At 38.6% G+C, this 72,089-nt stretch overlaps 3 protein-coding genes across 18 annotated transcripts; 2 read left to right on the top strand and 1 right to left on the bottom strand.

The window, feature by feature from the left end:
- Positions 1-8,912: 8,912 nt before the first annotated feature.
- On the top strand, positions 8,913-19,776 carry LOC121996100. 15 transcript variants are annotated; one of them, XR_006115968.1, is made up of 4 exons: positions 8,913-9,218; positions 10,037-10,123; positions 10,210-10,624; positions 10,700-10,946. XR_006115968.1 is itself a non-coding variant. In XM_042549920.1 (4 exons), exons 1-4 carry the CDS (start codon positions 9,051-9,053, stop codon positions 19,733-19,735), a joined length of 318 nt encoding a protein of 105 aa, XP_042405854.1. In that variant the 5' UTR covers positions 8,919-9,050; the 3' UTR covers positions 19,736-19,776. The 15 variants fall into 15 exon arrangements, 3 of the variants coding, with proteins under 3 accessions (XP_042405854.1, XP_042405853.1, XP_042405852.1); XR_006115969.1 differs by having other exon boundaries at positions 8,914-9,218; positions 10,037-10,108; XM_042549920.1 differs by lacking the exon at positions 10,037-10,123 and adding an exon at positions 19,728-19,776 and having other exon boundaries at positions 8,919-9,218; positions 10,559-10,624; positions 10,700-10,775.
- A 13,136-nt stretch (positions 19,777-32,912) lies between these two features.
- Positions 32,913-37,203, top strand: LOC121996099 (probable inactive leucine-rich repeat receptor kinase XIAO). Its single transcript, XM_042549917.1, has one exon. The coding sequence runs from the start codon at positions 33,495-33,497 to the stop codon at positions 36,969-36,971; it is 3,477 nt and encodes a 1,158-aa protein (XP_042405851.1). The 5' UTR covers positions 32,913-33,494; the 3' UTR covers positions 36,972-37,203.
- Positions 37,204-39,012: 1,809 nt separating this feature from the next.
- On the bottom strand, positions 39,013-48,232 carry LOC121996098 (arabinosyltransferase XEG113-like). 2 transcript variants are annotated; one of them, XM_042549915.1, is made up of 13 exons: positions 47,828-48,232; positions 47,399-47,653; positions 47,113-47,318; positions 46,093-46,198; positions 44,502-44,758; positions 44,262-44,397; positions 42,379-42,473; positions 42,224-42,277; positions 40,734-40,847; positions 40,326-40,424; positions 40,086-40,205; positions 39,372-39,458; positions 39,013-39,288 (listed from the first exon to the last, which is right to left on the bottom strand). In XM_042549915.1, exons 1-13 carry the CDS (start codon positions 48,042-48,044, stop codon positions 39,112-39,114), a joined length of 1,923 nt encoding a protein of 640 aa, XP_042405849.1. In that variant the 5' UTR covers positions 48,045-48,232; the 3' UTR covers positions 39,013-39,111. The 2 variants fall into 2 exon arrangements, with proteins under 2 accessions (XP_042405849.1, XP_042405850.1); XM_042549916.1 differs by having other exon boundaries at positions 47,399-47,638; positions 47,828-48,231.
- Positions 48,233-72,089: the final 23,857 nt, after the last annotated feature.

Genomic DNA, 72,089 nt, shown 5'->3' with positions numbered 1-72,089 from the left:
TCTAAATGAATTGATCCGTCTGTACACTCGCACAGATCAATTTGTGGCAAGCTTGTATTGATATGCGGATTGAGAAAAAATTATTTAAAATTTTAAATGAAAATAAAAAATTCAATAGGTATATGGACTTAACTGTCTAATTTATAACCCAAACTTAAAATTGTCGATCTTTTTATATATTTTTTTAATATATATATTTTTTATTGGCTTATGGGTTGGTCGGTAGGAGTTACGAAGATGAAAGAGTGTCTCTTTCCCTTCACCTTCCTCCTTTATGAGTGGCCCTTCATCTTCCTCGCCTTTATATATAAGGCGTCTAAGGAATCGAAAGGGTAAAAGATGGTGAGCAAGTAATTGGCAAGGAGAACATCCAGTAGAAAGGGATTTGGCTCGTGGAATCGTGAAGAACTTTCTGATTTGTTCATGATCCTTTTTCTGATGACAAGTTATTATTCAATATCTTCTTCGATTTTCTTCTCCGAGCATCATTGTGAGTTTTTTGTTTTGTACAAAAAATGAAAATCAAGATCTACTACGGGAAATCACTGTGAGTTTTACCGATTTTGTATTTCTGTATTTTTTTATGCATTTAGAATCAACAATGGTATCATAGCAAGGTTGAATGCATGATAGATCTTTTTGCTTGCTATATGATTATGTTGTCGTGAAAGCATAAGATCTCTTATTCTTGTAGATCATGTTACTATAAAAGGATATGTGCAAGATATGTCAATAGATATATTCAAATGGTATGCACTTGTTCATCGCCCCGTGGAATCGTCGATGAAGTTTGCTCTATCGGATTCCGCCATCACTGAGCTTGTCCTTGGACACAATTGCGATCTGCAACATCACTGAAGCCCGAGCACAGCAGATGATAACCATGGAGTTTGTCTTCATTTATGACCTCTGACCGGTGGACAATTAGGAGGTTAGTCCTCCGATTATAATCAACGAGCGAGCGAAGAGGGTCGGAGGTGATGGCGGTGTGGGTGCTGGCGACGAAGAAGAGAAAAGCAGCGTGGGTGATAGCGAACAAAAATCGAAGCATTAGGTTTCATACCAAGTATTAAGTTTCATGCATATGTTTCGGCAAAGTTTTTTTTGGCAACCATTAAGTTTATTTTTAATTCATTATTTCATTATACTAAGGTTTATTAATGCATAAAAAAAAACTTTTGAAACTCATGCCGGTTGAAATTAATGTCAACACTAGTAACGTTAGTGTAATTTTTTAATTAATGCATGTTGCAATTAATTAGAAAATAGTTTAATTAATTTACGATTCAATTAAATTGGAAATTGAATTTTATTTTTTAATATTTTAATTAATTGGGCATAGACTTGAATAATTAGGTCATTGAGACCCTGGTCTAGTTCAAACTATTGGTTAGTTAAACCAGATTAGTTTGGTCCAGTTAGACCGAGGTAAGGTTTAAATCATTGGTTGATTTAACTAGATCAGGTTAGTCCTTTTAAACCCCTATGTAGCTCAAATAATTGGTTGGTTTAACCAAATTAGTTTCGTTCAATCAAACCACATTGAATCTAATTGGACTGAACCTTTCCAAATTTGATCAAGTGGACTAGATTGTTCTAATAAGCCAGATTGGATCAAAATTGGATCAAATTATCCAATGAGCTAGGATTGATTAAATAAACATTGACTTGATCAATAAGTCTGGTTTAGACTTAAATGAACTTAGGTTAAACAATAACAACTAAAGATCCCAATTAGATTAGTTTTAATGAGGGAAGGGGACTTACGATCTAATTACCCAATCGGCTGGTCCAATGTGTTAGTCAACTGGAGCTCCTCAAATAAAGAAAATTTATTTTTCTTATTTTCTTAGTTATTCTATGTGTTGGTTCTATGCATATATGTCAATTAAAATAAACTAGTTTTGTTATTGGTTTGTTAATTTTGTACTGACATTATTATTTTCAATTCTAGATGTACACGATGACTCATCGCGACATGCAATGCAATGAGCTGAGAGAGGAGATTGAGGAGATTAAGTATGATTCGGTTCACGGAGTCGAACGGCTTATTGGATGACTTTATCAATTGTCTTGAAAACTCGAACAAGAAGACTTTCTAATCCTAGATAATTATAGAATCTAGGTTTTGGCCTGATTGCAGCCAATATACCTCAATGAAGTAGTACACCATTTATGGAGACTCTTCGAAGGGTGAATCTCATATGCACAGTTGTGTATGGGACTATGTCACCATGTGGATCAAGAGAATCCCGAAGAGTTTGAGGAAGATCCACAAGAGGATCTGAATGTAGATCAAACAAAGAATCCTAAAATTGGTCTACCTGAGATTGCTCTTATCGAGTCTAGGACGAAAGGGATAGTATTGGCCTCTGTACTAGCGTTTGTCTTAGTGGCAGTGGTATTAACTTATCTAGTTTATTAGAATATTGTTGTTATTACTGTCATTTTGTATGAGCATATTAGCTCATTAAGTTTAATAAAATCATGTAGTCACTACTACAAAAAAGTTAAAAGACAATGGATAAAATCTATTGTCGTTGACACTCTAAAACCGTTATAACTAATGGTGTTGTTAAAGGTACCCTCAACAATAACGAATTTTAAATCGTTGTCTTTTAATACCAACAATAACAGTTTCACAATGTTTAAAAATCATTGTCTTTTAAATACGATAGACAATAGCTCTGCAATGATTTTAAACTATTGTCTTCTAATATCATAAACAAATAGAAGATGAATGAAAATCAAATCTACTTCAATCAACAATATATTATTAAATAAAAAACCAATATAAGTATGCAAATTATCATCTTTACACTTCTAGAACAAAAATAATTACTCGTACACAAAGAAATTTTAATTAGAAGACACTCAAAACTACTTCTCTCAACTATATCTTATTGCATGAGCTTAAAGGATTTTGGTAGATGCTACTTATCCTCTCGCCTTGAATGTTCTTTGTTCATTGGCTTTAACCATCTTTTCTCTTAAATCCCAAAGTTTTCTTGCTAGTTCTTCATACTTGGCGTGGTTACTCGTATCCTCATCATTGCAATCGTCGAAGTACTTATCAGTCACACCCTTGAGGTTAGATGCAATCCTTCATGTCAACTCCATTATAGCAGTGCACTCAGTAAGTTTCTTGCTCTGCAAATTAAAGAGAGTTTAGTTCTTAACATAATATAGTTATAACATAGATCTATCTCAAGTAGTTATCTTACCCAAGGATGATTTTTTACATCAATAGTGTATCTAGAAATAAAGATAATTGAAGCAGCAACTAAAGATGTCAAGAAGCTAAGGCATCCATAATCCAGCGACTCAACTAGAAAATGTCCTAAAACAAGGAACTAGATGATTGTTACAGTCAACTAGCTGTGAATCAAAAATATTAAAAGAAATGCAATGTAAATCAAACATTTGTATCCATAAATATTAATTATTAATAATAAAAATACACATCACAGCTCAACCAATCAGAGAGTAACAAAGATCAAGTCCAACATAATATTAAGCATTAATGCGTGTTGGTCCGGGTTGGGCGGCTGGAGAGGGTTGAGTTGCCTAAAACACTTAAACCAATACCTTCTCAAACTTTTCAACTTAGGTTAGCAGCAATAGCAAATAAAATAAAACAATAAAAAACTAAAGAAAGAGGCACTAGAATTTACTTGGTTACAACCTAAGTGGTTGTTAATCCAAGCCAAATGAAAGCTCTTAAAAAGTCTCATTTACTGAAGGCGAAGAAGCCTCTTACACTCGTTAATAGCTCAGACTATTGCTAGGAAATCAAATACATAAGTTGTTATTTCTTTCCTAGGTCCAGGGTCCTTTTATAACCCTTGGAAAAACTTATCCTTAGGCTAAAGGCGCCTTCCATAGGGCTGAAAGGCGCCTCCAGCGTGGCACAGGATAAAACTTTATCCTTTCCGCCAATTGCCATATTGCCTGGTCGAAGGCGCCTTCCATGGTTGGTTGAAGGTGCCTTCAGCCATTGAAGGTGCCTTCAGCCATTGAAGGTGCCTTCTTCCTGAAGGTCACGGAGGCGCCTTCAACTCTTGTTGAAGGCGCCTCTAGCAGCTCCATTACTCTACTTGAGCTCTTCCGCTGCTCCATTCGTCTAGGTGATTTTGGCCAAATGAATAGGTCTCACCCGAACCCAATTTTTGGCCTTCTCATCGAGCAGACTTCCGCTCCGGCTTTTTGTCCCTCGAACGTCATGCATGTCCTTCTTGTCCACCGACGTACTCTTCTGCAGTGTCTCATCCCTAGGACGCACCAAGCCCATTTGCTCTCTCTCATGCCGTCCTTATCGCTAGCTGCGTCTTCCGATCGACTTCTTGTGCTCCTGAGCTCCTGCACACTTAGACACAGGGATCAGAACATAACAGGACCTAATCTAACTTGGTTGATCACACCAAAAATAACCTTGGGATTCCAACAATGCGAACTTGTGGAATACATATTATTTGAAGAAATGTATAATGAGTTAAAAATGCAAGTATTTTGAAAACATAATTTACCAAATAAAATCTAAAACGTAAAAATCCATGATACCTTAAGTAGAATATTCTTCATCAAATACTATCTTTCCAATCCTAGCCAAAGCCTCCTCTTCAAAGTATTCTCATCCTTCTAGTAAAATACTTAGATATTTGTAAATATTACTTTGTATCATCAGTTTCATGTTTTCCCATTCATATTGAGATAACCTATTCCCATCCATAAACTTAGCTTGTTCAAATAATCAAGCCATTAAAAAGAAATTAAATTACCATCAATGATTTTAGGATTTTTCGAGAGTAGACTTTTCTAAGCCACTAGAATGTTGGCAGTAGCAGAATCAATGCAAAAGTAATCAAGCAAAAGTTAGAAAAACATAGAGAAAATTAAATAAACTACTTTTTTTTGCACTTAAAAGATTGAAATGATTAATTTCTAAAATATATGTTGCTTCATTAAGATTTATACAATTCATCAATGTTAAAAAAAGCATTTGTATTCCTACAAGAGTAGTTGCTTAAATAAAAGACATTCCTATTTCTGAACATTCCATATACTCTTCAAATGGATGTAGGATTAGAGTTGAATATAGAAACGTTATTGAAATTTATTGATTTAAAAATTATACAAAAGATTAATTAGGTTATATTGAGTTAAAATTATTATTAATCTTGTGAAAGATCAATTTATGCAAAGGCACCTAGAACATACATCTTATGGCATCAAAGTTGGCGAGAGGCGAGTAATCGCTTCCTCGACGGGGACGGCAAGCAAGGATAGCAAGGGAGAGGAGAGGCGGAGGGGCTTAGAGTTAAAGGAGTGAAGCATGCCATAGCGAGGAGCGTCATTAGGGCGAAACGAATGAAGGCGAAGGTAGATCAGTCTGTCCGTGAGAGGAGTCTTGTCAGCACGGGGCCAAGAAGTTGAAGAATGTGAAGGGATTAGTGAAGGGTCAAACTCCTCACCGTCGAGTTGCAGGAGTTGAACGCCTCACCATCGAGTTGCCGGAGAAGCGTCAGGGTGATGGAGGTGAGTCTTTGATGAAGGAGACGGGTCTTTGACGAAGGAAGGGAGGGTTTTTTGGCAATCGAGACTTTGTGAAATATTTAGGTTTAAGGAAATTAATATTTTAACTAAAATATCTATTGTCTTGTAACCTAAGAAAGTGGAAAAAGACAACAGTTAGAAAAATCATTGTCGTAGCCCTTGCAATAACAGTTAAACACAATGATTTTAAAAATCCATTGTCGTAGCCCCTCCAAACAACACTAAAAGACAAAAACCATTGTCTTTGTTAAAAAAGCACAAAAAGACAACAATTTTTGTTAAAACCATTGTTAAAAGCTCTAAAACAATGATTTTCCCTCAAAATTATTTTCTTTTAATTGTTGTTGATTGTAGATTTTCTTATAGTGAGTAGAAACTGTTATTATGTACGAACAGTACTACTTTATGAAATGTTATGTTATATGTTTACAAACTAGAAAAAGAATGTTATATGTTTACAAACTAGAAAACGAATGTTATATGTTAACAGTCTTAAAATAATAATTAGTTCATTTAAATGATGAGTTCATTTCATGATTTGTTCACTTAATAATTAGTTCATTTGATGAGATGTGTATAATAGTATTCATCAATGTTGGTTAGATTGGATTATACAAATGATAAATGGAAATGTAGTTACTATTTGATTTTATAAAACAACTCAAATTAACATTGAGTCAATCATAAATTATATACATGTGAAATACATTGAATAACTAAATAATATGTTTATTTATAGATTATGGCAACTAAGAACATCATGGCTGAACTCAATAAGGGAGAGAAATTATATAGGGACAATTATAAAATCTGATACCTCAAGATATAATATATTTTTTAGAAACAAGAAGTTCCAGAGACTCTAAATTAGTTTATGGAAGAACCTGCTGATGGTTCTACATCACAACACAAATATGACTTTGATGTAAGGGAATAGGTTGCTTAAAAACACAAACGCGCAGTGGAAAAACTTATTTCCTCCAGAAGATCCATGCGAAGGGAAACATAATCTTATACTAAGTTAGATCTAAAGACATGATAGAGTTATACCTTTGAAGCATGCTCACGATCTCCTGACAGCTCGGATCACAGCATGATCAAGCGTTCGCGCATTTACGGTATCCACATGAACAAACCTTGCCTTCGTTTGTCTCACAAACTCAACAAGATGGAGAAGGAAACACACAAGGTTGTGCTAGCAACCTCAAATGTATGTTTCGGCCAAGCAAGGAAAGGAGGAAGAAGAAGAAGCAAAAGTGACCTTTCACCTTCTCAAGTGATCAAATATTATGAAAAATATCATCCAAATGATATCTATAGCTATCCCATGGAATACCAAGAGTCTCCACCCTTTCATCTTCTAATCCAATGGCTCAAAAGCAACCATTCAATTCAATGGTTGAATTTTAACCATTCAACTTCCTTGGTGAACTCAAGTTCACCCAATGTGTCTAACCCATTGATTCCCATGCAATTCGACTCAATCCAATAATTGAATCTATTTGAGTCTAACTCAATGAGTCTAATTCGGATTACACTTAATCCAATGAGTGGGTTCATTCGAGTCTAACTCAATGATTAATCCAAAAAGCCTAATCATCTCATGATTGGCTCTTAGGGCTAATTACTAACATTTGATGCCTATAAAGCATGGAAAAATGACTTCACTGATAAGAGAATATTGATTAGTTCAATGGTGGATGACCTGGTATTTGAGTATGAGACATTACCATTGACTCATGTTGTCTAGACAACCCTTAAAGAGAAGTACAGTGGATTAAGTCTTAGTAAGCTTTATCAATTGATAATTAAGTTTGACAGCTATAAAAGATGCTCAAATGTTACCATGGCTAAATATCTGAGGGAAATGAGTAATATGATTCGAGAGCTTAAGTTAACTGATGAACAACAAGTTTAAGAATTAATTCGTTCCCTTCCTAATTCTTGGAAAATGATGAAACAGAATCTGACACATAGTGAGAGTATTAAGACTTTTACTAATATCTTGTGTCATGTTGAACTTGAGGCGGAGAGAATAGAATCTGCAAGGATTACTGGGCAAGATTTTGTAGTTAAAGGTTCTGGTTCCAAGAATAAGAAAAGATAGTTTAAGAGAGGAAAGGGAAAAGGAAAGGAAGCTGGTGCTGTTGCTGGGCAAGACCAAATCAAGAAGAAAAAAAAAAGAAATATTGGAAAAAACCTAAGAGAAAGCTGACTTGCTATAGCTGTGGCAAGAATGGTCATTTTGCTCGGGATTGTACTAAGCCAAAAGAAGTATATTAATGTTTATCTTCTTTTCATGAGCAACATGTTGCTAATTCAGTGTTGTTTGTTGATTCTTATGCTTTGTGGATTATAGATTTAGGAGTAACGAATTATGTAACTTATGATCCAACTACATACGTGGAGTACTGTTGGGTACCAGCTGGAAATAAATAGATATATGTGGGAAATAATATAATAATTGAAGTCAAAGGAGTTGACACTTGCAAACTCAACCTACGTGTTGGACATACTTTGTTTTTGCATGGTGTCCTCTTGTATGCTCCTAATATTCGACGGAATTTGATTTTCATTAATAGTTTTCTTGATTTAGGTTATTGTATAAATTTTTATAGTCGTTGTGTGGAACTAAGAATTAACTCTACGTTAATAGGATATGGTTATGTATTGAATAGTTTCATGGTTCTTGATATAGAACCAGGTATTGATTATGACAATGATGGTTATTTTTCAAACATTGTTCTTACTAGTAATGTTAATATTAATGATGAAGTTTGACATGCTAAACTGGGACATATTGGATAAGAACGAATGAATAGATTAGCTAAAGAGGGTCTGATCGACAATTATGATAAGTTAATTTATCTATATGTGAGCATTGTCTTGTTAGAAAAGTAACTAGAAAATCATTTGGTAAAACTATTAGAGTTGAATCACCATTATAATTAATTCATTCAAATATTTGTAGTCCAATGAATGTGAACACTAACAATAGAAGTTCATATTTCATTACATTTATTGATGACTTCACACGATTTAGTTATGTGTATTTGATTTCTCATAAATTCACTATAAGAAATTTGGAATTCCACCACACTCAATAGATAATGAATTTTTAAAAAACTATTATCTTTTTGTCATTTAACAATGGTTTTATTAAAAACTATTGTTGTTGACCATTTTTTTAAAAGACAATGGTTTTTAAAAAATCTTGTCTTATGTATGTCAAAGATAATAATTTTTAAAATTGTTGTCTATAAGTTTATTTTTTTAGACCTACGACAATAATTTTAAGTAATCATTGTCTATTAACATTGCTTACATAGTAATAGACAACGATTTTATTAAACTATTATTTGTGTGCTACGTTTTTTTACTCTATTAAATTGTTGCTTGCATTAAGTTGATACTGGTGAATTTTGATCAAGATCTGAAAGTCTCTGGTCGTCTGTTCAAATCTGAGATGATTCAAAAGATGGGAGAAGTACAGTAGCATGGTCGATCACGTTTTTCTTTTCTCTTCATCGCCCAACTCTGCCACACTTCTGCCACACTTCGGCCGACGACTACCATCTCTACCATCACAACCGCCGGCCGGTCTGCTCATCCCAACAGCACCCTCAACCAATTGGAAAAGATTCTCTCCACCGAATCCATCTCAGGTGACCCTCTTCTCCGATCAGATCCGAGATGAGAGGAGAAACCCAATCGCCCCTACCAGATCTCATTTCATCTTCACGTTTGTCGCCAGTGGTTTCCTTTGGAAGACTCAGATTTGAGTCTTCTTCACACAACCACCACTGAAGTTCCCTCCCAGATTCGGGAGCCATCTACTCCGTTCCATAGCCCTCTCCCGATTTGGAGAGGAGTCACCACCGTCATCTCATCTTTGCCCACCCTTCCTAGCTCTAGTACATGCCCTTACATGTTTCGGACAGCAGATTCATCTCACAGCAGATTCTTTGTTCGTTGTGTTGCTTTGTTTCATTTGGTTGTTAGTTGATCTCCATATTTGATTCATTGTAGTAGATCCAATGTTTCATGCCTAAGATGTCATGTATTAAGTTTCAATTGTTTGACGCTAACCAAGTGTTCGATAAATTTCCCCAAACACTACTTGAAGTTGATTTGATCCGAATACATTGATGTGTTGATCGCTAGAATGAATTCATGTTTGGATGCTTGTAATTGATTTGGTTCCCATGATTAGGATTTCATGTAGTGAGTTTTGATTGGATGATGCTTGCAAGGTGTTTGATGGAATGTTTTCCTTAAGTAATTAGACTTTTGTTTGGTAATTTCTTTAGTTAGTTGTTTGCATTACTTGTTAATGTTAAATCCATTATGTTTGTACCCTTCCTTTGAATGCAATTAGGATAGATTAGCTTAGGTTACATTACATGCTCTAGGTTTGTTGCTTTGATTTAAATCTATCTTGCTGCTTTTATCGCACTATATTGATTATGTTTTGACTTGATAGATAGTGTAACTGGCAATTCAAAGTGGGAATGATCTGCTTCTGAAAGGAGGAAAACAAGCTAGGTGTTCAAATGTAATTCTTCATAAGGTTTTAATTAATTTCATATATTCATATAAATATTGTTGTCTGTCTCTCTACGCTGCCTTTAAAAATAAAGATTTATGTTATTTTAGGTAATCACTGCAGTCATTCCTAATACGATTGGTGAAAAACGTATCATGTTCATGACTTCAAAATAGTATATTCTAGATTTTCTTAAGGTGAGGATAAAAATTTGATGATGAATATACTTTATAAGTTGTTAACATCTAAATTGGTATTCTATGCATCAACTTGATGATGTAATAGATATTTTGATTCCAAGAGAAAATAATAGACCTATTTCTCAGATAAAAAGCTCAGATTTGTGTTTTGTCACTCCTTTTACCTCGTAGTTACAAAGCAATGGAGATTCATGTCATATGATTTATTATACTATGTATATATGGAATTTTCCATGTTTATGTTGATAAATTTGTGAAGATGGAAATGGCAAGGCATATCATAGTGGAGTCAAAGTTGGATTATCCAACTACCTGTAATGCAATGGTAATTCAAGTTTACTTTATTTTTTTGCCAATGCTACAAGTACATTATCACTAATTACATGCTTCTTTTATTTAGGAAACACTTCTCATTCACGAGGATTTATTAAGCAACGATGATTTCCAGGAGCTTGTTCTGGAACTTAAACACGAAGGTACTTTGTTTCTCCACCGGACTATCCTATTAAACCAAAATCATTTTATGTGATTGAAGGATTATTATATGTATATTTTATACAGTACTGATGAAATGAGTTGGAGAATTGATGTTGTGATGGATTATTATATGTATATTTTTTTCGCTTACATTGTATATTTTACATTCAGGAAGTTTTGAGAGAGATATTGATTATATTTGTAAATTTGAACACTAGAATAAGATATGTGCAAGAGATTAATAAAATCTTATTAAAAAATGAATAAAACACGGTAATATAGGTTTCTTGCTTTCTAATTTTTGCTACTTTTCTATAAAAATAAACACACATAAGTACCTTAAAAATATTTGTGTAATTTGCTTGATATTTATATTGTCATCAATCCATTTGATGTGTTTGCATTCATTTTCTAAGCTAGTGTTGCTACATACATTTTATATGAAGTTTATGTTCCATCACTCTTAAGTACTTCTAAATTTATGTTTCTTTTATTAAGGGACTTCTATTATTGCTACTTAGATTTTGTAAACTAGTAGTCCTTTATTTATGTTGGTAGTTATTAGATTTAGAATCTTATTTATGGTTTTACACTTTTCATACCATGTGTTGAAACTAAAGAGGGGTTAAAATAAATTTGTGAAAACTTAAGAGGAACACCAACAATACTTTATATCAATCTGTTAGGTATATAATTATGATTTCTAATTTGTAATATATATATTTATTTGAGCAAAAGTCCTCAAAAGTATTGGGAAGAATATCAAAAAGTCGAAAAAATGAAGACTTTAGCAGGTTAAGAAGCAATGGGAGCTAGTGTTGCCTCTTCATTAGCATCTAAGCAAAAAATCTAATGTTGATGTATTGCTCTATCATTGGTTTATTAGTGTCATTACTTGTTATTATGTTGGTTGCTTATAAAATTTTTCCAGAATGTTGTAAATACTATTTTTGAATGTTAAAAAAGTATATATTAAAATTTATTTTTAAATTTTATATTTTAAATGATTTATAATAGTAGAAAATATTATATTAAATATTATTTATTTTTTATTTTTATCTGAAAAAAGACAATGATTTTTTATCGTTGTAAAACTGTTGTCTTTGCCTTCAAAGACAAATGGTTTTTAACTGTTATCTTTAAGCACTCCCTTTAACAATACGACCTTTAACAACAGTTCTAAAGGGGCTACAACAACGGTAAAAAACTATTGTTGTTAGGCATTTTTCTTGTTGTTATTTGAAGTATTAGATTACTTCAAACGTTATTTGAATGAAGTTGAGAATTAACTAGAACATAAGGTTAAAACCTTATGCACTGACTGTGAAAGTGAATATTTGTCTTATCAGTACAAGACAATATATAATGATAAAAGGGATTATCAGACAGCTCACTATCCCTAAAACTCAACAACAAAATGGAGTTGCTGAAAGAAGAAATCAAACTCATCTATAGGGGAGATGCGTTATTAGCCGCAATCTATATACTTAATCGAGTCCCTTCTAAATCTGTTTCATCTACTACATATGAATGTTGGACAAGCAGAAAATCAGATTTGGGTAATTAGAGATGATACGGGTTATGATAGGATGACCTGTCAAATGAAGGAGTCAGGATCGAGAAAGATAAGAGAGGTATATAGTCAAAGTGCCTTCGCGCGCTCGATCGGGCAAAGCCCGACCGAGCATAAATGCACTTAGCCTTATAAATAGCTCTCAACATATTACCGACTGATTGATCGAAGGCCGACTGAGAACCAGTGCGCGTATACACGCTTGGTCAGGCAAAGCCCGACCGAGCGTAGAGGCATTTAGTTTTATAAAAGCTCTTAGTATATTACCAGCCGAGTGAAGGCCGAGCAGGTACCTATGTGTGCTTGCATGCGCTTGGTCCGGCAAAGCCTGATTGAGCGTAAAGACATTTAGCCTTATAGAAGCTCTTAGCATATTATCGGTTGACCGAAGGCCGAGCGAAAGCCAATGCACATATACGCGCTTGGTTAGGCAAAGCTCGACCGAGCGTAGAGGTATTTAGCCTTATGGAAACTCTTAGTATATTACCGATCGAGTGAAGCCCGAGTGGGCACCAATGAGTGTCTGCACGCGCTCGGTCATGCAAAGCTCGACCGAGTGTAGAGGCATTTAGCCTTACAGAAGCTCTTAGTATATTACCAGCCGAGTGAAGGTCGAGCGGGTACCAATATGTGCCTGCACGTGCTTGGTCCGGTAAAGCCCGACCAAGCGTAGAGCCATTTAGCCTTATGAAAATTCTTAGTATATATTATCGGTCGAGTGAAGGTCGAGTGGGCACCAATGAGTGTCTGCACGCGCTCGGTCAGGCAAAGCCTGACCGAGCGTAGAGGCATTTAGCCTTATAGAAGCTCTTAGTATATTACTGACTGAGTAAAGGACGAGTGGGCACCAATGAGTGCCTGCACGTGCTCGATTAGGCAAATTCCGACCGAGCATAGAGACATTTAGCCTTATAGAAGCTCTTAGTATATTACCGGCCAAGTGAAGGCCGAGCGGGTACCAATGTGTGCCTGCACGCGCTTGGTCCAGCAAAGCCTGACTAAGCGTAAAGACATTTAGCCTTATGAAAACTCTTAGTATATTACCGGTCGAGTAAAGGCCGAGTGGGCACCAATGAGTGCATGCATGCACTCGGTCAGGTAAAGTCCGACCAAACGTAAAGACATTTAGCCTTATGGAAACTCTTAGTATATTACCGACCGAGTGAAGGTTGAGTGGTGACTAATGAGTGCCTACACGCGCTCGGTCAGGCAAAGCCCGACCGAGCATAGAGGCATTTAGCCTTATAGAAACTCTTAGTATATTATCGGCCGAAGGAAGGTCAAGCGGACACCAATGTGTGCCTACACGCGCTTGGTCAAGCAAAGTCCGACCAAGTGTAAAGGTACTTAACTTTATAGTAGCTTATGGTATATTATCGGTCGACAGCTTATAGGCAGTATGCGTTCGACTTGATAAAGTTTGACCGAGCATAAGAGCACTTAGCCTCCTAAAGTTCATAAACATTCTCGGCTGAAACATACTTAGCAGGAGATATTCTCAATATATGTACGACCGGCTTGAACGATTGGTCGAAACATACTTAACAGAAGTATATGAGTATGACAACCCGACAAACTTAGCGGAAAATATCTTCTAAAAGCTTTTACAGTTATAATGACTGTTCATATGCATATCTCATCATAAATATGAGTCACAAACGACAAAAGAGGTACATCTGGGGTACAAAAAAATTTCCTTAAAAAGATTATTGCATGAAGCTCGGGAGATGACTTCATCTCCTAACAAACCTTAATGAACCGAGGACTACTTAACGACTACAGAGGCCACATGAGGTAGTATAAAAAGGGGGCTCCTCTCCATTGGCAAGATACGCAAGTTCTAACATCTAAACTCTGTTTCAAAGTACTTCAGTTATTGTTCTTCATCTTCATCTTCTTTTTCTTTTTCTTCTTCTTCTTCTTCTTCTTCCACCCTTGAGAGAGAAACTGACTTAAGCGTCGGAGGGTCTAACCAGGGATCCCCACTATTGGTGCGGGAAGCACCAGATGATCGAAGTTATGTTTTGATTATGTCAAATGGTCCAAAGTTAAGTTGTCTTGTGATCTAACAAGGTTGATTGAACTTGTAGGAGAAGTCCTAAGTGTTCTTAAGCAAAAGTCCTAGTAGATTCTAGGCAGGTAGAAAATCCTAGGGGCTGGTAACTCTAGGTCCTAGAGGGTTGTAACCCTAGGTGATGAAAAGTCCTAGGCTCCTAGCTGTGGTTAGGCAGGTGGAAAACCCTAGGGGGTGGTAACCCTAGGTGGAAAGTCTTGACGGGTCGAGCGCTTCGGACAAAATCCTAGAGTCGGGGACTCTAGGTTGAAATCTTGGTGGTCACGAACCGAGTGAAAGTCTGGACAAGTCGTGGAGCAGACGTCCAACATGAAGACCGGAAGTCTCGGGCATTGAGCAAAAGTCCAGTCGGTCTGGAGGACCAATCTGCCAACAAGTAAACTCTCCTGAGAGGAGTAGGTGAGGACGCATTCCCCGGTGAGGGAACAATAGACATCGATTCGATCTAGGGTTTTCGGAGGTAAAATTCGAAGTTGAAACCGAACAGTCCGAAGACTGTCAAAATAACTTATTATTTCATATTTTATTATGTTAACTCTATTTTGCAAGATATGTTTTATATTTTGGACTAACGCATCTTGCAGGGAGAGAATGACTTAAAAGCCTCGGATGAACAGTTCCTGAGACACCCTCCATAGAGCTTGGAGGCGCCTCGGGTGCCTTGGTTGAATGCCTCGGGCAACAAGGCGCGAATGTGCCTTCTAAGGAGATGGAAGGCGCCTTGAACGCTAGATGGAGGGCACCCTTCATAGAGCTTGGAGGCATCTTCAGGTGGATAAGCAGTGGACGCCGTGGAGCTTATCGATGCTGCGAAATCGGGATAAGTATCCCCACTGAAGGCACCTCCTATGGAGGTTAGAGGCGCCCACAATGGCTTACTTAAGCCTGGTTCGAGCAGACACAAAGTAACAATCAAAGCTAGCAATCTTTCTTCCGTGTGCTGCTAACAAAACGATCTGACAAAGTCATAACACTACTCCGACGACCAGAAGCTCTCAATTTCAAACATCATTGTTATCAGTATAATATTTGGTAGCACTTTAATTCTTATACTCTATTTGTAATATTTCGGACTGATAGTGAATTGTCCAAATTAAACACTCATCGTCATAGGCTCTGAACCAAGTAAAATCAACTTGTGTCATTGTTTTCTTTAATTGTTCTTATTCCGTTGCATTTACTCGATTCTTTTAAAATGAACGAATTAGCCACGAGTGCTATTCACCCCCCTCCCCCCCTCTAGCGCTTTACAATCCTACAATTGGTATCAGATCGAGGTTGCTTTGATTTGGTGAAATCAGCAATCAAGTAGGGGGTTCCTTTTTCAAAAACAAAATTACATATCCTTTTTTCTTAGAAAAGATTCTTATGTCTTTCATTTTTTTCTCCAAAACTATTTTTGAAAAAATTATTTTCATCTCTTCACCATTTATTAGTATTGACAAAATATTACATTTAACAAAATTTGAAATAATATTTTTTATTAATATTTTATTATTTTTTCGAAATTAGTAAATTTTATTTTTATCTTTTTCTCGCACTACTAATCCAATACCAAGTCTTGGAACATTTGTTATTATTTTTTTTTTTGTGCGAGATTCTTCTTTAATGGCTCACCAAAAGGGTATAGCACTACATGCCCTCCCCTCTTCTCAGTGAAGACTTCGGCTACTAGAAGAGCTGAATGGAGTACCACCTTAAGAAGTAAGTCAAGATGTGGATAATCATCCAAATTGGTCTCGAACTCCCACTCGACGGCGCTGGAAAGTCAATATCATGCCAGAACTAGGACACAACCTTAATGAAGAAAATTGAGGCATCAGCCAAAGCAACATGTATTCTTTAATGCGGCCTAACCAAAGAAGAGCTGAACCGAGTCGACCCATTTTCAAGCACAAAAGAACTATGGGAGAAGTTGATCGAGCTGCACGAGGGAACTTCGGACACGAAGGTAACCAAACGTTATTTAATTTTAAATAAACTGTACAATATAAAAATGCAGAAAGGAGAGTCGGTAAGCTAACTTCACGCGCGGATTCAGGACCTGCTGAACGACCTTCATGCAATCGGTTATAAGGTGGAAAATCGCGACATCATCAGGTATGTACTTAATGCATTTCCGAGGAATATCTTGTGGGTATCAATGGTGGATGCTTACAAAGTATCCAAGGATCTTTCTTTAATTAGACAAGACGAACTTTTTTCTGAATTTGAACTTCATGAACAAACTAATACTACTCAGACCAAGAAAGGTATTGCTTTGATTGCAGGAACAAGCAGAATGCAGGAATCAAAAGCAAAGTGCATAATCGAACCCGAGTTCGAAAATGAATCGGACTCAGAAGATGACGACGATGAAATTACAGCTGAGCTCGTAAAACTGGTATGAAAAATGTGCAAAAATAAGAAGGTGACTCAATTGAACAAGAAGGTCAAGTCTGGAGTTACCTGCTACGGCTGCAACCAAAAGGGACACTACAAGCTGGAGTGTCCGAACTAGAAGCAAAGAAGAAGGAAGGTCTTGAAAGCAACGTGGTCCATGTCCTCTGATTCTCTGAAGATTTCGACGAAGAACACGAGCAAGCAAGCTTCCTTGCTCTACCAGTACAAGCATATGTTGTCGAAACAGAGTCTGAATCAGAAATCGAAGCCGAATCAAAAACTAAGTCTGAAAGAAGTCACGGATCCGTATTCATTTCCGGAGGGCCAAACAATATTGTAAGTTCCCTAATTTCTGGTACTAAAATTGATGAATCACAAAATTTAGTTTCATATTTTTTTAAGAAAGTTGGCAAAATCCAACCTCCGAGTTAAGTCACTCCAAAAGTAAGTAACTGTTGGAACCCCAAAGTTGTTTTGGTGTGATCAACAAGTTAAGTTAGGTACTGTGTGTTTTTAACCTTGTGTCTAAGTGTGCAGGAGCTTAGGAGCACAGGTAGTCGAGCGGAAGACGCAACTAGCGAGAAGGACGGCACGCGGTGCGTCTGAGGGGCGAGGCGCTGCGGAAGAGTACACCGGTGTACAAGAACGAAGTGTGCGGTGGTTCCGAGGGACGAGAAGTCGGAGCGGAAGACTGCTAGAGGAGCAACAGACGCAACTAGCGAGAAGGTCGGCACGGGGTGCGGCCGAGAGACGAAGACTGCGGATGAGTACGCTGGCAGACGAGAAGGAAGCACGCGGCGATTCCGAGGGATGAGAAGGTGGAGCGGAAGCTTGCTCGAGAAGACCGGAAGTTGAGTTCGGGTGAGCCCTATTTCGGATGGCAGAGATCACCCAAACGAGCGGAAGACTCGGTCTGAGGCGAACGGAGCTGGAGCAGAAGACCCGGGCTAAAAAAAGTCAACGGGGTTGACTTTTCCAATCTGGGCACTCGAAACTGTTCGGAGCGCCCGGAGTTGACTTTTTGACCAAATCACGTCAATCGCAATCTGAACGTTGGGGGATAAAGTTTTATCCCCCAGGGCGCTTGGAACCCCTTCGGGGCACCCCGACCAAGGCTATAAATACAGCCTTGGTTAAGAAGATTTTCATCGATCACAAGCAATTCATTTCCAACACTTGTAGGCTTTGATTTAGAGTTGAGCTTTTGTTTTCTGCGCTTCATCGTTGTACGAGGCTTCTCCGCTTGAAGGAGTTTTTAGTGCGATCATTTCCTTGGATTAACAACCTCCCCGGTTGTAATCAAGTAAATCTCGGTGTGCCTCGTCCTTTCTGTTTTACTGTTTAAATTATAATTTATGCAAGTATTTTGTTGAAAGATCAAGAAAGGTTTTTTTTTTTTATTTTCAGGCTATTCAACCCCTCTTCTAGCCGGCCTAGTGGCCCAACAAGTGGTATAAGAGCTGAGGCGCTTCAGGAGAACTAACCGCCGAACGAAGCAACGAAATGGCCTGAGCTAACATCTACCCACCAACTTTCGAGGAGGAGTTCGCTTTTTGGAAGTGACGAATGTAGGTTTATTTTAAAACTGATTTTAGTATTTTATTAATTATGAAATATGGTTATGAAGCACCGAAGAACACGAACGGAGAAGAAATCGAAAAACGCCTCTAGATTGACGAGTAGCGCGACGAATTCATGGCAAATGGTAAAGCTGAGTCCAGTCTTTTGAGCGTGTTACCTGCCAAGGATCTCGACAGAGTTGGAACGTACAAAAGCGCAAAAGAACTTTGGGAAAAGTTCTTAAGACTTTACAAAGAACCACTTGAAGTCGAATCCAACTCCTCGATGGACCTCGAGCCACCGACAGAAGAGTCCGAGATCGAGGAAATTGCCGAAACAACAATCATAGCTGAAGACCCACCTAAAGACGAAGAAACCTCATCCGAGATGAGCATCGATAAAGGGGGAGTGTCTTCAGAAGAAAACAAATCAACAGGGAGAGAATTAACAGCCAAAAAGGTAAGTCACGTATGACCTTCATCTCTTGACCAGTTGATTAATCCAATCAAGACATTATCGAAAGAATTTTTTGAAATAGAAGTTATATTATCAAAAAAAAATTTTGAATTAGAAAATTTATTATCAAAGGATTGTTGCAAATCAAAAATTTTGTTGTCAAGATATTCTTGTGGATTAGAAAAATTATTAACTAATATTAAGTTAAAAGAAACTCAATTAATAGCTGGTCAATTAAAGAATCTCGACAAACTAATAATAGATATAATATGATATAATTTTCTGCATGCTTAATATTGTTTGCTTCAAATATGAAAATTTGTAATTTGAAAAATTATGATAGATTAAAATGGAAATTTAAATATTACAATATTAGAGAATTGGATCTAAATTAAAAAAAATTAAAAAAATGTTTTTAAACATGTTTTGGAAATTTTTCAGAAAAATTCTCCTTCGTAATTTTTTTTTTAAAAAAATCTCAGAAGATATTTTTGCCTAAGTTAAATTTATTTTTCTATTGTAAAATATCTAACTTAGAATTTTGTTTAACTTAGAAATTTTCCTTTCATTTAGAAATAATTTTCTAAAAGTTCATTGAAATAATTTTTAAAAGTTTCTAAGTTTTAACCCTTAGATTTTTTCCAGAATCTCATTTTTTATATGATCAAAGGGAAAGAAGGAAAAATATAAGTCTAGGGGGAGATAGACCGAAATTAAAAAATTCTATCTATTTGCATTTAATTGCAAATTTAGTTAGTTTAATTTTTATGTCTATTTTTACCCTAGCTTAACTTGGGTTGCTCATATCAAAAAGGAGGAGATTGTTGGAACCCCAAGGTTGTTTTGGTGTGATCAACAAGTTAAGTTAGGTCCCGTGTGTTTTTAACCTTGTGTCTATGTGTGCAGGAGTTTAGGAGCACAGGTAGTCGAGCGGAAGGCGCAACTAGCGAGAAGGACGGCACGCGGTGCGTCCGAGGGGCGAGGCGCTGCGGAAGAGTACACCGGCGGACGAGAACGAAGTGTGCGGTGGTTCCGAGGGACGAGAAGCCGGAGCAGAAGACTGCTCAAGGAGCAACAGACGCAGCTAGCGAGAAGGTCAACACGGGGTGTGGCCGAGGGACGAAGACTGCGGATGAGTACGCTGGCAGACGAAAAGGAAGCACGCGGCGATTCCGATGGACGAGAAGGTGGAGCGGAAGCCTGCTCGAGAAGACCGGAAGTTGGGTTCGGGTGAGCCCTATTCCGGATGGCAGAGATCACCCAAGCGAACGGAGCCGGAGCAGAAGACCCGAGCTGAAAAAAGTCAACGAGGTTGGTTGACTTTTTCAATCGGGGCACCCGGAACTGTCCGAGGCACCCGGAGTTGACTTTTTTACCAAATCACGTCAATCACGATCTGAACGTTGGGGGATAAAGTTTTATCCCCCCAGGGCGCTTGGAACCCCTTCGGGGCACCCCAACCAAGGCTATAAATACAGCATTGGTTAAGAAGCTTTTCATCGATCACAAGCAATTCATTTCCAACACTTGTAGTCTTTGATTTAGAGTTGAGCTTCTGTTTTCTGTACTTCATCGTTGTACGAGGTTTCTCCGCCTGAAGGAGTTTTTAGTGCGATCATTTTCCTTGGATTAACAATCTCCCCGATTTTAACCAAGTAAATCTCGGTGTGCCTCGTCCTTTCTGTTTTACTGTTTAAGTTATAATTTATGCAAGTGTTTTGTTGAAAGATCAAAAAAGTTTTTTTTTATTTTCAGGCTATTCAACCCCCCTTTTAGCCGATCCAGTGGCCCAACAAGTGGTATCAGAGCCGAGACGGTTCAAGAGAACTAACCGCCGAACGAAGCAACGAGATGGCCGGAGCTAACATCTACCCACCAACTTTCGAGGGGGAGTTCACTTTTTGGAAGCGACGAATGCTGGTTTATTTTAAAATTGATTTTAGTATTTTATTAATTATGAAATATGGTTATGAAGCACCAAAGAACACGAACGGAGAAGAAATCGAAAAACGCCTCTAGATTGACGAGTAGCGCGACGAATTCATGGCAAATGGTAAGGATGAGTCCAGTCTTTTGAGCGTGTTACTTGCCAAGGATCTCGACAGAGTTGGAACGTACAAAAGCGCAAAAGAACTTTGGCAAAAGTTCTTAGGACTTTACGAAGAACCACTTGAAGTCGAATCCAACTCCTCGATGGACATCGAGCCGCCGACAAAAGAGTCCGAGATCGAGGAAATTGCCGAAACAGCAATCATAGCTGAAGACCCACCTAAAGACGAAGAAACCTCATCCGAGATGAACATCGATAAAGGGAGAGTATCTTCAGAAGAAAACAAATCATCAGGGGGAGAATCAACAGCCAAAAAGGTAAGTCAGGTATGACCTTCATCTCTTGACCAGTTGATTAATCCAATCAAAACATTATCGAAAGAATTTTTTGAAATAGAAGTTATATTATCAAAAGATTTTTTCGAATTAGAAAATTTATTGTCAAAAGATTGTTGCAAATCAAAATTTCTGTTGTCAAGATATTCTTGTGGATTAGAAAAATTATTAACTAATATTAAGTTAAAAGAAACTCAATCAATAATTTGTCAATTAAAGAATCTTGACAAACTAATAATAGATATAATATGATACAATGTTCTGCATGTTTAATATTGTTTGCTTCAAATCTGAAAAATTGTAATTTAAAAAATTATGATAGATTAAAATGGAAATTTAAATATTACAATATTAGAGAATTGGATCTAAATTTAAAAAATTAAAAAAAAGGCTTTTAAACATGTTTTGGAAATTTTTCAGAAAAATTCTCCTTCGTAATTTTTTTTAAAAAAATTCTTAGGAAATATTTTTGCCTAAGTTAAATTTATTTTTCTGTTGCAAAATATCTAACATAGAATTTTGTTTAACTTAGAAATTTTCCTTTCACTTAGAAATGTTTTTCTAAAAGTTTATTGAAATAATTTTCAAAAGTTTCTAAATTTTAACCCTTAGTTTTTCTCGGAACCCCATTTTTTTATGTGATCAAAGGGGGAGAAGGAAAAATATAAGTCTAGGGGGAGATATACCGAAATTTAAAAAATTCTATCTATTTACACTTAATTGCAAATTTAGTTAGTTTAATTTTTATGTCTATTTTTACCCTAGCTTAACTTGGGTTGCTCATATCAAAAAGGAGGAAATTGTTGGAACCCCAAGGTTGTTTTGATGTGATCAACAAGTAAAGTTAGGTCCCATGTATTTTTAACCTTGTGTCTAAGTGTGCAGGAGCTTAGGAGCACAGGTAGTCGAGCGGAAGACGCAACTAGCGAGAAGGACGGCACGCGGTGCGTCCGAGGGGCAAGGCGCTGCGGAAGAGTACACCGGCGGACGAGAACGAAGTGTGCGGTGGTTCCGAGGGACGAGAAGCCGGAGCAGAAGACTGCTCAAGGAGTAACAGACGCAGCTAGCGAGAAGGTCGGCACGGGGTGCGGCCAAGGGACAAAGACTGCGGATGAGTACGCTGGCAAACGAGAAGGAAGCACGCGGCGATTCCGATGGACGAGAAGGTGGAGCGGAAGCCTGCTCGAGAAAATCGGAAGTTGGGTTCAAGTGAGCCCTATTCCGGATGGCAGAGATCACCCAAGCGAGCGGAAGACTCGGTCTGAGGCGAATGGAGCCGGAGCAGAAGACCCAAACTAAAAAAAGTCAATGGGGGTGACATTTCCAGCCGGGGTGCCCGGAACTGTCCGGGGCGCTCGGACCCCTCCGGGGCGTCCGGAGTTGACTTTTTGACCAAATCGCGTCAATCGCTATCTGAACGTTGGGGGATAAAGTTTTATCCTCCCAGGGCGCCCCGACCAAAGTTATAAATACAACCTTGGTCAAGAAGCTTTTCATCGATCACAAGCAATTCATTTCCAACACTTGTAGGCTTTGATTTAGAGTTGAGCTTCTGTTTTCTGCGCTTCATCCTTGTACGAGGATTCTCCGCCTGAAGGAGTTTTTAGTGCGATGATTTTCTTTGGTTTAACAACCTCCTCGGTTGTAACTAAGTAAATCTCGGTGTGCCTCGTCCTTTCTGTTTTACTGTTTAAGTTATAATTTATGCAAGTGTTTTGTTGAAAGATTGATAAAAGTTTTTTTTTATTTTCAGGCTATTCCACCTCCCTTCTAGTCGGTCCAGCGGTCCAATAGTAACAATCCTTAAAGAGGAAATTAACCTAAGTCCTTTGACTGAGTCACTTCAAAATAAAAGTTCAACCCAAGTTTAACAACTTAAGGAAGAAAATTTCAATTTGAAAACTCAAGTTAAAGGACTTAAGAACGCGTTGGAACGGTTCACCTTGGGTTCGAAGAATCTTGATCTGAGTCTTTGAAAACAAAGAGTCGTTTACAACCGGTTTGGACTTGGATTTAAGGCTAAACAAAAATACAGATCTTACTAATCACTTGTAAATAGAAAATTAGTCCAAACATGTTTGAACTTGATTAATTAAGTTAGACTTGGTTAATATAGGGTCCCCAAGGATCAAATTCACTATCTTGATAGACCCTATCGAGGCTATGATCCAGGGGGAGCCGATAGAAAGACCATTTTTATCGATAGATAGATTTGTTTGATGCTTGTTTTACTGCTTTCACTATACATGCTTAGACTAGGATAGATAAGAATCTCGGCTTGATTCACACTTGACTAGTTAGACCAAGGAGTTTCAGAAAGGAAATTAAATATCCAATTTTTTTTAAAAGGCTTTGTCTAGAAGTGGTGGATGATCTCATACCAAGAAGACCTAGTGTCTCGTCACAGTCTGAAAGTCAATTATTGAAATAAATATTTAATCGACTAATTGTAAAATCTTAGTCTAACTCAATTGTAAATCAATCCTTAGATTGTAATCTAAAATTGAATATTAAATTAACCATCTCACAAAACTATTAAAGTTCCCTGATTAAAAATCTAGAAAAGGACGAGATGAACCTAGGTTTAAAATAGTTAATCAAACCTAAATTAATTAAACTCAATTCAATCAAGTTAACTCAATTAAAATTCAATTAAATTTAAAATACAATAAATTTTAAAATCTAATTAATTTCAAAGATATTAATTAATTTCAAAAATATTAATTAAATTCAAAATCTAATTAATTTCATAAGTATAATTAATTTTATAATTTTAATTAACTTCAAATCTTACTAATTTTCAATTATTAATTAACTTTCATATCTTAATTTTCACATGATAGTTAATTTCAAACAATAATTTCAAAAGCTTAATTAATTACAAAACTCAAATGATTTTAATCTTAATTATTTTCAAATGTTTAATTAATCCTCAAATTTTAATTATAAATTCAAACTTATATTCCAAAAATTCAAATTCAAAATTTAAATTTATTTCAAAATTTGAAATTCAAACTCATTGAAAATTCAAAAATCTCAATTTCAATATTTTTGAATATTGATAAAATTAAAATAAAATTAACTCAGTCTCATACAAACTCATAAGTTTTATATATTTGATAACTTAGAAAGGGTGAGATGGAAAATCAGAAAAATAGGAAACTATCTTGGAAAATTAGAAAAATAGATAATTTCTTTTATCTTATACATGTTTGGACTCTAGGATTCTCAAAATATTTTTAAGACATTAATCAAGGGGGAGTGAAGGAAGTCAAGTTAAGTATTTTTTTTTTTTTTTGAAAAGTTAAAGTATTCTTTTTCAAAATTTTAAAGTTAAACTTTTCTTTTTACTTTTTGAAAAGTTAAAGTTTTTTTAAAAAAGAAATTCAGTTTTCCTGTTTAACTATTTTTTTAAAATAATCCTTAAATATTTTATTTAGAAAAGTAAGTTTAAATATTTTTGTATCTAGAAAAATAAATTTTTTTTCAAAAAAAGGGTACTTAACTAAGCTTCTTATCAAAATTATTTTTAAGCTAAGTACTTAATTAAGTTTTTTATCAATTTTTTTTAACTAAGTACTTAACTAAGCTATTTATAAAAATTCTTTTTAATCTAAGTACTTAATTGAGCTTTTGTCAACATCTTATTAAACCTAAGTACTTAACTAAGTTTTGATCAAATTTTTTAAAACTAAGCTTTTATCAAAATCTTTTTTTAAGCTAAGTACTTAACTAAGTTTTTTATCATTTTTTTTAAAAGCAAAGTACTTAACTAAGTTTTTTATCATTTTTTTTTAAAAGCAAAGTACTTAACTAAGTTTTGATAAAACTAAGTATTTGATAAAATTTCTTTTTAAAAGAATTCATCTTCTTAGCTAAGTATTTTTTTCTTACAAGGAATTCTTTTTAAAGTTAAATGTTTTATTAAAAAAATTTCAAACCTAAGTGTTTATCAAAATCTTGTTAGAGCTAAGTTTTTCTCTAACTCTTTTTCAAAAGCAATTATTTTCAAAGCTTAAGTTTAGCTAGGTTTTTGTTGAAAAAATTAAGTATTTTGCTTTAGTCTTTGTGACTTGATCGATTTTCATAAAAGATCAATCAAAAAGGTTTTTAGGTTTGTCTCAACAGACTTATATCACTAAGATGCTACAACACTTCAATCTGTCAGATTGCAACATTGTATCACAAGACTCCTGAAAAATAGCCAAAATGAAGAAAAAAATATATGTCAGTGCTATTGGTAGTTTAATATACACTATGTTGCATACTCGTCCTGATATAATCTATGTTGTTGTCTTAGTTTGGCATTTCCAGTTAAACCCAGGATTAAGACACTAAAGAGGAGTGAAGAGGATATTAAAATACCTCAAAAGGATAACAGATTATTATATCTATTTCTAATGATCTAAGATGAGCTTGAAGGACTATACAGATGTAAATTGAGAGAGAGACTTGGATGATAGAAAATTCACATCTGACTTCTTAATAAATGGTGGCACCATTTCATGGAATAGCAAGAAGCAGGCTTATATAGCCTTGTTGACAATGAAAGCTGTGTGGCTTGTCTTATATAGCCTTGTCGATAATATAAGCTATATGGTTGGGCTTGTGTAGCCTTGTCGATAATTAAACCTGTGTGGTTTATGCAGCTGATGTGCATAAAGCTATCTAGTTTAGAAAGTTCCTGAAGCATCTAAAGATTGTTGAGGATAGTGGAAGTCCTGTTACAATCATTATAAGAAAAAAATCCTAACAACAATAAGTTTTCACCGTTGTCGTAGCCCCTTTAGAACTGTTGTTAAATGTCGTGTTGTTAAAGGGGATGGTCAAAGACAATAATTTTTATCCGTTATCTTTGAAGGCAAAGAGAACAATTTTACAATAGTGAAAAATTATTATCTTTTCCTTCAAAGATAATAGTTTTTCACTGTTGTCTTTGAGCGTGTGCCTTTAATAACAGGACATTCAATAACAGTTTTAAACTGCCTATAACAATGATGAAAAATCGTTATCTTTTTTTAATAAAAATAAAAAATATATTAAAATTTAATATATAATTTTCCAGTATTATAAATCATTTAAAATACTAAATTTGAAAATAAAATTTAATATACAAGTTTCTAATATTCAAAAATAATCCTGATATCCATAAGCAACCAACAAAATGATAACTAACGATATTATTAAAACAAAGGTAGAGCAACACAACATCCTAATCCTAGAAGAGTAACACAACATCGTAATCCTGATATCCAATTTTGAAGAATTGGATCATTCAAATTACTTTTGCCATGTACAACACTAGAAGAGTAATAAGAAACTGCTTCTTAATTCTCCTAATCCTTCATCTTCAATATACAAGTTTCTAATATTCAAAAATAATATTTACTAGAACTATACCAAGAGTCTTGAGAACCTCCATTCCCTTATGAGGCATTTTGTAAATTTTGGTGGGCATAGACCTCATGGTTCCTAGCCCATTATTTGTATTTTCAGTGATATCACCATTTGTACGTGTATCCACTAGGATTGAGAGCTGGTCAGAGGCAACAGAGACAAAAGGGTCTCCCTAATGACTTTGAATTAGTTTTCTGATGTGTCTAAAAAAGGGAAAGTTGAGATTGATGTTGCTGCTGGTCATAAACTTTTCTATCATATCCCATTGATGAAACTACTGTCCCATTAGAAGAATAAGCACTATATACAGGATATCCGTAACCTTGATACATGTCTCCATAGACTCCCTATTACCAATAGGGAAACATTTATTTATAATGCATGAAGACAAACACACTTAGTGTTTAATAGCAACAGGGCATGTTTGCTTTACTACGAGCTCGAGCATAAATAGTGAGAACTTAACTCGCTTCCAATACATGAGAAAAATAATTTGATTAGTGAAGCGCAATGGAAATAGAAGAACCAAGTTACTCTAAACGATTACATACGAGAAGCATTTTTTTTCTCTCTAACAAGTATAGCATCCAAAATAACTCTATGGAAGAGCTTAAAAAAACTGTCTCACAGAGGATGACTCCAAAGATGATTCTAAAAATCTAGACAAAATATAATATGCAAAGTTAGGAGAACAGACTCATGTTTCTGAACAAGTTAATTTGATTTACAACATTTGCACATATCAGTTATGAAGTAGATAAACATTGTACATATTTTAGTGTAAGTTATATGTCACACCTGCATGCCATCTTGATTCATGCATGTGGAGTAACCATTCCACTCTTTGAAAGCATGATCATATCCTGAAGAATGCAACACAAATAACAATCATATAGATAGGAACAAAAAGATAACAAATAAGCGCAATAGCTAAGTAATATTAAGTATAATTCACCACCTCCATAGAAATAGGTTGGGGGTGCATAACAAGCGGGTACATAATAGTTGCCACCATTCATGGAACATGCAAACACTCTGAAGAAAACTAATACCTTTGATGCATCGACATTACTCGTTTCAATATGGATGGGAGAAACCTAAATTTCAAAATAATTATTTATTAACACCAGCTATAACATCTAGACATAGTTTCTGCAAGAAAAACTTAAAATGAATAGAACTATCACCTGCTTGTTGGCGTCAACGCTATCTTTGGACTTTAATGGAGGATCCAAAGATAGGTTCTACAGTAAATTTGAAGCTTCTGCAATGTAATGTTAAGGACAAAACCAACTAAACAAAACAATCTTTTTGATGAGCGCTAAACGAAGAAACTTCTTGTCTTAGACCTAAAACATGCACATAGACAACAGTTTAATACAACTGTTATCTATTACCATATAAGCAATATTAATAGACAACGGCTGATTAAAATTGTTGTTATAGACTACATAAAAAAGCTAGACAACAGTTTTAAAAAACTGTTATCTTTGACATATATAACACAACATTTTTTAAAAAATTGTTATCTTTTTTCAAGAAAAAATAGCCAACAACAACAGTTTTTAATAAAACCGTTGTTAAATAAAAAAAATAACAATTTTTTGAAAAATCGTTATATATTAGGTATGGTTGAATCCCAAATTTCTTGTAGTGAGTGTAATGTGATAGTTAAGTTACTATAACTTTTTCTAAAGATCCCAAATATCATAGCAAAGATAAGCTATAAAAATTAAATATAATTTTGTAAGGGATATTGTTGACAAGAAAAACATAGTTCTTGAGTACATCCCTACATGCAATATGCTTGCAGATTATTTTACTAAACCATTGATCGAAAAGTTATTTCAAGGATATGAGAAGTCTTTGTGATTTGGTAAAATGTTATGATCTATTCAGTGTATATATTGTTACATTTTGTATTGAGGCCTCAATGAGTATATTAGCATGTTGAGATTGGTCTACTCACATGGACAATCATTTCTATTTGTTAAGTATAAATAGAGGTAAGACCGTTACTTATGGGACAACTTATGTAGTTGTGAATAGAGACAATCTCATAAGTTTAGGTCGCCTTGATAATTGTGCCAAGATGAGATCATTTATGTAATGATCGGAGTAAGTGAATCTATAATTTACTGAAGCTGCTTAATACTATATTGGAATTCATATATTAAACTCAAGATTAGACATTAAGTATGTCAAGATCAAAAATTATACGATGTTAAAATTTGAGAAAAATATGCGCTCTTTCTAGTAAAGAGAATAATATCGTAGCATGTGATTCATACCACATGTGCTATTACGACAATAAGGGTAATAGGAGAATAGATCACTGCTTCTGTACTATATGAGACTCTTAAGATTATAAGTTGATCTCAGTCTTACCCTAAGTGTCTATTTAGCTATCTACTTGAAGTTCTTATCAGTATTTGCTACTTTAGCATGCTTCCTATTAGCTATAGATGATTCGATCTATGAAGCATAACTAGGAAAGCGACTGATTAGAATGAATAGATCTTTGATGTTATTCACTGGTCGACCCATTTCTGTTATGTATAGAAATGATTGCGAATATTAGAGATGTTGAATATGCTCTCGACATAATAGTCATTATAAGGAATTAGAAATGTTCATATTGATATAAATAATTAATCTGGGGTTAAGGCAAGTTATTGATGTCTCTGATTCGTTCTATAGAGCAGCTATGTACGGTATAATAATTTTCTTAGCAATAATTACTCAGTGTACTTGTTGTCGCACGAACTATTTTCCCTAAAGTATGGATTGAATGTTCTTATTTAGTCTCTGTGACTAATTAGTATTTTGTTTTAGTTTTTGTGACTTGATTATAATATAGTCTATGTGATTTACATAGTCTTTGTAACTAGATGATCTTTATGGATTGACTTCAATGAATAAGAGATGTAAGAGTTGTGAAGATGAAAGGGTGTCCTTCCCCTTCACCTTCCTCCTTTATCAGCGCCCTTTCATTTCCCTCACCTTTATATATGAGGTGTCCAAGGAATCGAAAGGGTAAGAGGTGGTGAGCAAGTAATCGGCAAGGAGAACATCTAGTAAAGAGGGATTTGACTCGTAGAATCTTGAAGAGCTTTCCGATTCGTTCGTGATCATTTTTTCGATGATAAATTATTTTTTTATATCTTCTCCGATCTTCTTTTCTGAGTATCACTGTGAATTTTTCATTTTGTACGAAAAGCAAAGATCAAGATTTACTATGAATTACCATTATAAGTTTTACGGATTTTATATTTTTGTATTCTTCATGCATTTAAAATCAACACGGTCGCCTAACTCTTAACCCCTTGGATAGGAGATTTCTCAACCAGTCAAGAGGCAAGCTGACTCATTTCACCCTGTCATATGATGAGTTTATGATGCATCGATTCACAGTCATAGATTTATTCGTTTAACTGCTCTAGATGGAACGCTCTTTTAATAAACAATAATAATAAAAGAAAGATGCTTATGTGATATTTAAAAAAAACGCTGTTTTTTTGGTGATAGATGTCCATATATTTTAATTTTTTTTGGAACAAACTATAGATGTCCATCTATTTCATCTAAGAGTAGGAGGATAGAGAAGGATAGAGGGCTCATGGTTGATGTTAGAATGCCCGAGGCGAGTGGAGCTATGGATGCTTGGAAAAACTGACTCTCTTTTATGTTTTTTTTTTTCCATTTTCCTTTAAAAATGCAATGCACTTATCGTCTTGAATCTTGATGATACATGTATACTAGTGATCGTGCATACGCGTCGCGTATATAATATAATACATTGAAATTACATTGATATTTTATAATGAAATTATATTAATTAAAGTATTTTAGCATTAAAATACTAAAGTAGAGTCATTAGTAGAGTCATTAGGGTAAAGTAGTCTTTGATTAATTTAATTTAATATTATACTTATCTTAGTAAAAAAAATTAAGAAACGTATATTTTTTAACATTGTCGGCCTAAAATATTTATAGAAACTTTTTTGATTATAATGTTGTTAATTTTAAGATGTGAGACTAAAGAGAACTATATTTTTTTATATAAAGCAATCAGAGAAAATTAATGATGAGAAAAATTCATAATAATATGTCGTAACTGAGTCTCGAATTCTAGATCACTGATTGTTTCGCTCGTGGAAATTACTAATAAATCTTGGAATTGTTTTTAGTGTGAATAAAAAAAAAGGATATTACGTAATTTTAAGTTTCACCAAATTTAATTAGTAAAGTAGAGAGATTTTTAATAAAACAATAAGATGGTATAGTGTTACCAACTATTTATTTTGTTAGTAAAGGGGGGAAATTCTCAAGGCAACAACCAACTGTTTATTTTGTTTCCTACTTTCATTTCCCGCTGTGTGTCTTGGGCTCAGGAGAATCATTGGGCCTCCTGCTAAGTGGCCTGCGTGGGCAAAGCGCATGGCCCCTTATAAAATCTGTTGACGTCTTTATCTGCGTTTTCTTTTCGGCCACGCTGGCCTACGGCACCAAAACGAAGCAGACAACAGTGCAGGAAGGCCTTTTGGCATATTTAATGCAGGCTACAAAAGCATGGCGGAAAGCCACTGAAGACCAGACATCATGACGGCGGACGCTCGGCTGAGCTTTCAAGTGATCATGAAAGGCAAGCCAAGCAGGAGTGGACAATGGACATGACCATCAACGAGAGTATATTTAGGGCTTTAGGACGCTAATGAGTCTGCTCCCGATTGCATATTAAAAGGGGGGAAAAAAAGCAACAAATAAGTGAAGGGGGATGGGAATGTTGGCTGGCTTCGAGAAATCTTCCTTGAATTCTTCAGAAACAGGCCCCATGTTTTCCGACCTTGAAACTCAATCTCCTGTTTTCTTAAATTCAAAGATCTGCTGATTGGTATTATGCCCTTGATTTCAGAGGGATCTCGGTATAAAATAATAACTTAATTCTTTTAAATGGAGCATTGCCTTGTGCATGAAGCAGAGACCATATAGCAAAATGCCTGCTGCGTGAACTGTCTTTATGTGGTGAGAGTCGTAATCAAAATATATTCCCTCGTAGCATTTATGATCTACCATGTTTCGGCTGTTTTCCTACCAATTCTACTCTTTGAATCCTACTGTAATGCATAATATGTTGGACAAGCGCGTTCAAGGAGATTTCATGAGAAAATTTGAATTTGAAATTGAAATTATACAATAAAAAATAATCTTATTTGTTAGATGGTCTGAACTGATAATTTGAAGTTATTAACGGGACTGATTTCGGTAATTTGAGAAAAGTGTCAAGTCTGAGTTCGGAAGTTATCTGATTACTTATTTGACTTGTTCGAATCACCAAATGCCCTGAGTGCCGAATCGGCCGAGTGCTCCAAAGGACTAGCAAAACTCTTCCAAATGAAAGCTAGTTTTTCCAAGTGGATGTCAAATGTTGTCGTATGCAAATTACTCGAGCAGATTGCCGAGTTAGGAAAGGAAGATAATAAGTCGGGAATGAAGGTTGAGTATTCGTGAAAATATTCTCAAGTTGATGTCGCAGCCAAGTTAGGAGTGGAATCTCCCGACTCTCTGAATCGGGAAGAAGCATCCTCGACTATTGAGTGTTGATCAAGTTTGAGTAGGTTGTTGTACCCAATCGGAAAGTGAGGTCGAGGTTTGCGTTTGACACAATGTCCTTGAAACATATTTGTCCCACCAACGATAGTGCTTAAAGGTTGTCGTGGATCGTCTATTTCTCATGATCCAACGACAAATCATGATCATTACTAAGCATTGGTGACAAACATTTGATGAGCGTAGGTTATACTTGTACACTAGTTAACTTATTCAGTATAATTCAAACCCTTGATTTACATCTCCTATACCCACTTAGAGTTTCTCTTATATATATATATATATACTATACTATACTAATTATTGATAGTCATATGTAATTTATGTTCTTCGTATTAACTCAAAAATAGATGGACAAAATACTAGGATAAATAAATCATCTTTTTACCATGCGAATTATTGTTTTGCCCATTTATATAATGTGTGAGAAAATATAATCTTTTGTTACAATGTACAAAATTTGGCTAAAGTCTCAATCTTGGTCTAGTCCAATACCATAAGATTCCGCAGCAACAAAACTGCGGCCGTCTTATCATTCTACTCGCAACAGAAACCAACCGAATACATCTCCCAACCAATTCATCCTGGCTAAAAGTTTGGCTGCATCGAGGAGTCCCCTCAACTCGTACCCATCAAATTGGCCACGCAATAATTTGCATTCATTCGAAAGCACATGCAATCAGTCCATCCGCAAAGGTTAAACAAAGCTTTACCCCGGTTCGACTCCCTGCCTGATCCGGCTCACCCCACGAGCCATAAATGACAATGCGATGGTGGGCTGGCGGGTGGGTAGGCGCACACACATACGCTACAATTATGCCTTTTTACCCCTTCCTTCCCCATCGGAATCGAATCAGAGACGGCCATGAATGCGATTCGCAGCACAGTTGGTTGCCCCCACGCTACAGTACTTGGCTAGGCCGAGGCGTGGCCCCGGGACGGTAAAGTGAAAACGAGTGGCAGGAATGATGGCAAAGCTCGTCCAACTTGGCGATCCAGTGTTTTTGGTCGATAAACCGAAAGATAAAGCGACATCGACCAACGGTTAACTCAGCCTGACCCGTAAATGATATTCAATTACTTGATTCCCTCACTCCCAGCGAGGATAAGGAACCGCCGCTTCAGGGCTCCTCCTCCTCTCTCTCTCTCTCTCTCTGCTTTTCAAAACGAGAGCGGAAGGGAGGAAAAACAAGAAACGAAAGCGGTCAAAAAAGGGACAGAGTTGCTCGTTGTTGTGTTCGTCTTCCTCCTTCAGCCCCTGCTGCTGCTCCCGTGGCCACAATGCACTTCTTCACGCTTCTGCTGCTGTTTCCCTTACTTGTTTCCGCCACCCCGCCTCCGTCTCCGCCGCCGCCGCCGCCTCTTACGCCGGCGGGGCGCAGCCGGGAAACCCAGGGGGAGATCGACGCGCTTACAGCGTTCAGGCTCGCGCTCCGTGACCCTCTCGGCGCGCTCGACGGCTGGGACGAGGGGTCTCTCTCCGCGCCTTGCGACTGGCGCGGCGTCGCTTGCGAACCTAACGCCGCCCGCGTCGTCGAGCTCCGACTCCCTCGCCTTCGCCTCTCCGGCCTCATCTCTCCTCGGCTTGCTGACCTCCGGCTCCTGCAGCGTCTGAGCCTCCGGTCGAACCAGTTCTACGGGTCTATTCCGCCGGCATTGGCCTCTCTTGGCAACCTCCGCTCCCTCTTCCTCCAGTCCAATGCCCTTTCCGGTCCCATCCGCGCCTTCCCACTCTACAACCTCTCCTCCCTCCAAGTCCTCAGCTTTGCCGGTAACCTCCTCATTGGCTCTGTGCCCGCCGCCTTTCCTCCGGGTATCCGCTACCTCGACCTCTCTTCTAATGCATTCGCCGGCCTTGTCCCGGCCAACCTCTCTTCCGCCGCCACGCAGCTCCAGTTCCTCGACCTCTCCTACAACCGCCTCCGCGGCATTATTCCCGGAGACCTCGGCCGTCTCCCCGCGCTTTCTTTCCTCTACCTCGACGGCAACCTTCTCGAAGGCACCCTCCCGGCGGTGCTCGCCAACTGCTCCTCCCTCGTTCACCTAAGCATACAGGGAAACAACCTCCGGGGCATCGTACCTTCGGCCATCGCGGAGATGCCCAACCTTCAAGTGCTGGCTCTCGCTCGGAATCACCTCTCCGGCGCAGTGCCGGCCTCCATCTTCTACAATTCCACCCTCACTGGTAGCTCCTCCCTCCGGATCGTGCAGCTCGGCCTCAATGAGTTCACAGAACTGGCTATCCCGCCGCCGGACGAGCGCCTCTCTGCATCCCTACAAGTTCTGGATGTCAAGGAGAACAAGCTCACCGGGCCATTCCCTGCGTGGCTTGCCAATGCCTCTGGGCTAACTGTCTTGGATCTCACAGGCAATGCTCTCACCGGCTCCCTTCCGCCGGGTATTGGAAGGCTTGCGTCGCTGCAAGAGCTCCGGTTGGGACGGAACTTCATGACCGGTCAACTTCCCAGGGAGATCGGCTTGTGTGGTGCAATACAAGTTCTTGATCTCGAGAAGAACAGGTTCTCGGGCCACATACCGGATTCTCTTGGGAGCCTCAGCCGCCTGAGGGATCTATATATGGGTGGCAACTTCTTCTCCGGTCGGATTCCACTGAATCTGCTAAACCTCTCGAAACTGGAGACATTATCCCTCCATTCAAACCACATTTCCGGCATTCTCCCGCAGGAACTGACGCAGCTCACCAATCTCACTACGCTCGACCTCGCCGGCAATGGCATCTCTGGCGAGATTCTGTCCTCGATCGGGGAGCTCCTTGGCCTGCAGGTGCTAAATCTGAGCAAAAACGGCCTCTCTGGCGCCATTCCAGCGAGCATCGGTAGGCTTCTAAACCTTAGGTCACTCGACCTCAGTGGTCAGAACCTTTCCGGCGATCTTCCTCCTGAGCTCTTCGGACTGCCCAGCCTTCAGGTGATATCGCTTGCAGATAACTCATTTTCTGGCCAAGTCCCCGAAGGTTTCAGCAGCCTATGGAGCTTGCAGGTTCTCAACCTCACCGGCAATGCTTTCTCTGGTACAATCCCGACGACCTACGGCTACCTCCAGTTGCTTAAAGTTCTGTCAGTCTCCTACAACAACATCACCGGCGAGATTCCAGCTGAGCTCGCCAACTGCTCCAATCTCACTGTTCTCCAGATTCGCTCCAACCATTTGTCCGGATCCATTCCGAAGGACCTTTCTCGTCTCTCCATACTCACGGAGCTCGACCTCGGTCAGAACAATCTCTCCGGCGATATCCCGCTGGAACTATCCAATTGCTCAGCATTGGTGAGCCTCAAATTGGACGGTAATCATCTCTCAGGCGACATTCCCGGCTCGATCTCGAATCTTTCCAAGCTCCAGGAGCTCGACCTCTCTGACAACGAGTTCTCTAACCTCCTTCCCTCATCTCTCGCCCGTATCTCCGGCTTGGTGTACTTTAATGTGTCGGATAATAACCTCAGCGGAGCGATCCCAGAGGTGCTCGGTGCCCGTTTCAGCGACCCGTCATTATTTGCTGGGAACCCAGAACTCTGCGGCCAGCCATTGGAGAAGTCGTGTCGGAGAAGCAAAAGGAGCTATCTCATCCTAGTGATCGGCCTCGCGGCGGCGGCGGCCTTCATTCTTGTCCTGTTGTGCTGCTGCTTCGCTTACACTCTGCTGCGGTGGCGGAGGCGCTTCTTAGATAGCCGGGCCGGGGTAAAGAAACGGAGCCCTGGGAGGGGCAGCGGATCGAGCCAAGAAAGCGGAGGAGAGACCAACGGCGGGCCGAAGCTGGTGATGTTCAACAACAGGAACACTTACGCCGATACCGTGGAGGCTACGCGTCAGTACGACGAAGAAAATGTCCTGAGTCGCGGTCGCCATGGACTGCTGTTCAAGGCGTGCTACAACGATGGTACTGTGTTGTCCATCCTGCGCCTGCCATCGACGTCCGCTGACGGCGCCATCGTGATTGAGGAGGCGGCGTTCCGCAAGGAGGCGGAGTCGCTGGGGAAGGTGAAGCACCGGAATCTTACCGTGCTTCGCGGTTACTACGCCGGACCCCCACCGGATGTTCGATTGCTAGTCTACGATTACATGCCGAACGGCAACCTAGCCACTCTGCTGCAGGAGGCGTCCCACCAGGACGGCCACGTTCTCAACTGGCCGATGCGCCATCTCATTGCCCTCGGCGTTGCCCGCGGTCTCGCCTTCCTCCATGCCTCCGGGGTAATCCACGGGGACGTCAAGCCGCAGAACATCCTCTTCGACGCCGATTTCGAGCCCCACCTCTCTGATTTCGGCCTGGAGCCGATCGTGGTGACTGCAGGAGCAGCCGCGGCTGCCGCAGCCGCATCCACGTCCGCGACGCCAGTGGGCTCGCTGGGGTACGTCGCCCCCGACGCCGCCGCGGCGGGACAGGCGACGCGAGAGGGGGACGTGTACAGCTTCGGCATCGTGCTGCTGGAGCTTCTGACGGGAAGACGGCCGGGGACCTTCGCGGGCGAAGAAGAGGAGGACATCGTGAAGTGGGTGAAGCGGCAGCTGCAGCGGGGCCAGGTGGCGGAGCTGCTCGAACCAGGTCTTCTGGAGCTGGACCCGGAGTCGTCGGAGTGGGAAGAGTTCCTTCTGGGCGTGAAGGTCGGCCTTCTCTGCACCGCCCCCGACCCGCTCGACCGGCCGTCGATGGCCGACATCGTCTTCATGCTCGAGGGCTGCCGCGTCGGCCCCGACCTCGCTTCCTCCGCCGACCCCACCTCCCAGCCTTCTCCCGCCTGACCGATTTTTTTTTTCCCCCTTTTTCGTCATTTTTCTCAATTCTTGGTTTTTCTTTTTTCCCCGCAAAATTAGTTGTTGGCGCGGTCAAATTGACTAGCACGTGCTTCGCACGCGTTCTCCCTCCCGCCATGTTCGAGGTCGTAACTCGTAGCCGTTGAGCCTGCGGGCTGCTACTGTCCATCGATTCCCTTCTATTTTAAATCCCGCTAAACGGCTGCACTGTTTCGTGTCAGAACTCGTGCTCCGCTTCCTGTTCTTGTTCTGTTGATCTGACCCATTTGGCATCGGCCGCCATCCGACGGCTGACGCTAAGCTGTCATTTCTCTGTCAATAATTTTATTTTATTTATTTATTTTAATACATTGATTGGCGGGGAGTTGGATGGATCTGACGCTTCCTCCTCTCTCCTTGATTTAAGGGTCTACGGCTCTATTTCCAATTTTAAATTGGGACGACGCGACTCCCTAGACGCCAGTGCCTGGCCGCTTCCGGGGCCTAGTGGCTCGTGGTTTGGAAAAAGCTGGCCCGGAAATTCGGCCGGCGAGCCAGGGCTGGCTCGGTCTGCAGCGTCGGTCGAAACGACAAAAGCGGCGCAGGTGACCGTTTTATGTCGACCACTTGTTTTTCGGCGCCAGTCTGACCGATATTGGGCCGGGAAAAGTCAATCATGGGCCTCGGGAGACATTTGTGGGTGACTGCTCCACTATGGATGGTTAACGGGCAAAAATGCCTTTTTCGGTTTTTTTTACTGATTTTAAAAAGTGTCCTCTACGTGTGTGTAATCTATTTTAAAAATTAATATTTTTATTTTTGGTAAAAGATGAAGCCATCAATTTAACGATCTCTCCTCACCTCTCTAGTGTTTTAAATTTTGCCCTTCATTAACGAGTTGGAGGCTTGGGCGTGTCATTTAAGTTATAGAAATATTAATTTCATAGTAATAGAAATACATATCCTACCGAGATAGAATTTATAACTTACTATCCTCTTGCCTAGCAGTCAAAGATTTACCTCTGTGGAAAGACTGATTCATTCGGATCGACACGAGGATCAAACTCCATTGCATTGCCGGAATCCATGTTGTATATTTGAAGCTGATTGACCTCTTTGCTTCTCTCATGGTACAACCCTCTTCCCGCTGAATCCCCTTTCTCCTCGGTCCACAGAGATAAAATGTAGGATTGATGCTAACAATTCATCACGAAAGAAAGGACTCATCGAATCGGGATCGCTTAGCAGGCAGACAATTTAACATGTTGTGAACACACGAGCCTCCCTGGACCTTTTATTCGATGAGGTTCTTATCCTCGGCCAAAACTTTGGGATATCTCTTTTGTCTGAAAACTGAAAAGAAACACTGTTCTCAAATCGACCAAATTTTATTTAATTGAGACGCAGAGAGCAACACACGTCTGATTTTATCAATCAATCACTAGCATTAGTTTGGCAGGTTCTAAATAGGGTTGAGTAAAAATTTGATAAAATTAAATTAATCGTTTCAAATCAATTCGAATTTGAAAATTCAATTCGATTAATTTATTTTTTATTTTTTTTTATTTAATTTTAAATTTTATAATTCAGTTAAATAGAATAATCATATTAATTTAATTTTTTATTTAAAAATATAATTAATTAAATAAAATTTTATTTCATACAATTAAAAATTTTAAAATTTTAATTAATTTAATAAAAATCAAATTAATTAATATTTTATCAACTCGATCTATCCCATTCAATTGGAATCGATTCAATTTTAATTAAATGCTCAGTCCAATTCCAAAGCTACAACTGCAGCACCAGCACCGCAAAGGTACAGAGCGGGCACTGGTGCGAGCGCTACGAGACACAACACATGTGACACCAGACAACAATTGAAAGCAGAGACGCACTGTTCTTATTTTAATGCCCTGTTTTCTCTCCGCCCATCCAATCACCATTCACCAATAGCATTCTAAATCCAAATTGGCTTCGTATAATGACGATCTTGGACTACAAAATTTTTGCATCCTGGGATATTTGATTCTTCTGATGGATCTACAACTAAGCCACAATGGTTTATCTCTTTGAAAATGGGAAAAGGAGATACAAAAATCATATGGATTATCATCTATTATCCACAGAACATGCCTATAAAGTTAGCTCAATCGGTTTGCCATGGGGGATGATCATCATTTCTAGTTTGAGGTGGTTCTGGTGTCCATCCAGGCTTCTCGTTCCAGTACATGTCATAATATATGTGACCAGGGCTGCGATTCTCCACGCAACACCATAACCCCACGTACCGCTTCACGCGATTTCTGAATTTTGCTTCCCTTTCCTGAGCAAACTTATAACATTATATTGCAAATAAAAATGAAAAGAAATGTTAAATCACAAGTGAAAATGTTTGTGTTAGCTTACAGTGCTACTGAACCCTTGGAAGGTGTCCTCCATGGATGAAAAGCGCAAAACTTTTACATCCTTGTATTGGGAGAATGTTTGTATATACTGCAAGAAAGCCATTTAAGTAAGCTTCTAACTCTCAGCACAAAATTTTTAAAAGCTCTTGTAGTTCTTTGTTTTCCAAGTAGTTCAGTGAACAAAAAATTAGAGACTTGCCGGATGTTGCCGCCTGACTACAAGCAAATGAATAGTTTGCAAATGTCAACAACATGAAGATAGGGTCTTTAGAGCTTCTACTGAGCAAACATCATTTTTTTAAATTTCCTTTACCCGTATCAAGTAATTTCAAGGTAGAGATAAATGATACAGATAGCGTAATCCAAAACTAAAATATGTGTGTAAACTAATTAAAGTTCATGGTGCCTGGTGCCGGACACATGTATCAAATTGAGAGATGTCATATGAATTGTTAAGTGAATTTGGTAGGGATTTAATTTTTGTTGATAATTAAATGTTGTAGCATTAATTATGTTACTGGTCATGTCTCTTAGAAAAGAGTCATCAATCTAGTGACTAGAGACATGTACATGCATTAGATGCAAGGGTCACTCTTGTATCTAGTTTGCATTCACAGCAAAAACAATGTAACATTACATCCTTTGTTTACTGGACATTTTACTGGAAATGATCCTTAGGAAAAGGAACTAAAAAATTAAACTAAAAAATCTGTACCATTTGCTCAGTGCTGTTCCTTGGAAATCGTATGAATCCATGGTTAGTTGATCTGTTTGGAATATCGCATCCACTGGAATGAGGATCGCACAATTGAACATCAAGAACAGACTCCTTCACCTGAATTAATCAAGCGAAAAAAAATGTTCATTCAATTTGAAGAAAATATATGGCTACTTAAGAAATTCATAAATTGTTAATTAACTTCTTATTGACAGATCTTGATAAATTAAACATTACATGTTTGGGCACTAAAGGATTCTGCAGGAACGAATACTCCCTGAAGTCTATTTGTGGACCAAATTCTGCTTCAGAAAGGTCATTGAGCATGACATTGATCTGCAGAGAGGAACACATACACTTGTCACCGAGTGAAAATTAGTAGAGGGTAAGAAAGGCATCAACAGTGGAGTCTTAATTTAAAAGATAAGGACTAAGCTATGTGAATATCATTTTATGGAATTTTATAAAATTCACTAATTTTATGTTTTTGAACTTAGATCAGCCAAACTTTGGATTTGGTCGACCAAAATATCTTTTGCTAACTTGGGTTGACCTCGTCTATCTCAGGCAATTTTGATCAACCAAACGTAAAAGTGGCTGATCAAAACATAGTTATGTTTATGAACAAAAATAGCCTATAAATACCTCAAACAAGTGGTCCATAGGGCAAAGAAAAGGTTGTCTGGTCAGTGTGCCTTCAAGAATTCCAGGATGTCCAAACCATATTCTGTCAAACCTGCACCATAATGGAGGCATTACCTAGACATAGACAAGGACTATAAGTTAGACTAATCTGTATAATTATGTTAAATTTAAGAGTTATAACAAATAATAATTAATCTTAATATAACAAAAAAAAATTCCCATCAATGCCCTGCAATCCTCCACTACCTATATAAAAAAATAATATAATGCAAATTCACAAAAAAACCTTGTATACTTACAATATTGCAAATAGGCCCTCAGCACTCCCTCTCAAGCTAGTTTAAATATCATACAGCCCCATGTTGTTATAGATATACTGAATTTTGGGATATCACACTAACTCGTCTTTGGAAATAAGAAAAATGAAATCTTCTCTATAGGAAAATGATAATCTAACTATTTGTTTTATGCCCTCATCAAAAAACTAGATTGGAGGTAATGAGCATGACAACTTGATGACCCCAATGCATATTCATCAGGACCAAAACCTAAATTAATAGCAATTTAAATAAAACAAGCTCATATGTGGCAAAGATCATAACCTTGTGTTTTGCCTAACCATTACAACTTGCTTATTTTTTGAGATCTCATATTCTCTCCTAGAAGAACTCAGTAGCCTGATCTAGATCATCTATTTGCAGTGAGAAACTGCTTAATCTATATCAATGAATCTTGTTATTTGAAGGTGTCCTCAGCTACAATATAAACAAGCTTTGTTAGGGGACTATTGAGATTCCAAAGTATCCTGAAAGGTGCCTTCCAATGACCTTGACACAAAGTTAATAAATTGGCAAACTAATTTCACAGGAATGAGATGTCAGATCTACATATGAGATATTTGGATCAGATAATAGTTCTACAGTCCTAATATTATCTGATATTTGGCAAAAGCATTAATAGGTTTGTTTAACATACCAGCATCAAGAATATATGTTTTTGCTATACATAATGTCTTCTCCTGAATAACTTCAATACCTAGAAAAAATCTCTTATCATCTAAATCTTTAGAATGAAAGTGCGCATAGAAATAGGCATGATTTAAAATCTTGTATCATGCCAAGTGACATTCAAAATCAATTGCCAAAAAATCTAGGTATCAACTATGTTGCATCGGAAAATATCAATATTAAAAAATTAAACAAAATAAAATTTTAAAGTATAAAATGATGAAAGAATCAAAAAACATGAACATTACACTGAACTAAAAGCTAAGAATGCTTTAACTGATAGTAGTAAATCAGTACACTTTATAGTAATTACTTATCAGGTTAATAAAAGGAGAAAAAATTATGTAGGTAAGTCTTTTATAACACAGGTTAAATTAACAGAAAATTTGAAAGGAAATCTCCTTCAACAGCAGATACTTGTGTGTATATACGTGCAAAAGCTTTAGGTACAAATTAATTTCTATTGATGGTGTGAAACCTCACCAGTGTTCTATTCAATAAAGAGGCAACAGCAAATGCAGTCCTTATCAGCTTCATCTGAAATAATACAGAAGATTTACTGGCCTACTTGATCACTTTGAAACATCAAATAGACAAGAACCAACACTAATCATCATAATTTAGAATCGAGATTTTACCTGATAATTCATGAGTGAGAAGTGAGAATGTAGGGTATGCGGACCATTCAGCAACAAAGTCTTAGGAAGACCTGGGTTAAATGATAAGAAACCTCCTGCAAAACCCAGAAAATCAAAGGATAATGAATGTAAACAAATAATGACTCACCCAAATCACTGCAGATATCCCATCAGTCTCATTGATGATAAAAAAACATTAAACTAACCAAAAAACTCCATCAAAGAGAGTAGCAGTCTCCCTTGATTGAGTTGGTATACTGATTTAAAGATACCAGGCATTCAAGGTAAAATGGTGAAACTGCTGGGTCAGCCGAATTACACATACCATGCAACTGAATGACCAAGATAACACCATGATTTCAATGCTGCTTGATAGCAGTCGACATGGTCAAAACACACCATTCCTACACTGACATATACAAATACTATATCACTCCTCTTTGCTATTGTTAGTTAAGACTAGCCATGTCACTTATTCAACTAGAAAAATTTGATGATGAAGTATCAACCACAGTTAAGAACCCATTCCTTGCAGACCGAAATAGCTAAACCATCTTGTTCCACTAGCCAACTAGTATGTGGAGACACAATAACATAGGAGACATTTCCTGTGCCAAGTAATATTTTGAGTTCAATAATTTATCGGAATGATATGTTTCGATCGTTTCACCGACTCAGTATAAGATTTCAAAGCATGAATGACATTGTCTCCAGCTGTTTAAGCAAGTTATCTTCACAGATGCCCTTTTTGCAAACGTCATTTTCTTCACCACGACTAGAATCTCGTAGTTCATCAAGACACAAGGCTAATTCTTCTTTCCTATTAACACTGCCAACTCATTGACAGTGAGCATCTCCAGATCTGACGAAATTCTCTTCCTTAGCTGCATTGAGACCCAGCAAGGCAATCTCCTTCTACTAGCTCAATCGAGGTTTCCTCACAGTGAGCATCCACCCCTCCAGCCATAGTTCTTTCTTTTTTGCATCCATAGTTCTTCTTGCTTGGGTACCAGCACATCTCATTCCGACCAAGGACAGATACCTTGGATCAGAAAAAACTTTAAACTTTGATATTGATGATATATAAGATGCATGACATTTCAGTATATTGACTGCCACAGTTATTGTTGCATTCCACACAACATGATTCCAAAGTGTTTCAATTAATATCTATGTGAGATATTCAAATAGGCATACTTGACATGTGATAATAGCTTCCTCACTTCAGATTAACACTAACCCACAACTAAAATAGATTTAAAAAATAATGAAAAAATTAATAAGTAAACAAAAAAAGAATATATTTGAATTAACTCCTGTAATCCATGTGGTATTATCTGTCTCGATTGCTAACTGGGACACTGTTAGTGTCACTTCATCAGCAATGCAGAAGGACAAGAATTTTACATCAGTACTCCATCCAATTAGGTTATCTTAGCATTTGACATGTCCATAAGAAAAAAATCAACATTGATTTAACCAGCTGATGGCAAGCTAAAATTGAACCTTGTTAAAAGAAGATTTGTGTAAAGTTGACACAATAGTAAAAATAGTTACATTTGAATTATCAAGATATTTATCTCACATTTATACATTTACCAACTAAAAAATAAGCATACACAAGAAAATTGGATACGATATGAAAATTTTTCCTTCTAAAAAGCATTAGCAGCATAGTTACTTTCAAATCCTTCAGAAATTAATTGTTTTCCAAAAGACTTGGTTGTGCACAACATGATTTTAGGTCGGCACTCAACTATCAGTGCACAACACTTTTTAGTTGGTGCAGTAAAAATAAAAAACAAATGCTTCAGAACAGTTGAGATGGAACATCTAACATAGAATGAAGAAGAAGAATCTTGTTATACAGGAAAAAGGAATACCTGCAGAATCATAGTATGCAGGTTGGTCATAGAAAAGCATAGCCTCCCGCAATCTATGGCGCTTTCCTTCAGTACCAGCATACTGGAAGGTGGTGTGAACTGCATATGGCTCTAACCTAAGCTGCTGGTGAAGAGCCTACTAATACATTTGAAAGAATTGTTGTAGAGGAAAAGATAGTTATTATGTAAATTAGCAGCATAAGATATAATGCCAAATTTGAATAAGCAGCAATGAGTTACCTGGACAAAGTATGTGTGGCCACTGCAGAAAATACTGGCTGGTAGTATACCCAGCTTTAGGGACCCATCAAAAGCATATACCAGGCCGTTTGATCCTTCAACAGATGGACCTAAAACTTTGTGAACGAGATTATTAAAGCCGGCCTGGTCCCATATAGTTTCATCATTTAAAAGCAAATCTTTCCAGTCCTTTGCTAGCTTTTTTGCAGGAACAGTAGGACGCCAATGGAAAATTCCAACATTATAGGCCCCAGTTACTACGAATGATAAGAGAGGTGACTTTTAGATAAATAATTCTGGAATTATAAAAGTTAAATTATGACTCAAAAATTGTATTCACATCTTGTTCCATGCTAAATAATGTATTGCACAACAAATGAATGCCAATTGGTTGGGTTCACACAATTTTGACATAAACCAGCACCCAAATTTCACTAACACAGAGCTGACACAATACCTAATAAACAATCAAAAAAATATTCAAAAGCACTTCAAAATTTGCTACATCCTGATTCAACGGCAGTCTTGTTGCAAGCAAACGCCAGTTTCACCAACCTCAACCCTAAACTGGGTTAAAGAAACCAACTAGGGTAATTACTTCCCTATCCACCCCAAATCTGACTACTGGGTAATGAAATCAGGTTAGAGAAGCAATTATGAACATGAATATCACCAAGAAAACCTGACCTCCTGCCATCTTATTACCGCGCACTTTGCATCACACCACAATAAATGCTGGTTTTATTATCCAATCACAATGTGGTGCCAAGTCCTTGTATATATCAGATCGGACTTTTTATGGTTACTATAAAGTTCTCTTGTTAGAATTTGACATCAGAATGACCGTTTAAAATCGTAAGAGGACCTTTCTCATGAACATCTAGAGAACAAATACAACATATTTTTTAAAACACATTTTCACAACTGCAATAAGTTCCCACTAAACTAATGCAATTGTGAAATGGTTGTCATATACTCATTTTCTCATATATATATTATATATATATATTAAAAAAACTATCAAATTGTGTCTAGCATATGTTGATTTTGCTACTGGGATCATAAACTTTAAATGCAGATGGGCCACGACTAAGGAAACCTAGTCAAACTTCAAATAGCATTTATGTGTACCAAGAATAGTAATAAATGAACAGACTTAAAGAATAAATTAAATAATAAATAACGAGGGCATAAGTTGATTTAGGTAATGCCCAATAGGTACAATGGCTTTCTTTTCAACTGAACACTCTATTCAGCTTGTTAGAAGTTTGTTTTAATATGACCTTCTAAAAGTTAAGATTTTCATCTTAAATAGCAGTAGCCTTGAATTTTATTGCTTAATTAACCTATTCAATGTTAGTTGGGCATAATCATTTTACAAGTTAGATTTTCATTATAAATAGCAGTTGTTTATATATTTATATACATATAAAGTGAAGAAAAATATTATAGCACCAGACATAAATATAATTGTGCACCCACCAACCTAGAATCTTATCTTTGCCACTGTATAGCATCTCATTTATTGTCAAAGCAAGGTTTCGTCCAAGACGGTACAATTAGAATTTGGTTTGATATTAGAAGAACATACCTTCCTGCCAGACTTCCAAACTATCATCGGTGACTGTTGGTACAATCTGATCACTTGATGTTAAGATATCAGCTTCAGGAAAGCGAGCAATATATGGAAGTGGATTCTGTTCCATGAAGAACGAAAATACTACAATGTTTATAATAGGAGAAGAAAACCAAAAAAAATGCCTTCAATGAACAACAACCACAGATTTAAAATGTTTCTTATCAACAGAAACAAAAGAGAAATTCTGTTCAACTTCCAAGAATATGTCATGATTGATACAAGGGTAGAATAGGGGCAGGACCTAAGATTTGTATAAGAAACCATACAAAATTCAATATGAGCAATATAGCACATAATGAGATTAATACAAAAAATGATATTACAATGGGAGGTACAAATTAATACAAAAAATGACACAACCAATATATAAGCATATCATAACATCATGAGATTACTATCTCATGATAAAATTGATTAAACGTACATTTCAATAAATTAGGTTGTATTCTAGTGGAAAGGAGAGGAGAGAAGAGCACAGTTTTCAGGTGCCTCTCCTTCATTTACCTCGGCAAAAATCCAGGAAGAAGAAGCTTCTGCAGTATTCCGCAAATCTTATACCAATTTCCTAACTACATTTAAATTTCTAGCTCTATTGCCACATTTGTACAAAAGATCAAAAGGGAAGGTTACTATGTTTTCAGCTAAAGTAAGATAGACCAGACTCTTTTTTATCTTTTAGAGTGACTAGTGGCCACATTCTGGTGATGTAATTCGTCTAATGTATTGGTTATGTCACTCAAACTTGTGTGCAAATTTCCAACAAGAGTGAACATTCAAGTGTCTTTGACAGCTATTTCTAAAAGATCTTACACATTGTGGCAATAGGGATATTGAACATCTGGCACGTATCATTGGGGTAGATGAAGAGTTCAAGTATCGATCCGTGATTAACTTATTCTAGTTTCATAATTCTGCAAACATGTAACATCCAAACCCTAGAAAATAAAAAATTACAAACGGTAAAACAGATACCTTTAACCAAACCATATCTGTATCACACATTAGTATCTCATAGCCAAAAGGTAGGAGAGCATTTATCAACAACACTTTTTCCCTTCCCATTTTATGGAATGTAGGGGAACCCCAGCCAACATCAATTGTTGCCATTTTACTACCCATGTCAAAGACAGGAATGCCTTTCCAATAAAGAGATTCCAGTAGTTTGATGTCCATAGCACCTGTTCCAAAAAGACAAAGTCAATTATTATAAAATTATTCTCAATAACATACTAGAAATTTTATAAGGTAGCTAACTCACCAACAAGAAGGTTACTGATATCTAGATCTGTTAAGTGTTTGACCCAATTCACGATAAAATCCATGAATGCATGATTTCCAAATGTCACAATAATAATGTTATCTTTTGCACGATGCTTCACCATATCCTTAGTTAGCTGAAACAACTTCATGTCCGGCATTTTAGTATCAAGTGGCAGATCCCAGATAGCTCTTGTGAACATGTTAGGAGGCTCAATTCGTTGCTTTGGCGTTCTAGTAACTGTAAGATTAAGATCTATCCAAGACATTAACATTAAAAAAACTGTAAAAACTCATGAACGACATATGAAGTCAAAAAGTTATTTTGTACTGCAGAACACAATAGCACAGGTTCTATTTCATTCAGTTAAAAAATTAAACCGTTATAAACTTATAAATAACAAGAAATATAAGTGATTTTACAAACTACCCGGCGGAGGCGAAAGAGGAGGAAGGGATGAGAGTGGCGCAGACGACGCAGAAGGAAAGAGCCAGGTGCCGGAGAAGTAGAACGGCTTTCCGTTCCCCCCATCGCCGGAGAGGGAGGAGAGTATGACCAGGGCAGAGAAGACGATTCCGGCAACGACGGCGGTGTAGATTGCTAAGAAGATGGGCTTGCCCTCGGGGAGCGAATTGCACGGCGCCATGGGGATGAGGGCAGGAAGATCTCGCAGGCCCTAGTTGCTAATCTCCTTCGCCAGCCGACTTTCATGGCATTGCTTCCACGCCCCGCTTGCGAACCTGATTGCGACGATCACACCCACAGCAATCGACCATGGCTTGACCTTTCAGTGTGCCCAGCTGAAGATCCAGAACATGGAACCAACTGTAAAATATACGATAAATTACTAAACTTATCATCCTCTTTTAATTCATTGTATATCTTTTGACCAAAAATAAATAAATAATACATTTTAATTTGTTAAAGTAATCAGACAGTGCATAAGTATATAAATTATTCTATAGCCAGTTTTAATTAAATTATTATTTTGCTGAACAGCGACTTGCTTTAAACGTACAAAATTTATAATATTTTAATTTTTAATTGTCAGGTGATACGAGAGGAAGTAATTATAGGGTTAACTTATATTGCTAGGTTGAAAGGAATTTTTTTTTTCTAAGGTATCTATTTATCGAGAATTAATTTCTGTCTCTAACGAATTTGATATCCACACTAAGGTATCTATTTTTTTTTCTAGGGTTAACTTAGTTTTTTTTGGTATGTAATATTATATTATTTCCTTCGTGTTGATCTTGGAATAAGATAAATTGACGGAGACGTTGGAACGAATGTATTTATTTTTTGTCATCTTGATATCCACATAAGACAATGCACAGATATTTGAGAATTCATGAAAGGCGCATATAGATTTAGAAATTTCATAAAACCCGCATCATATTATGAAAATGACCAAAGAATGCACATCTAGACTATTTAAATTTTGATAAATTACCACTGCATAGCTTTTGACCTAACATAAAATAAATAATACATTTTAATATATTAAAGTAATCAGACAGTGGAAACCATAAGTATGTAAATTATTCTATAGCCAGTTTTAATTAAAATATTATTTTTATTACTATTTATTTGTTTACTGAACAATGAGTTGCATTAGAGGTTAGAGGTACAAAATTTATAATTTTTGTTATTTTAAAGCATGCATACGTTATAATAATTATTTAGTCAATGCATAACTATTGATTGTAGCAATGCAGGACTATTCGATAGCAACATAAAACGATTACGATCAACTCAAGCATTTTTTACGATTCATTCTTTATGTAAAAAAAATAAATTATAAAGTCAATTTATAATCGAGCGTTAAGTGATTTGAAAATAGTAAAAAAAAATTTCCTGAAGATATGCAGACCACCAGGAATTGATCTCTATCTCATTATAATAAATCGATCATTCTCTATTCAATTGGGAACAATGCATAACTATTTGTGAACTAATGAAAGTCGTATGTAGATTTAAAAAATTCCTAAATCACATATCATATTTTGAGAATAACAAAAGGCGTACAAACTTCAGTGGTCTTCCCGTTCTATTCCTCCTGCCAACATTAGATTTTCATATGTCAAAATTATAAGTTTTAACTAAAACACATTAATAGATTTAGGTTATTTGGATTTCTATAAACTTGTACCCATACTGTAGGATTGGGTGAGAGGAAGGTAGATATGATGTTACTGTTGGGATCTAGCGCGTCAAAGACACGGAAACGCAGCGGAAAAATACTAGATCCTCTATCCAGCAGATCCATGCGAAGGGAAGAAACAGTTTCTATTCATAATCTATACTAAGCTACATGATAGGATTATACCTTTGTTGTGTGCCCTTCGCAATCCCAACAGCAACCTTTCTTTAGATGCAGATCTCAGCGCGTTCAAGCGTCCGCGCCTCTACGGTATCCACACGAACAAGTCTTGTCTTCGCTTGTCTCACAAACACAATAAGACAGAGAAGAAATCACAAGGTTGTACTAGCAACTACAATGGTGATTTCGGCCAAGAAAGGGAAGGAGGAAGAAGAAGAATGTCAAGGGTCTCAACACGTGTTCCTTTTACTCAAAATTATCATCCAAATGATATTTATAACTATCACATGGTATACCAAGAGTCTCCACCCTTTCATCTTCTAATCTAATGGTTCAAAATCAACCATTCAATCCAATGATTCAATTTTGACCATTCAACTTCCTTGGTGAACTCAAGTTCACCCAATGAGTCCAACCCATTGATTCTCAAGCAACTCGACTCAATCCAACAATTGGATCCCTTTGAGTCTAACTCAATGAGTCAAATTCGGATTATACTTAATCCATTGATTCATAACATGAACTCATCTCCATATCAACTTGTTCTTTGTGTGTGACCCTATAGGCTCTCGTAACGTTGGCAATGTACCCAAATCAACATTTGCGATACATAAACAATGAGTGACATTTAGCAAGGCATCATTGCTACCCAAGTGACGAGAAAGTCAAGATCCGACCTAACCTGTCTGTGGCTATCATCATGTATGACTTGGTCCCTCTATCCTTAATATCTAGATTGATCAATGATGCATAAACCGTGTCATCCTCTTATCAATCTTTGTGTTTCTTGATCTCCAAGTAGGCACACTTATCAAATAAGCTTAATATCTCATATTGACTTATTTACGCATGGTCATGCTTTCTTGTGTCTTACTAATCAAGGGGCCCACATATATCGCTTCCATCATATGGAAGGGATAGATCTCATCTACATCACTCACATCCCTCCGCATAATTCATTGCATACCTAGTGATCGACTTTATAGTCCACCCTGTTACGGGTGGCGTTTGACGATACCAAAATATACAACTCCTTATGTAGGGAACCGTAGTGACTTCAGGTCTAAGGACTATCCATACCAATAGTCACATGAGAATATTTATGAAACTCATACGATGATCCATGAAACATTCTCATGGTGGGTTATTCAGCATATATTCTCTAATATATACTCATGTCAACCTGATATCTCATATCCATGACTTGTGAGATCAAGTCATCCGTTGACCTACATGCTAGTCTTAATGCATTAATATTGTCCTTGTATATTAATACTCGACTAGGAATAGTTAAGAGTAGTGTTCTCTACAATATCTCACTATCAATTCAACCAATTGATATATTGTAGATAAGAACCTACTACCCAAGGACATTATTATATTTATTCAATCGACACTGAACTGCAATAAATATAATAATCAACTTTTGCCTTTTATTAATAATGATATATGATACAATATGAGTCATTTACAATCATCTCATAATTAGTACTAGGGCTAATACTAACAGTTACACCTTAGCTCTGATCAAGGAACACTATGGGTCTGGTGTGGAGAGATCAGACCCAACTTGATCTTGATCCCTCCATATAAGCACAACATGGTCTTGGTCTCTAGGAGCAGACCGGGACTAAGTTGGGCTTGGCATCCAAGCACCAGACCCATAGTGTTTCTTAATCAGAACAAAGTTTTTATACTATATCTACCTTCCTCTCACTCAACTTTATCTGACTAGTGCAAGTTTACAGAAATCCAAATAGCCTAGGTCTATTAGTGAGTTTCGGTTAAAGCTCGCCAATCGACCTAGAAAGCTCATATTATACTCATTTCAGGTCTTGTGGATTTCTAAGGTCGCAAGAAGTCCAAAAGGTATCCTCCATTACTTATTTTGAGCTCCTTAGAGGTGCTTCAATATTATGCTAACTTTTAGCTAGCATGCTTAGGCTTGGTCTCTTGGAATCTACGACCACGTTGGGTCTGATCTTAGAGTAGACCAGGACTAAGTTAAGCCTGCTTTGAGAGCAAAACTGGCCACCAAGGTAAGTCGAGAAACACTGACAGTGAACGACCCATCAACCTAGTGTTTTAGATCAACCGCTCATTAAATAAAATTCATCCATTAATTTGTTAAACCTGAGACTTGATCCTTAGATGCTTGGGAAACTGAAAAGACACCCTACTGCTACATAATTTCCTAGGGCAATAATATAATATATAATTGCAATAAAAGGTAATAAACCTCACCACGGTGGCCCCTATAGTATTAAGACTAAAAGATTTTAGATATCTCCATAATAGCATGATACTGTCCACTTTAAGCCTAAGCCCTCATAGTTTTGCTCTTGGTCTCTTCCCAAAATGCCTCATACCAATGGAGACATTTTTTTTCTTATAAACTCATGATCTTTCCCATGTATTTTTAATGTGGAACTATATTTGTAACTTTGAAACCCCAACATATAGAACTGCCTCATGCAATCTAAAGGGAGGTAAATTACGAGAGGCTTCGCCCAAGATAGTGACCCTTTACATGGGAGGTCAAGTGACCCCATGATACATTTTGTGTAAGTACTCCAAATTAGTTTTGATGTGATCAACCAAGTTAAGTTAGGCTCTACGGTTTTGATCCCTTATGTCAAAGTGTGCAAGGACTTAGGTGTTAGATTTTAAAGGATGTCCTAAGGCAATCGCCTTATAGTTTTTACTATTTATTTGAAAAATATAGATTCATTATTTGGGTGCATATTCTCTATATGTATGATTGGATTTTAAACTCACGCATTGAATATTTACGATACGATTCATAGCATAAGAGAACTTATGATTGAATCACAACTTGTGAGTATCTCTACATGTAAAATTATGAATGTATTGAAATATTCCCTAGTCGATGAATTGATGAGTTCGGACATCATTAATTCTGATAGACTGACACAGGTTATATTCCTTGGTTCGGCCAAGCAGCTATTTTCTCACAAGCTAGTAGGGATGACAATTTCACCCAAATCCAATTGAGGATTCGACATTCGACCCGAATGGAGGAGGGTATGGAGGGACTATCAATACTCGATACCCGACCCGAATATCCGATTAAATAATATATATACATATATTAAAGAAAATTTTCTTTTTCCAAAATGAACTTACTATTTTTGTTGATATTAGGAGGAGACTATATAGATGTTTAATCTATTTTTTAATTATATATATATATATATATATATATATATATATATATGTTGTTAATTTTAATATATTTTTATTGAATGATAATAGTTGGATAGAAAGAAGAAAAATTATAACTATAGAAGATATCCGATCATTTAATGGGTATGAGTATACCCATCGGAGATCCTATACACAATGGGTATGGGGACGGAGGATATAGAATCCGACCCGAACCCGACCCATTGCCATCCCTACAAGCTAGAGACATTGGGATGTCAAGAGTTAAACGTGCATATTAGTTATGGTAACTAGTTCATTGGAGTGACCTACTGTAAGACTTTATATGTTTCTCTACATATATAGATATGTTAATGAAACTCTCTTTACAGCTCGAGTGCAAGTTTCATTCAACTTGAGGTATACAAGTCACCTTAGTTATAGAGGCTTATACTTTTACATCTTAAGTAAGAATCTCCTTGGAGATGTAGACCCGGGATGATTGAGTATAAGTCAAAGTGTCCGAAGGTGTTTGGATAACCCACAGAGGATTCATCACTCCTTGCGAGGAGGTGTATACCTTATGGCCCCTTGTTAGGATTATTACTCAAAATCTTTGGCCAAAGCATTACATGTTAAGAGTACAAGTCTTAGACACATGTCAGAGTAATTTGAATCCGCAGAATGAGGAAATATTACTTGGGCTAGGTGTGGCGTAGTTAGCCTAGTAGGGACTGACACATAGACCATGTCCTGAACCAAGTGGGTATAAGACGAGTGAAAAAAATGAGACACGACTTATTGTAGTTGTTGAAAGGTTTGGAAGTGATTCTGAGATCAACATATGATTTTCTGGTTAATTGGGGATCATGATGTACTACTAGGTGTCGCTCATGATCGTTCCATAATTAATGGTTAATTATAGACAACCAACATAACTGGGAACCTATAAAGTCACACGCACTATGAGTTTATCTAAAAGACATAAAATGAGTTTGAAAATTAGATTCTCAGATCGAGAGAGATTAAGTCTGGTTGGACCAGATGAAGGGTAAATATGAAATCAGAATAGTGCAACAGAAGTGCGGATGAGCCACGTCTTTTGTAGACTAGTTGAACACTCTTTAGTTAATTAATGAACTAAATTGGTTTGGTTCTTTAATTAAAAGAGGTTTGGTTTTGAACTAAGATGGTTTAGTCTTGAACCAAACTAAAGGCTATTGGTATGGATTGCGAGTTAAAAGATACGGGTTTGGATTTGATCCAAATCTGATAAGAAGATTACATATATATAATATATATATATCATGCCGCTGACAAAAGGGAAAAAAGGGATTTTGCCTTTTCTACGTCACCGCTGCCGCTCAACTCCGCCGGTTAATGTCCGATGCCAGCTAGCGGCTTCCAACAAACCACCAGGCGCCTCGACGCCGATTGAACCTGTTTGCCGCTGCAAGACACCATTGCTTCCCGCATGCTGCTGGCAGCTCTGACGCCGTCGGATCCGTGGTTTCTACCTAGCCTCATCGGCACTTGCAACCTTTCCCGCCAAAGGGGACATCAAAGGTTGCTACTCCTCTATGCTCCCATTGGCTATGGATCTGCTCCGCCGCCTAGCAGAGGCTGCTGCTACCGGACTTGAAGAGTTTCTACTGGACTTGATGTGGGGTTGCTGGATCAGTAATAGTTGCTGCCGAAAATTCCAGCAAAGGATGAAATTTGTTTAGCCAGCCAGAATTAACGCTCCTCGCCGGAAGCACTGTTTCGACCAACAACTATTACTTCCGGAATAGAGTTGATGTCGGACCCGCTTTCCCATTTTAGGCAGTGGGGTTTTGCTTCTGAACAATGGTAATAATGGTTGTTATCACCAGTTGATTTGTACCGCTTGGTTGCAATTGTTGTCGGATACAAATCGGACTGTGATCCCTCTCTCAGATCGAACCGTCTCCCACCTTCGACTAGTACCGAAGTGGAGACACGACTTGGACTTATTGAAGTCATTTTGAAGATAGCTCTGTGTGGATACGAGTAGAGGTGAGGCTTCCAAGTGTCTCTTGGTTGATCTCCTTCTCACTCCAGATCATCCAATGGAATCTTCTACGCATCATCCGTCAGGTATACTTAGTATAAATTTACTTTTTGTAAAATTTTAATTATGCGATCATGTCTGGCATGTTGTATCCTTCTATACATGTGATGTGTGTGATATAATAATTAGGAATTATTATTGTTTTTATTTTCCGCTGTGCATGTTTACAAAATACATTTTAGCACGCGCGCGCATCGGGGCTACCCAACATTAAGAACATAAGAAGTTGAGCGGAAGATACAAAGAACGAGAATGATGACACGGGAAGCGAGTTGACAAGATCAATGCATCCAAGAGACGAAAGCGTATACCAGTGGATAAGAAGGATTCACGCGGTATTTCTGAGGGATAAGAAGCCGGGGAAGAAGACTGCTCGAGGAGAAAGCTAGAGTTGAGTTCAGGTGAGCTCAACTCTAGACGGCCAGAGTATCACCCAATAATCGGACAAGAAAATAGTCAACTTTGGAGTTGACCGTGTCTAGGCGCCCTAACTGGATCTAGGCGCCTGGAGTGTTTAGTCATGTTAACGAGTCGTTGGTCGAAGAGGATCAACACAGAGTCCAAGTCAGCCGAGTCAAAGTGCCCGGACCAACTTCAAGCACTCGAGAAGCCTTGATCTATTGGAAAGAAACTATTGTAGAGTGGATCGAGTCGACCAAGTCTAGGCACCCGGACTAGGTCCAGATGCTCGGGAAGCGCCACGTCAGCAAACTGCTAGTTGCAACCAGTGAACAATAAATAGAGCTATAGTGCTTGAAGTTTGTATAACACAACTTATACTTTCATTTTGTAATTATGTTTTTGTTGTTCTAGCTTTCAACATTTGTAAAGAGATGTTGTAACGGAAAAAAAACATCTATAAAGAGACTAATCTGGTTGTTTCGAAGGAGATCTTTTTTTGGGAGTTTTCACTGCCTTGAATTAGCAATCTCCCCAGTTGTAAACCAAGTAAATATTTGCCTTTTCCTTTAATTAATGTTTTTATTGTTTTTAACTAATTAAGTGTGTCCTTACTAAGATCGATAGTAAGAGAAAAATTCTAACTTGATTTGCCTCATTCACCCCCTCTAGCCGGCCTACGAGGACATGCAATTGGTATTAGACTCTAACCACTTTAGAAGGATTAACCACCTATTAAAACAATAATATGATGGTCGGATCAAGCATTCATCCACTGAAATTCGAAAGAAATTTTGTGATATGGAAAATGGAAATAGAGGTACTTTTTAAAACTAATTTTAAAATTTTACTAACTATTAAATATGGTTTTGTGTCCCCAGAGATTAGCACGAAGAAGAAAAAGAAGAGCATCCATGGATGAAAAAGGATCCTGTTGATTTTGTGGCCAACGACAAAGCAGAATTTTATATGCTAAGTATTCTACCACCACAAGAAGTCAATAGGATCGACACCTATAACTCCGCTAAAGAGCTCTAGGAGAAATTCCAAGAACTACATGAAGGAACCTTAGAGGCAAAACTCACAAGATGGGCCTTGCTCCGAAACCAACTCAGTAACCTCCGGATGGAAAAGGAAGAAATGGTAGCTCATCTACATGCAAGGATTAAGAAGTTGATCATCAGACTCATGAACCTCAGAGAAACGATGACAAATCGGGATTCGCAAAGATATACTTTAAATGCTTTCTTGAGAATACCTGAATGGATGTCTATAGTGGACTCGATCCTATTACATTTCTAAGGATCTCGAGGTAAGTAGTTTAGAAAATTTATTTTCGATCTACTTTTAAATTACACGAGTCGAGATGTACATGTTTAAAAAATAAAGAAGAGAAGTCAACTTAGAACCTAGCACTTAAAGCTAAGAAGATCAAGATGGAGTCAGAATCATCACTCAACGAAAACGAAAAAAGTTATATGGTAAGAAATTTTTTAAAGTTCTTTAAGTCTAACCATTTTGATAAGAAACATACCAATAAGGTTCTCCTAAGAAAAAGGAAAGTTAGATGATACAATTGCCAAAAAGAAGGGCACATTAAGGATAACTACCCGAAATTGAAAAGAAAGAAGAAAGAAAAGGACAAAGAGTCAAGACGATTGAAGCACAAGAATCTAAAAGTTATATAGGACGAGTTATTATTGTAGGACCGTTGGGTCGACTAGAAGGGGGGTTGAATAGCCCTTTTTAAAATCAAAAACAAAAGCAACCCTTCTCGAACTCTTAAACTAACACTTGTATAAAATTAGCTAAGCAGAAATACAAGAAAGAAATGAGGCACCGTGTTTGACTTGGTTACAATCGGGGAGGTTGTTAATCCAAAGAAAGTGATCACACTAAAAACTCCTTCGGGCGGAGAAGCCTCTTACACCGGTGAAAGCACAAAAACAGAAGCTAAACTAGAACAGTGAGCGCACAAGTGTTTGGAATGCTAATTACTGAGTTGATTCAAAGCTTCTGGACCAAGGCTATATTTATAGTCTTGGTCGGGGCGCCTGGAAGGGTTCCGGGCGCCCTCGGGGGGATAAATTTTATCCCCCAACGTTCAGATCGAGTTTTGACTCGATCTGGTCAAAATACTGGGTCCGGGCGCTCGGAAGGGTTCCGGGCGCCCCGGAGCCCAAAGTCAACCAACGTTGACTTTTTCATCCGGGGACCACTGCTCCGGTTTGGTTCGGCTCGATCCGGGTCTTCAACTCCGGATCCGCTTGCTTGGGTGATCTCTGCTATCCGGAATAGGGCTCACCCGAACCCAAGTTCCGGTCTTCTCGAGCAGGCTTCCCTCCGGCTTCTCGTCCCTCGGAATCGTTGCGTGTTTCCTTCTCGTCCGCCGGCGTGCTCATCCGCAGTCTTCGTCCCTCGGACGCACCGCGTGCCGTCCTTCTCGCTAGCTGCGTCTCTTGCTCCATGAGCAATCTTCCGCTCCGGCTTTCGTCCCTCGGAACCACCGCACGCTTCCTTCTCGTCCGCCGGTGTACTCTTCCGCAGCACCTCGTCTCTCGGACTGTCGTCCTTCACGCTAGCTGCGTCTTCCACTCAACTACCTGTGCTCCTAAGCTCCTGCACACTTAGACACAAGGTTAAATACACACAGGACCTAACTTAACTTGTTGATCACACCAAAACAACCTTGGGGTTCCAACAATCTCCCCCTTTTTGGTGTGATCAACCTAAGTTAAGCTAGGGTTAAAATAGACATAAAATAAAGTTAAGTAAATTAACTTAATTTGCAATTTAAGTACAAAAAGATAGAAAAAATTAAATCTATCTACCTCCCCCTAGACTTATACTTTCCCTTCTCCCCCTTTGATCACAAAAAAAATGGGGTTCCAAGAAAAACAATCTAAGGGTTAAAGATTTAGTAAATTTGAAAAAATATTTAAAATAAATTCATAAAAATAATTTTAAAAATATTTTATATTTTTTTAGAGCTTTCTCTAAGACGATGCCCCCAATATTCTTATTCGTTTTTCTAATAAAATTTATCATCTCAATAAAATTTTCGTGATTATTAGAAGATAGAGATTCATCATGCCCTCTAAATGTGCATGCTTAGCTTATTAACTGAGCCATCGAATGCTTTCAATAGTTACTATAAGCCACAATTTGTTCTTCTTCTTTTCTTCTGAAGATTGTGCATTCATCACTTTATCAATATGATGAGGTATATTCATCAAATTATCAAGATATTCCATAGCATTATTATGTGGTGAAGTATTGAATCCTATATGCATAAAAAATGCACATCTATCACCATCATTTACTCACTTCTAATATTTGAATCCATCCATTGTAAATGCAGGATTACGAGGATGCTTATGATCAATCAAGAAGCATGGAAAATAAAATGTAGCATCTTTCAAAGGAGAATACTCTAACCAAGTAAATTTTTTAAACGAATGACTTTGGAATCGTCGATTTTGACTTCTGAATTTGGTCGGTGGATACTCATGTTGGGACCGATGTGCCCGCTAGAGGGGGTGAATAGCGTTTCGTCGCACTTGCGTCAGTTTGCTTCGTCTTGATGATGATATGCAGAGGAAATAAAATACAAGACTCACACAATGCTAACACCTAGGATTTACTTGGTATCCACCTCAAGAAGAGGTGACTAATCCAAGGATCCACACACGACGTTATTGTTGGAACCCCAAGGTTGTTTTGGTGTGATCAACAAGTTAAGTTAGGTCCTGTGTATTTAACCTTGTGTCTAAGTGTGCAGGAGCTTAGGAACACAGGTACTCGAGTGGAAGACGCAGCTAGCGAGAAGGACGGCACGCTGTGCGTCCGAGGGACTGCGGAAGAGTACACCCGGCGGACGAGAAGGAAGCTGGTTCCGAGGGACGACAGCCGGAGCGGAAGATTGCTCGGGAGCAAGAGACGCACTAGCGAGAAGGTCGACGACCGAGGGGCGAAGACTGCGGATGAGTACGCCGGACGAGAAGGAAACACGGCAATTCCGAGGGACGAGAAGCCGGAGGAAGCACGCTCGGAAGACCGGAAGTTGGGTTGGGTGAGCCCTTTTCGGGACCAAGATCACCCAAACGAGCGGATCCGAGCGGAAGAACCGGACCAAGACGGACTGAACCGGAGCAGCGGGCCCGGATTGGAAAAAGTCAACTATGTTGACTTTCAGGGTCCGGGCGCTCGGACCCAGTCCGGGCCCCCGGAACCCTTCCGGGCGCTCGGAATGCAATATTGTCCAGACCACGTTTGATCGTGATCCGATGCAAAAGGGATAAAGTTTTATCCCCAGGCGCCGGAACCCTTTCAGGCGCCCGACCAAGGCTATAATCTGCCTTGGTCGAAGCTAATCGATTCGAAATTGTAAACAACACTTGTGTGCTTCCATTTCTTTGATTAGCTTCTTTCTTTTTGTGCCTACACTGCTGTAAACGAGGCTTCTCCGCCTGAAGGAGTTTTTTTAGTGCAACAATCTTCCTTGGATTAACAACCTCCCCGGTTGTAACCAAGTCAAAACCGGTACCTCGTTTTTATGCTTTATTTTCTGCTTAATCTATTCTTTTTCAAGTGTTAGCTTAATTGCTCGAGAAAGGGTTGTGTTTTACTCAGGGCTATTCAACCCCCCCCCCCTTCTAGCCGGCCGCATCGGTCTAACAGTTATCTCCATTAATGAAGCACTCCTTCTCGGTCGCAACCAGAGGCGGAGAAGTCTCGTACAAACTCACACTACAACACAACACTTCCACAAAAAGAAGAAAGACAAATACAAATAAATACACTCTTCCTCTAGCTTACTTGTTGCTTGTAGTAGCCTCTTGAACCTTGGGGATGCAACCCAAGAGCCTTCAAGAACTGGCTGTGAAGATCTAGAGAAATCGCTGTGAAAGTCGGAGAGAAATTGCAGGAAAGAATGTAAAGTTCTGCGGAGAAAACGCTCCACCCAAGCTTTAAAAAGTGCTCCCAATCAATCGAATTCATCCCCAATTGATTGTCACGTCAGCACCGCTCCATCGCAGTCGTCCATCACCCACATCCTGCACAATGGTCACTTCCCAATCGATCGACCGATCGATTGGGACTGCCTAAATCGATCGACCGATCGATTCAGCGCCTTTCTGTGCTCTCGCGATCGCACGAGAGCTTCTGCTGTCCAATCGATCGACCGATCGATTGGCAGCTCCCAATCGATCACCCGATCGATTGGGAAAGTCTCTATGCTCATGATTTCACATCCCAATCGATCGGCCGATCGATTGGGCCTTCCCACAATCGTAGCACAGTCCAAATCGATCGACCGATCGATTTGGACCTTGTTCAATCGATCGCCCGATCGATTAAATACTCTGAACTTGACTCAAACTCAAGTCCAAAGTCCCAAACCCAACTTCCGGTCAACCGTGACCTTGTTGGGTCTCCATGCCTAGCATTTGGCCACACCCGACCAACCTCGAACTAGCCTTCTAGCCTCCTCTATCAGCCTTGCGTCCCTCGGATATCTCCCCATCCTTCACGCCTTGCCTTCAGGAGCTTCCTTCAACCTCATCTTAGTTGTTGGTGTTGGTCCCTTTGGAGGCCGGCAAGAGGGGAGGGGTGAATTGCCCTACAAAATAAAATCAAAAACCCTTCTCGGATATTCAACTAACTTAAAAGAACTTGTAATTAAAAAGGCAGAGACTAATTAAAACAGAAAATAGACACAGAGGAATTACTTGGTTTGCAATCAGAGGATTGCTAATCCAAGGCAAAGAATGTGCACTAATTGATTCTCCTCTGGGCGGAGTAGCCTCTTACAGCGTTGAAAGCACAGAAAGAAATAACACAAATGAAAGCACTGAATTACAAGTAGTTGCCTTTAATGTACGGATCAGTACTTTATTTATAGTACTGGTCCGGGCGCCTGAAAGTGGTTCCGAGCGCCCCCGGGGGGATAAACTTTATCCCCCAACGGTCAGATTGCGAAAATCACGATTCTGGTCAAAATCATGCTCCGGGCGCCCGGAAGCATTCCGGGCGCCCCGGACAGCTCCGGGCGCCCGGAATGGTTCCTGGCGCCCCGGAGCAAAAAGTCAACTACGGTTGACTTTTTGTCCGGGATCACTTTTCCGTTAAGTCCCGGTCTCGGTCCGGGTCTGTTCGCTCCGGCTCCGCTAGCTTGGGTGATCTCGGCCTTCCGGAATAGGGCTCACCCGAACCCATGTTCCGGCCTTCTCCTCGAGCAGCCTTCCTTCCCGGTTTCTCGTCCCTCGAGCGCCCCGCACGCTCTTCTCGCCCACCGGTGTACTCTTTCGCGGACACCTCGTCCCTCAGACGCACCAAGCCCGTCGGCTCTCTCCCGTGCCGTCCTTCTCGCTAGCCGCGTCTTTCGCTCGACTTCCTGTGTTCCTAAGCTCCTGCACACTTAGACACAAGGGTTAAACAAACGTAGGACCTAACTTAGCTTGTTTGATCACATCAAAACACCTTGGGGTTCCAACAATCTCCCCCTTTTTGATGTGAGCAACCCAAGTTAAGTTAGGGTAACCATATGCAATAAAGACAATTTATATTAAAATAAGTCCAAATATTTTTCAATTGAAATTATAGTACCTCCCCCTAGACTTAACATACTTCTCCCCCTTTGATCACATAAAAATTGGGGTTATAAACAGGTCTAAGGTAAATTCAAAAAATATTTTGCAGATAAGAACAGTCATAAAAATTTAAGTTTAAAACTTATCTCAGCATTCCCAAAAAAAAATTTCAAAATTTTAAAAAAATTCTAAGTGAATATTCATAAGTAACAATTCTAAGTCAATATTATTTTTTATTTTTTTTTAAATGATAAGGCAATTTTTTTTTTTAAAAAAATCTAAGTTAACTTAAAAAAAATTCTAAGTCAATTTTTATGAAAATTTCTAAGATAAAAAAGATTTCTAAGTTAAGTTAGAAAGTTTTTAAATATTTTCTAACACAAATTGAATAACTCTTTTAAAGCATTAAGTAATTTAAATTAATGCTTTTTCAGTTAGTCAATTAAACTTTTCATTTCGATAGTTGGCTTCCAGGTCGTGGCGAGGCACTAGGCCTTCTTGGTTATTGGAGCAACAACCACTTCCTTAGACAAAGCCTCATAAAGAAATTAGTTGTTTAATTTCCTTGCTGAAAATGCTAAGTCTGACTTTAATTTTAAGTTAAACAGGTTTTTGGAATCCAGTAAAGGTTCCTACCTACAGGATTAACCAAGTATTTCCTAGGTATATAGATTTTTGATATATTTCTAATTTGACTTTGATGAAATCTATAATACCAATTTAAATTTCTAAAAGTAGGAATATTTGAACCATTAGATTTTTTCAATCTTTCTATTTCTTCTTTTAGTTTTTCATTTTCAATTTATCAAAATCCTCTATAAGACATGATTTTGCTAAAATTCTTTTTGTTTCAAAAATTTCATCTTTTAATTTGATATTTTCATTTTCTAATTTATACATGGATTTAGTCATTGCCTTAATCCCAGAATAAAGTTGATCAGGGGGTAAAAGGCATACCTCACTTACCATATCGGATTTGAAGCCTGAATCTCCCCCTGCTTCGCTGCCTTCATCTGAGGTCACTCCCCCTTCATCGATGCTAGGTTCTGATATACTTTGTCTATCGTAGCTTGCCATTAGTGCTATTCCGGCATATTCTTGAGCTTCTGATTCGGATGAAGAAGTGTCGTCCCAAGTTGCTTTTAGGTTGTGTTTCTTGGGAGACTTCCTTTTGGCCTTTTTGAGTTCTGGGCAGTCTTCTCTTAGGTGTCCCTCCTTCTGACACTGGTAGCACCGCACCTTTCTTCCACCTTTTTGATTCCTTTTATTCTGCATTTTAAATTTATTAGATCTAAAAAACTTTTTAAAATTTGTTACCATGTATGCTTCTTGATCGTCTTCGGAGTCTGACTCGAGTTCATCCTTCCGGGTTGCGTTCAGTGCCATAGTCCGGGTTGTATCCTTTGTCGTTCCTGCATACCGGTTTCATGCAATTCAAGAGTAGAAAACAACTCTTCTAAAGTGCTTACCTCCGGTCTTTTGAGATGTAGTAGGCGTCGACGATTGATGTCCATTCCGGAGTTCTTGGAACGCGTTGAGCGTGTAGCGTATAGTGTCCCGGTTTGTTACCATTTCACCGAGGTTCTTGAGACCAAGAACTAGTTCTTTTACCTTTGCGTGTAAACCAGCTACTTTCTCCTCCAGACGGATGTTCATCAGTTTATTGCGGAGGATGTCCTTCTAGCGAGCTTTGCTTGGACGTGCCTTCGTGGAGTTCCAAGAACTTCTCCCAAAGTTCTTTAGCGGATAAGTAGTTTCCGATGCGGTTGACCTCTTGAGGCGGTAACACGCTCAGCAGGTGATGTTCTGCTACCGACTCATTCTGCTCCTTCTTTGTCCAATCGCTCTCTTCTTTTTCTTTTCCATCTTTATCTATTGGAGCTACAAAACCATATTTCATAATAAACCGAATTTCAAAATCTGTTTTTAGGAATACCTCCATACGACGCTTCCAGTCTGCGAAGTTTCCCTCAAATTTTGGTGGAACAATGGTTGGTCCGGCCATCTTTGTTGCTTCGATCGGCGGTTAGTCCTCCTGAAGCGCCTTGCTCTGATACCACTTGTTGGTCCCTTTGGAGGCTGGCAAGAGGGGAGGGGTGAATTGCCCTACAAAATAAAATCAAAAACCCTTCTCGGATATTCAACTAACTTAAAAGAACTTGTAATTAAAAAGGCAGAGACTAATTAAAACAGAAAATAGACACAGAGGAATTACTTGGTTTGCAATCAGAGGATTGCTAATCCAAGGCAAAGAATGTGCACTAATTGATTCTCCTCTGGGCGGAGTAGCCTCTTACAGCATTGAAAGCACAGAAAGAAATAACACAAATGAAAGCACTGAATTACAAGTAGTTGCCTTTAATGTACGGATCAGTACTTTATTTATAGTACTAGTCCGGGCGCCTGAAAGTGGTTCCGGGTGCCCCCGGGGGGATAAACTTTATCCCCCAACGGTTAGATTGCGAAAATCGTGATTCTGGTCAAAATCATGCTCCGGGCGCCCGGAATGGTTCCGGGCGCCCCGGAGCAAAAAGTCAACTACGGTTGACTTTTTGTCCGGGATCACTTTTCCGTTAAGTCCCGGTCTCGGTCCGGGTCTGTTCGCTCCGGCTCCGCTAGCTTGGGTGATCTCGGCCTTCCGGAATAGGGCTCACCCGAACCCATGTTCCGGCCTTCTCCTCGAGCAGCCTTCCTTCCCGGTTTCTCGTTCCTCGAGCGCCGCGCACGCTCTTCTCGCCCACCGGTGTACTCTTCCGCGGACACCTCGTCCCTCAGACGCACCGAGCCCGTCGGCTCTCTCCCGTGCCGTCCTTCTCGCTAGCCGCGTCTTCCGCTCGACTTCCTGTGTTCCTAAGCTCCTGCACACTTAGACACAAGGGTTAAACAAACGTAGGACCTAACTTAGCTTGTTTGATCACATCAAAACACCTTGGGGTTCCAACAGTTGGGTCTTCCTTGCCAAATCATACCAGGACTTACCTTGCTAAGACCACATGCTTGGACTTACACCCTTTGTCAAGATCACACTTGGACTTTCCAATTGCCTGGCTCCTCACCAGGACTTTCTCCTTTGCCAAGATCACACTTGGACTTTCCAATTGTATGGTTCCTCACCAGGACTTTCCTTGCCTGGCTCCTCACCAGGACTTTCTTATTGCCTGGCTCCTCACCAAGACTTTCCCTTGCCTAGCTCCTCACTAGGACTTTCCCGTTGCCTGACTCCTCACCAGGACATTCCAAATGCCTAACATCCAATTAGGACTTTCTCAGTCAAGTCTCCTGTCAACCTTGACCTACTTGACTTGTATTCTCATCAACCTGGTCAACCTTTTGACCATCTCCATAATCGGGCGATTGCTCCAACAATCTCCTTATATTGTCAAACATCAAAACTCAAATCCTGACTCAAGCTTGACTCAACTTCAAGCTTAGTTAAACTGGTCAACCTTGACCTAGAGAAATTGCCCCAACAATCTTCCCTTTTTGATGTTTGACAATACCTCTAAGTTAGGCTAAATCCCATAGTCTTAACCTCCTCTTCATCACAAGGCTAAATCCCATAGTCTTAATCGCTTCTTTACACCAAGGCTAAATCTCATAGCCTTAACCTCTTCTTTACACCAAGGCTAAATCTCATAGCCTTAACCTCTTCTTTATCACAAGGCTAAATCTCATAGTCTTAACCTCTTCTTTATCACAAAGCTAAATCTCATAGCCTTAACCCTTTCATGACAAGGAATGAATGAAGGTTTGCTTCATTCTCTCCCTTTCCTAGAGGACAAACTCCCCCTGCTTGGGATGAAGGCCTAACTTAACCTTCCATTCTCCCCCTTTGTCACACATCAAACCAGAAAACAAACTCTTCTTCATAAGAATTAAACTCTACGTTGTTTACAACCTCATATGTTGTTAACAATCCTACAATGAAGATCTCATATTCTTCATTACCGCCAAAGCTCCCCCTTGAGCTCTACTTCACTTCACAATGCTCATCCTAGAGCATGCATCAACTTCCCAATGAAACTCCCGTTCATTGTATTCAATGCTCCCCCTTCAGCAGTAATCGTCTTCACAATGCAAGAGCATTTTTCACTTTACCAATGAAGGTCTGATCCCCTTCATTAATCCAATGCTCCCCCTTTAGCAGTAACTTACTCCACAATGCTCATCCGAGAGCATTTATCATGCTAGCAATGAAGATAACCAATCTTCCATTGTCTCCCAATACTCGACCCTGAGTATTATCCTTCACAAAGGTTTAACCCTCTTCGAAGGTCCTTGAAGATAAATTTTCATGCATTCAAGGAGTAGCTCCCCCTAAAAATATGGTCAAACTTCTGTCATTGCACCAACAATGACTTGGAGTTCCTAAACAATTAGGAAAACCAAAACTTAAAGTTTTGAGGTTCAAAATTCAATAATGAAACTAAACCCCAACCTAAACTTCACCTAAGTCTACCTTAACAAATCAATACTTGTTTTCATCATGAAAGCTCCCCCTAAATGTATACAAGTATATTCCAAAGGGTTAGGAATGGTTAATGACCCTTAAAAATCAAAACTTGAAGTTTTGAGGTTCCAAAATTTGAAATTGAAACTAAACCCCATCCTAAACTTCACTTTGATTTATCTTAATCAATCCATACCTGTTTTCATCAAGAAAACTCCCCCTAAATATATACAAATATATATCAAGGGATTTGATATGGTTATTGGAACTTGAAGTGTCTTAATGTGCTGAAGCAGGCTTTTCCAGCCATAATCAGACTTCCCAATCGATTGAAGTTGGGACTCAATCGATTTAAGCTACTTCAATCGATCCATTGATCAATTCCGCAAGCTATTGCTCATAAAAATTCCCTCTGAATTGATCGGCTGATTGATCCAGCCTAGGTCAATCGACCGGCTAATCAATTCACTGATCTTCTGTTTGCGATTTCAGCGAAATTCAGAAACTCCCCAAAAATTCTACAAAATTCTAAAATCATGAAAATTCATGTAGACATTATTTAGGATATATTCTATCAAGGAAAAATAGTTTTATATGAAAATACTTCCTATTTTCAAAGATTGACACAAATTTGAAAACTCTTGAAAACTTCAATATTTTCTCCTAGTTTGTGTCTAACTTTTCAATGATGAATACTATCAAAAGATAGTCTTCACCAAGGTTTTCAAAAGGATTTTAAAAACATTTTAAAAACCAATATCCAATCATGTTCTTTGGGCTCAATGCACATGACTTGTACATTAGCTTTCCCAATGATTGGAAAACACATAACTATGTGTTTTGATGAACCTAAAATTCAATAAGATGCACTAAATCAACATCTTGAGTTTTGTTCACCATCCTAACATCTCACTTGTATCTAATGTGTACTAAAACACATACAAGTCACCTTATGATTCTTTGTGCGATGTATATTTGGTTTTGCCCTAAACTAAAGGATCATGCATAACTATCTAGGCATTATGAAACTTGTGATCATCCACCTGGGATGTCACTTGGTGTCATCCCACTTGTTGAGATATTTACCATTCATGATAAATGTCTTTTATCCTTAATTATAAGAAAATTAACATAATGCATGATGTTAAATGACATACATCAAGATGAGTAATTTTTCAAAAGAAAGACATGCTACTACTACATGATGTATGTATGACATGACATGATATTTTTATTTTTTTTCATAATAAAAATGAATGCAACATATGATGTCATGACATGTGATAGGCAATCAATTATGGCACTTTAGCATAGATAAAATATACCTAGATAGACTATCTGAGTATCCTTAATTCCTTAGCTAAGCCTTTAAATTCTAATCCTAGATTGTCTATTTCTTGAAGAAATGTCAAAACCCAACTTGGCATGTCGTTTATCCTTTCCTATTTGTGCCAATTGAGATTAATAATTAAATCCTCAAAATTTTGTTTGGCACATGTTACTCTTCAAGGCTTAATCACATTTGATTAACGCATGGGTTTTCTCTTAATTCCTTAAGAAAGTATCAAAATTCTAACTTGATTTTTCTTATACTTTTCTTAAGTGTGTCAATTTAGATTAAGTTTAACTCTTCAAATTTTGGCACATATATTACTCTTTCAAAGAGTAACCCTTAATCCTTCTCATTTTCAAAGGTTAGTAAAACCTTGAAAATGCTCTTCAAGTGCCAACTTCATCAAGGTTGGGTTCACTACCCTTCCAATTAGAGTTAACACTCTCTAGACCCATCTAAGGTGTAGAGAATATGTTCCTAGGAACCCAAAATCTATTGGTACTCCTTGGATGCTCTATGTACTCACTAGGGATGACTTCCTTAGATACCTTCCTAAGGACCTTTCTAGGCTTCTTAGAAGTCTTGGTCACTTCTACTAGGTCACTCCTAGAGATAACTTCCCTTGTAACCTTCTTTGTGACTTTATTTGGCCTTTTTGGAGCCTTAGTCACTTTTACTAAATCAACTTTAGGGATGATCTCCCTTGCGACCTTCTTTGTGACTTTGTTAGATTTCTTAGAAGTCTTAGTCACATTGGTCTTGTCAAAAGTACTCTTAGGGATTCCTTCCCTAGTATCTTTGACTTGACCTCTACACCTAGGGTTGGTCTGATAGCTATATGGAACCCTATGAAAGGAATTCACATCCTTCTTGGCTTTAGGTTTGTATCCCACACCCCTATAGCCATTGGATGACTCTTGTCTAGCTTTTTCTAGGTTATGCTCATTTTGACCCCTAAGTATGTTTTCCATTCTTGCTAAGGTCCTCTCTAAATTATCAAGTCTTGTCCTCAAGACTTGGTTTTCACTCCATAAATCCCTAGATGTTGGTTTTTCATTGAATCCTTGAGCATTTCTATTTTTAGGCATATATCTATAATCCTTAGAGTTATTGTCTAAGTGATTATCTACCTTCGTAACCTTAGGTGTGGTAAGTCTAGCATGAGGAGGAATATATTTATCCTTAGTGCCATCATGATTCCTACCTTCATGATAATTAGAATTAAAATGATAAGAATTATTTCTAGCATGCTTTTTATCATGTATCAAAGGAATAGGTTCATTAAATGATACCTTGGTTTTTACCTTGGAAGTTCCCCCTAGACTTGTGCTTCCTCCTTTGACTTTGGTCATTTTCTTCCCCTTTGGACATTGACTTCGATAATGTCCATGTTGGTTGCACAAGAAACATACAATGTGTTCCTTGCTCTTCTTGTGGGGATTGTCTCCTTGGGCTTCTCCTTGCCCTTGGGTGCTACTTGGCTCTTCTTCTTGGCTAACTTGGGGCACTTACTCTTGTAGTGCCCATGCTCCCTACACTTAAAGCAAATGATATGGTTTTTATTTTTTACAATTGAAGTTTCTATACCTTTGCTTATAGGGATGATGCTTGATTCTCCATTTGATGTAGCTTGAATTGTGGAGGTTGCATCATCATCTTCTTCTCCTTTTGAGGATGTGGGTGCTTCCACCTCTTCAACCCTTGAGGATGTGGATGCTTCCACCTCTTCCTCTCTTGAAGATGTGAATGATCTCTCCTCATCTTCCTTCTTCTCCTCTTTCTTTTCCTCCTCGAATGTTGCCCTCGTGTTAACATCGGATTGGTCCTTTTCTTCTTGGATCAATGAGCCCTTCTCCTTGGGCTCATCCACTTCTTGAAATTGAGTGGGGTTCTCATGATAGGCAATGACCTTTTTCCAAAGATCACTTGCACTCATGCATTCACCTACACTCAAAATGATATTAGAATGTAATAAATTTAACAAGATTTTTGTTACCTCCTTATCCACCTCCGCTTACTCCCATTGTTCCTCAGTCTAATGTTGAGGTCGGAGGGGCTTCCCCTTTTTATCCTTAAGGGCTTCAAATAGGTCTTCCAATGAAACCCATTGGTTTCAATCCATTTGAAACCATGTCTCCAACCACGTCCTCCAATAATTGAAGTCTTCTTTATTGTATGGAGGTGGAATTCAGATATCCTATCCGAGTAGTCCTTCGGACTCCATCTTCTTCTTCCTCTAGCTTCTTGCTCTCTTGGTGGTTAGTCCGTAGAAGAGCGACCTGACTCTGATATCAATTGTTGGGACCGATGTGCCCGCTAGAGGGGGGGTGAATAGTGTTTCGTCGTGCTTGCGTCGGTTTGCTTCGTCTTGATGATGATATGTAGCGGAAATAAAATACAAGACTCACACAACACTAACAACTAGGATTTAATTAGTATCCACCTCAAGAAGAGGTGACTAATCCAAGGATCCACACACGACGCTATCTCCACTACTGAAACACTCCTTCTCGGTCGCAGCCAGAGGCGGAGAAGCCTCGTACAAACTCACACTACAACACAATACTTCCACAAGAAGAAGAAAGACAAATACAAATGAATACACTCTTCCTCTAGCTTACTTGTTGCTTGTAGTAGCCTCTTGAACCTTGGGGATGCAATCCAAGAGCCTTCAAGAATTGGCTGTGAAGATCTAGAGAAATCGCTGTGAAAGTCGGAGAGAAATCGCAGGAAAGAATGCAAAGTTCTGCGGAGAAAATGCTCCGCCCAAGCTTTAAAAAGTTATCCCAATCGATCGAATTCATCCCCAATCGATTGCCACGTTAGCACCGCTCCATCGCAGTCGTCCATCACCCGCATCCTGTGCAATGGTCACTTCCCAATCGATCGACCGATCGATTGGGACTGCCTGAATTGATCGGCCGATCGATTCAGCGCCTTTCTGTGCTCTTGCGATCGCGCGAGAGCTTCTGCTGCCCAATCGATCGACCGATCGATTAGCAACTCCCAATCGAACGCCCGATCGATTGGGAAAGTCTCTGTGCTGACGATTTCACATCCCAATCAATCGACCGATCGATTGGGCCTTCCCACAATCGTAGCACAGTCCAAATCGATCAACTAATCGATTTGGACCCTGTTCAATCGATCGCCCGATCGATTGAACACTCTGAACTTGACTCAAACTCAAGTCCAAAGTCCCAAACCCAACATTCGGTCAACCGTGACCTGTTGGGTCTCCATGCCTAGCATTTGGCCACACCCGACCAACCTCGAACTAGCCTTTTAGCCTCCTCCATCAGCCTTGCATCCCTCGGATATATCCCCATCCTTCACGCCTTGCCTTCAGGAGCTTCCTTCAGCCTCATCCTAGTTGTTGGGTCTTCCTTGCCAAATCATACCAAGACTTACCTTGTCAAGGCCACATGCTTGGACTTACACCCTTTGCCAAGATCACAATTGGACTTTCCAATTGCCTGGCTCCTCACCAGGACTTTCTCCTTTGCCAAGATCATGTAGGATCGAAAAGAATTTAGATATCTCCACAATAGTATGATATTGTCAACTTTGGGCGTAAGCCCTCATGGTTTTGCTCTTGGGCTCTACCCAAAAGGCCTCATACCAATGGAGATATCTTTTCTCTTATAAACTCATGATCTTTCCCATGTGTTTTCAATGTGGGACTATGTTTGCAACCTTGCAACTCCAACAATTCCCCCCTCAAACAATGGACCACAGGGTTCCCACGTCCGATCCTCGATCCACCAGGGCTTTCCTGCCCCTCGGTCCACTCGACCTACTAAGACTTCCTTGCCTAGCCACAACTAGGACTTTCTGCCTAGTGTCCGGTCCTCTTGATCCGAACATAGGAGCCTCCACTTTCTTTGTTTGAGGTCAATATTGTATCCACATGACTCAATCAGATCATAGCTCTTGTGCATAGTTGGCAGTTAAAACTTCTGACAGTCCATGCTCTGATACTAATTGTAGGATCGAAAAGAATTTAGATATCTCCACAATGGTATGATATTGCCCACTTTGGGCGTAAGCCCTCATGGTTTTGCTCTTGGGCTCTTCCCAAAAGGCCTCAAACCAATGGAGATATCTTTTCACTTATAAACTCATGATCTTTCCCATGTGTTTTCAATGTGGGACTATATTTACAACCTTGCAACCCCAACAGATCACACTTGGACTTTCCAACTATCTGGCTCCTCACCAGGACTTTCTTTGCCTGGCTCCTCACTAGGACTTTCCCGTTGCCTGGCTCCTCACCAGGACTTTCCCTTGCCTAGCTCCTCACTAAAACTTTCCCGTTGCATGGCTCCTCACCAGG

The sequence above is a fragment of the Zingiber officinale genome, chromosome 6A, assembly GCF_018446385.1.
Source record: "Zingiber officinale cultivar Zhangliang chromosome 6A, Zo_v1.1, whole genome shotgun sequence".
Classification (NCBI taxonomy): Eukaryota; Viridiplantae; Streptophyta; class Magnoliopsida; order Zingiberales; family Zingiberaceae; genus Zingiber; species Zingiber officinale.
Note: the sequence above shows the minus strand (reverse complement) of the source record. Positions and strands in the feature narration are given on the sequence as shown.

Coding starts and splice junctions, on each gene's coding strand:
- LOC121996100 (XM_042549918.1), top strand. CDS start 9,051: ATGGTCGATCACGTTTTTCTTTTCTCTTCATCGCCCAACTCTGCCACA. Junction 9,219..10,558: donor CTCCACCGAATCCATCTCAG/GTGACCCTCTTC, acceptor AAATTTGTGAAG/ATGGAAATGGCAAGGCATAT. Junction 10,625..10,699: donor CAACTACCTGTAATGCAATG/GTAATTCAAGTT, acceptor TCTTTTATTTAG/GAAACACTTCTCATTCACGA.
- LOC121996099 (XM_042549917.1), top strand. CDS start 33,495: ATGCACTTCTTCACGCTTCTGCTGCTGTTTCCCTTACTTGTTTCCGCC.
- LOC121996098 (XM_042549915.1), bottom strand. CDS start 48,044: ATGGCGCCGTGCAATTCGCTCCCCGAGGGCAAGCCCATCTTCTTAGCA. Junction 44,398..44,501: donor GCCACACATACTTTGTCCAG/GTAACTCATTGC, acceptor ATGTATTAGTAG/GCTCTTCACCAGCAGCTTAG. Junction 39,289..39,371: donor TCCAAGGGTTCAGTAGCACT/GTAAGCTAACAC, acceptor AAGTTTGCTCAG/GAAAGGGAAGCAAAATTCAG.